At 43.8% G+C, this 69427-nt stretch overlaps 7 protein-coding genes, 2 long non-coding RNA genes and 1 other non-coding gene across 18 annotated transcripts; 6 read left to right on the top strand and 4 right to left on the bottom strand.

Annotated features, from left to right (window-relative positions):
- Window positions 1-9759: 9759 nt before the first annotated feature.
- On the top strand, window positions 9760-11594 carry LOC100193773 (anthocyanidin 5,3-O-glucosyltransferase). Its single transcript, NM_001138859.2, has one exon. It carries the CDS (start codon window positions 9966-9968, stop codon window positions 11424-11426), a length of 1461 nt encoding a protein of 486 aa, NP_001132331.1. The 5' UTR covers window positions 9760-9965; the 3' UTR covers window positions 11427-11594.
- Window positions 11595-12955: 1361 nt separating this feature from the next.
- On the bottom strand, window positions 12956-15307 carry LOC100273280 (Dormancy-associated protein homolog 3). The gene is made up of 3 exons (NM_001147721.1): window positions 15112-15307; window positions 14813-15007; window positions 12956-13492 (listed from the first exon to the last, which is right to left on the bottom strand). Exons 1-3 carry the CDS (start codon window positions 15221-15223, stop codon window positions 13401-13403), a joined length of 399 nt encoding a protein of 132 aa, NP_001141193.1. The 5' UTR covers window positions 15224-15307; the 3' UTR covers window positions 12956-13400.
- A 268-nt stretch (window positions 15308-15575) lies between these two features.
- LOC111590105 (uncharacterized) lies at window positions 15576-16871 on the top strand. Its single transcript, XR_002749188.2, has 2 exons — window positions 15576-15950; window positions 16699-16871. It is a non-coding gene; the product is annotated as an uncharacterized lncRNA (long non-coding RNA).
- A 2922-nt stretch (window positions 16872-19793) lies between these two features.
- On the bottom strand, window positions 19794-22880 carry LOC100281463 (ATP-dependent RNA helicase DDX41). The gene is made up of 2 exons (NM_001154381.2): window positions 21750-22880; window positions 19794-21005 (listed from the first exon to the last, which is right to left on the bottom strand). The coding sequence occupies exons 1-2, from the start codon at window positions 22739-22741 to the stop codon at window positions 20141-20143; spliced, it is 1857 nt and encodes a 618-aa protein (NP_001147853.2). The 5' UTR covers window positions 22742-22880; the 3' UTR covers window positions 19794-20140.
- Window positions 22881-25302: 2422 nt separating this feature from the next.
- Window positions 25303-28909, top strand: LOC103639157 (blue-light photoreceptor PHR2). Its single transcript, XM_020544234.3, has 4 exons — window positions 25303-26364; window positions 27562-27791; window positions 27870-27968; window positions 28485-28909. Exons 1-4 carry the CDS (start codon window positions 25435-25437, stop codon window positions 28564-28566), a joined length of 1341 nt encoding a protein of 446 aa, XP_020399823.1. The 5' UTR covers window positions 25303-25434; the 3' UTR covers window positions 28567-28909.
- A 506-nt stretch (window positions 28910-29415) lies between these two features.
- On the top strand, window positions 29416-29522 carry LOC111590213 (small nucleolar RNA snoR103). The gene has a single exon (XR_004852924.1). It is a non-coding gene; the product is annotated as a small nucleolar RNA snoR103 (small nucleolar RNA).
- A 239-nt stretch (window positions 29523-29761) lies between these two features.
- LOC109942190 (uncharacterized) lies at window positions 29762-30262 on the bottom strand. 2 transcript variants are annotated; one of them, XR_002264797.1, is made up of 4 exons: window positions 30164-30262; window positions 30007-30075; window positions 29876-29914; window positions 29762-29808 (listed from the first exon to the last, which is right to left on the bottom strand). It is a non-coding gene; the product is annotated as an uncharacterized lncRNA (long non-coding RNA). The 2 variants fall into 2 exon arrangements; XR_002264796.1 differs by having other exon boundaries at window positions 29769-29914.
- A 6511-nt stretch (window positions 30263-36773) lies between these two features.
- On the bottom strand, window positions 36774-37945 carry LOC100283043 (60S ribosomal protein L22-like). The gene is made up of 2 exons (NM_001155945.2): window positions 37601-37945; window positions 36774-37099 (listed from the first exon to the last, which is right to left on the bottom strand). Exons 1-2 carry the CDS (start codon window positions 37855-37857, stop codon window positions 36964-36966), a joined length of 393 nt encoding a protein of 130 aa, NP_001149417.2. The 5' UTR covers window positions 37858-37945; the 3' UTR covers window positions 36774-36963.
- A 3660-nt stretch (window positions 37946-41605) lies between these two features.
- Window positions 41606-42296, top strand: LOC100278163 (uncharacterized). Its single transcript, NM_001151528.2, has one exon. It carries the CDS (start codon window positions 41726-41728, stop codon window positions 42128-42130), a length of 405 nt encoding a protein of 134 aa, NP_001145000.1. The 5' UTR covers window positions 41606-41725; the 3' UTR covers window positions 42131-42296.
- A 5046-nt stretch (window positions 42297-47342) lies between these two features.
- LOC100217203 (uncharacterized) lies at window positions 47343-52268 on the top strand. Of its 8 annotated transcripts, none has more exons than XR_004852414.1 (16): window positions 47343-47540; window positions 47731-47831; window positions 48215-48280; window positions 48402-48476; window positions 48562-48673; window positions 48755-48801; window positions 48882-48939; window positions 50036-50085; window positions 50311-50367; window positions 50451-50536; window positions 50609-50704; window positions 51150-51261; window positions 51346-51481; window positions 51683-51716; window positions 51797-51871; window positions 51953-52240. XR_004852414.1 is itself a non-coding variant. In XM_008659979.4 (14 exons), the coding sequence occupies exons 2-14, from the start codon at window positions 47745-47747 to the stop codon at window positions 51965-51967; spliced, it is 858 nt and encodes a 285-aa protein (XP_008658201.1). In that variant the 5' UTR covers window positions 47343-47540; window positions 47736-47744; the 3' UTR covers window positions 51968-52268. The 8 variants fall into 8 exon arrangements, 5 of the variants coding, with proteins under 5 accessions (XP_008658201.1, XP_008658199.1, XP_035818021.1 ...); XR_004852416.1 differs by having other exon boundaries at window positions 47396-47612; window positions 47736-47831; XR_004852415.1 differs by having other exon boundaries at window positions 47396-47612.
- The last annotated feature ends 17159 nt before the right edge of the window (window positions 52269-69427 follow it).

Here is a 69427-nt window from a genome sequence, read left to right as displayed (position 1 = left end):
GTTAGAAGCTAAGCCCTAGGAGAGAGAGGGTTAGGGTTTGAACCCCAAGTTTTATGATTATTTTTGTATTTTTCTAGCGTTGCGTGTACAAGAGACGTGGGAAGAAATTTCCACTTAAATGGTAGAGATTGAAAGTCGCCTAGAGGGGAGTGAATAGGCAAATCTGAAATTTACAAACTTTAAGCACAACTACAAGTCGGGGTTAGCGTTAGAAATATAAGCGAGTCCGAAAGAGAGGGCGAAAACAAATCACAAGCGAATAAGAGCAGATGACACGGTGATTTGTTTTACCGAGGTTCGGTTCTTGCAAACCTACTACCCGTTGAGGTGGTCACAAAGACCGGGTCTCTTTCAACCATTTTCCTCTCTCAAACGGCCACTTAGACCGAGTGAGCCTTTCTCTTCAATCAAATGGGACACTTAGTCCACTACAAGGACCACCACAACTTGGTGTCTCTTGTTTTGATTACAAGTGAGTTGAACACAAGAATAGAGGAAGAAGAAAAGTGATCCAAGCGCAAGAGCTCAAAAGAACACAAAAGTCTCTCTCTCTAGTCACTAATTTGTTTGGAGTGATTCCGGAATTAGGAGAGGATTTGATCTCTTTGTTTGTGTCTTGGAATGAAGTCTAGAGCTCTTGTATGAGGTTTGATGGCTGAAAACTTGGATGCATTGAAGTGTGGTGGTTGGGGGGTATTAATAGCCCCAACCACCAATATGGTCGTTGGTGAGGGCTTCTGTCGTATGGCGCACCGGACAGTCCGGTGCGCCACCGGACACTGTCCGGTGCGCCAGCCACGTCACTAGGCCGTTGGGTTCCGACCGTTGGAGCTTCTGACAACGGGGCCACCGGACAGTCCGGTGGTGCACCGGACAGTCACTATTCACTGTCTGGTGCGCCTTCTGGCGCCTGCTCTGACTCTACGCGCGCAGTCGCGCACTGTAGCGTTCCACTGTTCCTTTGCAGACAACTGTTGGCGCGAAGTAGTCGTTACTGCGCTGGCACACCGGACAGTCCGGTGCTACACCGGACAGTCCAGTGAATTATAGCGGAGCGGCCTCCCCGAATTCCCGAAGGTGGCAAGTTCGGAGTGGAACTCCCAGGTGCACCGGACAGTCTGGTGTGCCAGACCAGGGCTGCCTTTGGGTTGTCTTTTGCTCTTTTTATTTGAACCCTTTCTTGGACTTTTTATTGGTTTGTGTTGAACCTTTGGCACCTATAGAACTTATAATCTAGAGCAAACTAGTTAGTCCAATTATTTGTGTTGGGCAATTCAACCACCAAAATCATTTAGGAAAAGGTGTAAGCCTATTTCCCTTTCAATCTCCCCCTTTTTGGTGATTGATGCCAACACAAACCAAAGCAAATGTATAAGTGCAGAATTGAACTAGTTTACATGATGTAAGTGCGCAAAGGTTGCTTGGAAATAAACCAATATACATTTCAAAAGATATGCATGGATGCTTTCTTCATTTTGACATTTTGGACCACGCTTGCACCACTTGTTTTGATTTGCAAATGTTTTGGAAATTCTTTTTCAAAGTATTTTGCAAGTAGTCAAAGGTATATGAATAAGATTTTGAGAAACATTTTCAAGATTTGAAATTTTCTCCCCGTGTGTCAAATGCTTTTCCTTTGACTAAACAAAACTCCCCCTCAATGAAATTCTCCTCTTAGTGTTCAAGAGGGTTTTAGATATTAATTTTGAAGAGGTTATACCAATTTGAAATTATATCAAAAATAAGATACCAATTTGAAAAATCTTTAAAAACACTTCTTTAATACAAATTGAAAGACTACAAATTTTTGAAATTGGTGGTGGTGCGGTCCTTTTGCTTTGGGCTAATACTTTCTCCCCCTTTGGCATGAATCGCCAAAAACGGATACTTGTGAGTGAAATATAAGCCCTTTTTCAAACTTTCTCCCCCTTTGGTAAAGAATATAGGAGTGAAGATTATACTAAATTGGAGAGCGGTGCGGAGTGACGGCGAAGGAGGAATAATTCGATGGAGTGGAGTGGAAGCCTTGTCTTCGCCGAAGAACTTCATTTCCCTTTCAATCTATGACTTAGCATGAAATGCACTTGAAGAACACATTAGTCATAGTAAATGAAAGAGATGATCAAAGGTATATAAATGAGCTATGTGTATAAGGAGTCAATCAAAGTTCCTAGAATCGAGAATATTTAGCTCATGACTAAGTTTGGTAAAAGTTTTCTCATCAAGTGGTTTGGTAAAGATATCGGCCAATTGTTCTTTGGTGCTAACATATGCAATCTCGATATCCCCCATTTGTTGGTGATCCCTCAAAAAGTGATACCGAATGGCTATGTGCTTAGTGCGACTATGCTCAACGGGATTATCCGCCATGCGGATTGCACTCTCATTATCACATAGGAGAGGAACTTTGGTTAATTTGTAACCATAGTCCCTAAGGGTTTGCCTCATCCAAAGCAATTGCGCGCAACAATGGCCTGCGGCAATGTACTCGGCTTTGGCGGTAGAAAGAGCTACATAATTTTGTTTCTTTGAAGCCCAAGACACCAGGGATCTTCCTAAGAACTGACAAGTCCCTGATGTGCTCTTCCTATTAATTTTACACCCTGCCCAATCAGCATCGGAATAACCAATTAAATCAAATGTGGATCCCTTGGGGTACCAAAGGCTAAACTTAGGAGTATAAACTAAATATCTCAAGATTCGTTTTACGGCCCTAAGGTGAACTTCCTTAGGATCGGCTTGGAATCTTGCACACATGCATACGGAAAGCATAATATCCGGTCGAGACGCACATAAATAGAGTAGAGATCCTATCATCGACCGGTATACCTTTTGATCTACGGATTTACCTCCCGTGTCGAGGTCGAGACGCCCATTGGTTCCCATGGGTGTCTTGATGGACTTGGCATCCTTCATTCCAAACTTGGTGAGTATGTCTTGAATGTACTTCATTTGGCTAATGAAGGTGCCCTCTTGGAGTTGCTTCACTTGAAATCCTAAGAAGTACTTCAACTCCCCCATCATAGACATCTCGAATTTTTGAATCATGATCCTACTAAATTCTTCACAAGTAGATTTGTTAGTAGACCTAAATATGATATCATCAACATAAATTTGGCATACAAACAAATCATTTGCAATTGTTTTAGTAAAGAGAGTAGGATCGGCTTTTCCGACTTTGAAGCCATTAGCGATAAGAAAATCTCTTAGGCATTCACACCATGCTCTTGGGGCTTGCTTGAGCCCATAAAGCGCCTTAAGAGTTTATAGACATGGTTAGGGTACTCACTATCTTCAAAGCCGGGAGGTTGCTCAACATAGACCTCCTCCTTGATTGGTCCATTAAGGAAGGCACTTTTCATGTCCATTTGATAAAGCTTAAAGCCATGGTAAGTAGCATAGGCAAGTAATATACGAATGGACTCAAGCCTAGCTACGGGTGCATAGGTTTCACCGAAATCCAAACCTTCGACTTGTGAATAACCCTTGGCCACAAGTCGGGCTTTGTTCCTTGTCACCACACCATGCTCAGCTTGCTTGTTGCGGAAGACCCACTTGGTTCCTACAACATTTTGGTTAGGACGTGGAACTAAATGCCATACCTCATTCCTCGTGAAGTTGTTGAGTTCCTCTTGCATCGCCAACACCCAATCAAAATCCCTTAATGCGTCTTCCACCCTATATGGCTCAATAGAAGACACAAAGGAGTAATGTTCACAGAAATGAGCAACACAAGATCGAGTGGTTACCCCCTTATGAATATCGCCGAGGATGGTGTTCACGGGGTGATCTCGTTGTATTGCTTGGTGGACTCTTGGGTGTGGCGGTCTTGGACCGTCGTCATCTTCCTTGTCTTGATCATTGGCATCTCCCCCTTGATCATTGCCCTCCTCTTGAGGTGGCTCATCTTCTTGATCTTCATTTTCATCCTCTTGACCTTGATCCTCATCTTGAGTTGGTGGAGATGCTTGATTTGAAGATGATGGTTGATCTTGTGTATGTGGAGGCTCTTCGGATTCCTTAGGACACACATCCCCAATGGACATGTTCCTTAGCGCGACGCATGGAGCCTCTTCATCATCTAGCTCATCAAGATCAACTTGCTCTACTTGAGAGCCGTTAGTCTCATCAAACACAATGTCATAAGAAATTTCAACTAGTCTGGTGGACTTGTTAAAGACTCTATATGCCCTTGTGTTTGAATCATATCCTAGTAAAAAGCCTTCTACAGCCTTAGGAGCAAATTTTGATTTTCTACCTCTTTTAACAAGAATAAAGCATTTGCTACCAAAGACTCTAAAATATGAAACATTGGGCTTTTGACCAGTGAGGAGTTCATAGGATGTCTTCTTGAGGATTCGGTGAAGGTAGAGACGGTTGATGGCGTAGCAAGCGGTGTTGATTGCTTCTGCCCAAAACCGGTCCGAAGTATTGTACTCATCAAGCATGGTCCTCGCCATGTCAAGTAGAGTTCTATTCTTCCTCTCTACTACACCATTTTGTTGTGGCGTGTAGGGAGAAGAGAACTCAAGCTTGATGCCCTCCTCCTCAAGAAAGCCTTCAATTTGAGAGTTCTTGAACTCCGTCCCGTTGTCACTTCTTATCTTTTTGATCCTTAAGCTGAATTCATTTTGAGCCCGTCTCAAGAATCCCTTTAAGGTCTCTTGGGTTTGAGATTTTTCCTGCAAAAAGAACACCCAAGTGAAGCGAGAATAATCATCCACAATAACAAGACAGTACTTACTCCCGCCGATGCTTTTGTAAGCTATCGGGCCGAATAGGTCCATGTGGAGTAGCTCAAGCGGCCTGTCAGTCGTCATGATGTTCTTGTGTGGATGATGAACACCAACTTGCTTTCCTGCTTGACATGCGCTACAAATCTTGTCTTTCTCAAAATGAACATTTGTTAGTCCCAAAATGTGTTCTCCCTTTAGAAGTTTATGAAGATTCTTCATCCCAACGTGGGCTAGTCGGCGGTGCCAAAGCCAATCCATGTTAGTCTTAGCAATTAAGCAAGTGTCGAGTTCAGCTCTAGTAAAATCAACTAAGTATAGCTGACCCTCTAACACTCCCTTAAATGCTACTGAATCATCACTTCTTCTAAAGACAGTAACACCTATATCCATAAAAAGACAATTGTAGCCCATTTTGCATAATTGAGAGACAGAAAGCAAATTGTAATCTAAAGAGTCTACAAGAAAAACATTGGAAATAGAATGGTCAGGAGATATAGCAATTTTACCAAGTCCTTTGACCAAACCTTGATTTCCATCCCCGAATCTGATAGCTCTTTGGGGATCATGGTTTTTCTCGTAGGATGAGAACATCTTTTTCTCCCCAGTCATGTGGTTTGTGCACCCGCTATCAATGATCCAACTTGAGCCCCCAGATGCATAAACCTACAAAACAAGTTTAGGCCTTGTTCTTAGGTACCCAAACGGTCTTGGGTCCTTTCACATTAGAAACAAGCACCTTGGGAACCCAAACACAAGTCTTTGATCCCTTGTGTTTGGCCCCAACATATTTGGTAACTACTTTGCCTGATTTGTTAGTGAGCACATAAGAAGCATCAAAAGTCTTAAATGAAATATTAGGTTCATTTGATGCTATAGGAGATTTATTTTTAGGCAATTTAGCATGAGTGGATTGCCTAGAACTAGATGTCTCACTCTTATACATAAAAGCATGATGAGAGCCAGAGTGAGACTTCCTAGAATGAATTCTCCTAATTTTGTGCTTGGGATAACCGGCAGGGTATAAAATGTAACCCTCGTTATCCTGAGCCATGGGAGCCTTGCCCTTAACAAAGTTAGACAATCTTTTAGGGGCATTAAGCTTGACATTGTCTCCCTGTTGAAAGCCAATGCCATCCTTAATGCCTGGGTGTCTCCCACTATAGAGCATGCTTCTAGCAAATTTAAATTTTTCATTTTCTAAGTCATGCTCATTAATTTTGGCACTATGTTGAGCTATGTGATCATTTTGTTGTTTAATTAAAGCTAGGTGATCATGAATAGCATCAACATTAATATCTCTACATCTAGTACAAATAGTAACATGCTCAACGGTAGATGTAGAGGGTTTGTATGCATTTAATTCATCAATCTTAGCATGTAAAATAGCATTTTCATTCTTAAGATTGGAAATAGAAACATTGCAAACATTTAGATCTTTAGCCTTAGCAATTAATTTTTCATTTTCAATTCTAAGGCTAGAGAGTGATGCATTCAACTTGTCAATCTTAGCAATCAAATTAGCATTATCATTTTTAAGATTAACAATTGAATCATCACAAACATTTGAACTTTCAACCTTAGCAATTAATTTAGCATTCTCATTCCTAAGGTTGGCAATAGTATCATGGCAAGAACTTAGCTCACTAGTTAATTTTTCACATTTTTCTACTTCTTGAGCATAAGCATTTTTAACTTTAACATGCTTCTTATTTTCTTTAATAAGGAAGTCCTCTTGGCTATCCAAGAGTTCATCCTTCTCATGAATGGCACTAATCAATTCATTTAGTTTTTCCTTTTGTTGCATGTTTAGTTTGGCAAAAAGGGTGAGCAAGTTCTCCTCATCATCACTAGAATTTTCATCATCACTAGAAGTTGCATACTTAGTGGAGGATCTAGATTTTACCTTCTTTTTGTCGTCCCTTGACATGAGGCACTTGTGGCCGATGTTGGGGAAGAGAAGCCCTTTGTTGACGGCGATGTTTGCGGTGTCCTCGTCGGAGGAAGATTCGGTGGAGCTTTCGTCGGAGTCCCACTCCCGGCAAACATGGGCATCGCCGCCCTTCTTCTTGTAGTACCTCTTCTTCTCCTTCTTCTTCCCCCTTTTGTCGTCGCCCCTGTCACTGTCACTAGAAATAGGACATTTTGCTATAAAGTGACCGGACTTACCACACTTGTAGCATACTTTCTTGGAATGGGGCTTGTAATCCTTCCCCTTCCTTTGTTTGAGGATTTGGCGGAAACTCTTGATGATGAGCGTCATTTCCTCGTTGTCGAGCTTGGAGGCGTCGATGAGGAGTCTACTTGATGTAGACTCTTCTTTCTTCTCCTCCGTCGCCTTGAATGCGACGGGTTGCATCTCAGATGTGGAGGAGACGCCTTGCTCGATGATTTTCTTGGAGCCTTTGATCATCAATTCAAAGCTCACAAATTTTTCTATTACTTCCTCGGGAGACATTAGTTTATATCTAGGATCACCATGAATTAATTGAACTTGAGTAGGATTAAGAAATACAAGTGATCTTAGAATAACCTTGACCATTTCATGGTCATCCCATTTGGTGCTCCTGAGGTTGCGCATTTGGTTCACCAAGGTCTTGAGCCGGTTGTACATTGCTTGTGGCTCCTCCCCTTGGTGAAGCATGAATCGACCGAGCTCCCCCTCGATCGTTTCCCACTTGGTGATCTTAGTCACCTCATCTCCTTCGTGCGCGGTTTTGAGCACATCCCAAATCTCTTTAGCGCTCTTCAACCCTTGCACCTTGTTATACTACTCGTGACTTAGAGAGGCAAGGAGTATAGTGGTGGCTTGGGAGTTGAAGTGTTGGATTTGTTCGACCTCCTCCGAATCATAATCCTTGTCCCCTTTCTTTGGTACCTGCGCTCCATACTCAACAATATCCCATATGCTTTTGTGGAGTGAGGTTAGGTGATGCCTCATTTTATCACTCCACATAGAATAATCTTCACCTTCAAACATAGGTGGTTTGCCTAATGGGATGGAAAGTAATGGAGTGTGTTTTGAAATACGAGGGTAGCAAAGGGGCATCTTACTATACTTCTTGCGCTCATGGCGCTTAGAAGTGGCGGATGCCGATTCCGAGCCAGAGGTGGAGGGTGACGAAGAGTCGGTCTCGTAGTAGACCACTTTCTTCATCTTCTTCTTCTTGTCACCCTTCCGTTGGGACTTGATGGAGAAAGAGGATTCCTCCTTATGCTTGTGGGCGGACTCCCTTGAATGCGTTCTCTTCGAGCTTGCGGACTTGTCGCCGGTCCCGATCTCCCTTATGGCGGATGCTCCCGACATCACTTCGAGCGGTTAGGCTCTAATGAAGTACCAGGCTTTGATACCAATTGAAAGTCGCCTAGAGGGGGTGAATAGGCAAATCTGAAATTTACAAACTTTAAGCACAACTACAAGTCGGGTTTAGCGTTAGAAATATAAGCGAGTCCGAAAGAGAGGGCGAAAACAAATCAAAAGCGAATAAGAGCGGATGACATGGTGATTTGTTTTACCGAGGTTCGGTTCTTGCAAACCTACTCCCCGTTGAGGTGGTCACAAAGACCGGGTCTCTTTTAACCCTTTCCCTCTCTCAAACGGTCACTTAGACCGAGTGAGCCTTTCTCTTCAATCAAATGGGACACTTAGTCCACTACAAGGACCACCACAACTTGGTGTCTCTTGTTTTGATTACAAGTGAGTTGAACACAAGAATAGAGGAAGAAGAAAAGCGATCCAAGTGCAAGAGCTCAAAAGAACACAAAAGTCTCTCTCTCTCTAGTCACTAATTTGTTTGGAGTGATTCCGGAATTGGGAGAGGATTTGATCTCTTTGTTTGTGTCTTGGAATGAAGTCTAGAGCTCTTGTATGAGGTTTGATGGCTGAAAACTTGGATGCATTGAAGTGTGTTGGTTGGGGGTATTAATAGCCCCAACCACCAATATGGTCGTTGGTGAGGGCTTCTGTCGTATGGCGCACCGGACACTGTCCGGTGCGCCAGCCACGTCATCAGGTCGTTGGGTTCCGACCGTTGGAGCTTCTGACAACGGGGCCATCGGACAATCCGGTGGTGCACCAGACAGTCACTATTCACTGTCCGGTGCGCCTTCTGGCGCCTGCTCTGACTCTGCGCGCGCAGTCGCGCACTGTAGCGTCTCACTGTTCCTTTGCAGACGACCGTTGGCGCGAAGTGGCCGTTGCTCCGCTGGCACACCGGACAATCCGGTGAATTATAGCGGAGCGGCCTCCCCGAATTCCCGAAGGTGGCAAGTTCGGAGTGGAACTCCCTGTTGCACCGGACACTGCCCGGTGGTGCACCGGACAGTCCGGTGCGCCAGACCAGGGCTGCCTTTGGGTTGTCTTTTGCTCTTTTTATTTGAACCCTTTCTTGGACTTTTTATTGGTTTGTGTTGAACCTTTGACACCTGTAGAAATTATAATCTAGAGCAAACTAGTTAGTCCAATTATTTGTGTTGGACAATTCAACCACCAAAATCATTTAGGAAAAGGTGTAAGCTTATTTCCCTTTCAGAGATTTACAAAGGTTGTTAGACTAGTCTATTTTAAATAAATATTTTAGAGAGTAGCTAAATTGATAAAGTGGAATAAATTATTTTGACTTAAGGTTGTGTTTGACTTAAATGGTAGAGATTTACAAAGGCTGTTAGATTTTAAATAAATATTTTAGAGAGTAGCTAAATTGATAATGTGGGATAATTTTTTTTACTTAAGGTCGTGTTTGGTTTCTAGTTACTAATTTTTAGTCCCTCTATTATAGTTCATAAATTTTCAAATTCAAAAATTAAAATAATTTTAGTTTCAGTATTTAGTAATTGAGGGACTAAAATACAACCTAGTCCTAGAAACCAAACACAACTCTTTGAGTTGATCTAGCAATAATGAATTTAAAGCTGGATGTCATGTTGTGTGTCGTGTGCTGCGGCCTGCGCGCGTACGTCTTGGCCTCTTCCAAGCGTGGATCAGTGGATGAGACTGTCTCATCGAGGGAGTAAGTAGCATCCTGCCATGACACTACCTGACAACCACAAACGTCGTCTCCCTCCATGGCACTCCGCCACGGCAATAATTGAAGCAACGCTGATCTGTTGCATCTCCGGCGAGGCAGAGCGCAGCAGCTCGTGCATATATCTAGCTAAGCCAATTGCGCACCACCGCGCGCGCCACCCCAAGATCCCCGTGCCTTTTCAGAGCATCTCTCCGTCGCCGTGACAATGAAGCAGCAGCAGACCGTCATCCTGTACCCGAGCCCTGGCGTCGGCCACATCGTCCCCATGGTGCAGCTCGCCAAGGTGTTTCTGAGGCACGGCTGCGACGTGACCATGGTGATCGCCGAGCCAGCCGCCAGCTCGCCCGACTTCCGCATCGTCGACCTCGACCGCGTGGCTGCCTCCAACCCCGCCATCACCTTCCACGTCCTCCCTCCGGTCCCGTACGCCGACCTCGCCGTCCCCGGCAAGCACCATTTCCTCCTCACGCTGCAAGTGCTGCGACGGTACAACGGCGAGCTGGAGAGGTTCCTCCGCTCCGTCCCGCGCGAGCGCCTGCACTCCCTGGTGGTCGGCATGTTCTGCACCGACGCGGTCGACGTCGGCGCAAAGCTGGGCGTCCCCGTGTACACGTTCTTCGCCTCGGCCGCCGCTACTCTGGCCGTCGTGGCCCAGCTGCCGGCGTTGCTCTCCGGCAGGCGAGCGGGCCTCAAGGAGCTCGGGGACACGCCACTCCAGTTCCTCGGCGTCCCGCCGTTCCCAGCGTCCCATCTCGTCAGGGAGCTGCTGGAGCACCCGGACGACGACGAGCTGTGCAAGACCATGGTGGACGTCTGGAAGCGCTGCACGGACGGCAGCGGCGTCTTGGTCAACACGTTCGAGTCGCTGGAGAGCCCGGCCGTGCAGGCGCTGAGGGATCCCCGGTGCGTGCCCGGCCGCGTGCTGCCCCCGGTCTACTGCGTGGGGCCGCTGATCGGTGGCGACGGCGGCACAAGAGCAGCAGCGGAGCAAGAGCGCGCGGCGGAGACGCGGCACGAGTGCCTTGCGTGGCTCGACGAGCAGCCCGAGAACAGCGTCGTGTTCCTCTGCTTCGGAAGCAGATGCGCGCACTCGGCTGAGCAGCTAAGGGGCATCGCCGTCGGCCTTGAGAGGTCCGGGCAGCGCTTCTTGTGGTCTGTGCGGACGCCGGCCGGCACCGACGGCGGTTCGGAGAATCTCGGCGCGCTCTTTCCAGAGGGGTTCTTGCAGCGGACCAAGGACCGGGGCCTCGTCGTGCGGTCATGGGCACCGCAGGTTGAGGTGCTACGGCATCCATCGACGGGCGCGTTCATGACGCACTGCGGATGGAACTCGACGCTGGAAGCCATCACAGCAGGGGTGCCGATGCTATGCTGGCCGTTCTACGCGGAGCAGCTGATGAACAAGGTGTTCGTGACCGAGGGCATGGGCGTCGGGGTGGAGATGGAGGGGTACACGACGGGCTTCATCAAATCCGAGGAGGTGGAAGCCAAGGTGAGGCTGGTGATGGAATCTGAGGAGGGCAGGCACCTCAGGGGTCGAGCGGTAGCACTCAAGAATGAAGCACAAGCAGCGCTGCGGGATGACGGCCCATCGGAGACCTCGTTCGCCAGGTTCCTCTTTGATGCGAAGAATCTTCAGGGACACCTCGGTCACGGATCGGAGTGAATTTTCTTTAATTTTCTATTGAGGCCTTGTTCGAAATTTATATTAGGAATAAGATGCAGGAAGGGTTCTTGAACTTGGCAGTCATTTGAGTCTCAGGGTCGACAATGTATCAAATACATATGTGTTGGAGACTTGTTCTCAAATGCTATAAGTTAAGAACAAGGCAACACAAAAAATGTTAAACGTTAAAGTCCTTCGTCCTTCGGAACATTATTTCCCCTTGGGATATAATAATTTTCGGACGAAGGTTATGAAAGATATACCTTCATCAACACAACATAAAATAATGAAGAAGGAATCATATGGAATATAACATAAACAATTATGTATAATTATCAACTCATTTATATATTATCATTATGGAAAAATAGAAATGATATCGAATTACAAATGTACCTTCGGCTTGAAAGAAGGTAAAAATACAAGCGTGACGCAAAAGTAAATGTCAAGTCAGCGTGAACAGTACGGGGGCACTGTTCACATATTTATAGGCACGGGACATAGCTCATGTAAAATTACATCCATGCCCTTTACATTTGGTAGTAATTGTATAGTAATCCACCGAGGTCTGAATAGCCTTTTCATCTTTAAGTCGGTTTCCTTTTCTGCTATCACGCCGAAGCTTTCCTGCTCACAGCTTCGGCGCTGTGTCAACCTTCGTATTATTTGAGCTTCTCCCACTGTGATACCGATTTGAATCCGAATATACCTGTTCACACATTATACTCCAGAAACATTGTTAAATCATGTTTTTGAGGACCTTCGGAAGCCGAAGGCCCCCAACAATATGATTCATCTGGTCCATATATGCACATGTTAAATATGGACCCTTTGTTCAGTAATTAGTGACCGACATTGTTAGACGATGGGTTTAGATTTAATACATGCATATATGTACACGTATGGATCATTTACATGGGATATGTTCCCGGTAAACTTTGGTATGTTTGTGTTGGATCCTCAAATTTTCATTAAGATCTAGTTTGGATACTTTGGGATTAGAGTGTTTTGGAGGGATTAGAGAGGATATAAATCCCTAATAAATCAAATACTCTCTCAATACATGTCAATCCACTCCACTCATTATTAGAGTATCCAAACAAAGTCTAATTAATGTGGCGTGCTATGTCTAGCATTCGGTTTAAGCAAATCATATCTTAGATGAATCGGCCAAGTTATAATACTTGTTTTCTAATTTTAGGAGTTCCGAGTACCCAACAAAACATGTCAAATTTGAGAACTGATGTATATATGACACATATTTATGGTTATGATTATCTACATTTTATTACGGTAAAAACATATTTATGAATTATTTTGTTAAGAAAACATTATCATCGTTTTTATAATATGACTCGACCACTCGATCACCCAATTAGACCAACCCAATTCGATAATTCAGTCACTCATTGTTAATCCGCTCAATTACTCACCACTTAGACCGACTCCCACTCAATTACTTGGTCACTTAGAACGATCATCTATTCTTAGCATTATCCCGCATCACAGTTCACAGAGAGTTACAACTTACAGGCAAACACCTTCAGCTAATAGATACCAGACATTGAACAAACCTACATGTAGTCCGCTTCAAACCCAGCTAACACTACAAGCACGACGCCATCCACACACCATCCCTAAACCCTAATGGCATAGCAGCAGAAGAAACATACAACACAGCCAGTGGCAAAGCGCAAACGCAGCCCTGGTCCTGAGCCACTCTATGCGCATAACACCTTATTGATACAGCACGGCACCATGAGCTTTCAACATACTAGAATACAACCTATGCCACGTAGTAGATAGGGGGGAACAATACACATAGTGGCACCTACAATATATCACAGCAGAGGTAAACCCGCAACTCATCCCCGTTCCCCTCTTGATGTCGTCTTCTCTCCTCCCTGCCTCTACCTTATTATAGGTGAAGAGATGCTTGTCAAGGAGCAAAACAAGTGTGAGGGTGCAGCCGGTTCACACTTCGAAGGGAGGAGGGTGGCTGGTCGTCCCTGGAGGGGTTGCCCTCTCATATGCGTCGGATGATGATTTCCTTCTGAAGCGACCACCTAGTAAATTTAGCGTCCAAGGTTAACCAATGTCCAATCAACATAATGGAACAAATGATGCTGATAGCACTCGGAAATATTAAAAGCCCATTAATACATGCAGCTGGACATAAGCTTCGCTTTGGAGTGAAATCACAGTAACAAGTTTGGATAAAATTAGCAGGCCAACAAGAGTATATACTATATACTCCCTCTGTACTGGGACATAATGGATTTTCACTTGTCCTAAGTGAAACCGCGTGCTAAATTTGACTAAGTTTGTAGAAGATAACAAACATATTTGCGATATCAAATAAGCTTCATTAGTAATTAGAGATATTATGAAATGAATTTTTTTATATATATAATTTACCTCTTTGAGGTGGTAGATATTACTATTCTTCTCTGTAAATTCGCCCCTTACAAGGGTTTGACTTAAGACAACTAAAATCCAACAGGACTGAGGAAGTATAGACTGCTATATAAATTAACAACTTCCTAAACTACAACGTGGTTACATATTATTGGTATTGGAATCAAGATACTGAAATGATCACAACTATCTTTTCCATGATTGATTCTAGACACTCATCAATGTTTAGGTCGATACGATAAGACCAATTTACAAAAGGTGTTTCAGTTAATCCATATCACAGTAGCAGCTTCTGTGGAATAATTTGTAACCAGAGCTTCAAGGCAGATTAGTAAATATATCTGACTCAGCTAACTATAATTCACTGACTCTGCTCTGAAATAGTGGCTACCTTCTTGACTAGAGGCCCAGTTGTCCACTCTAAGATCATCAACGAAACATGTACTTGCAGCTAAATAAGGTAAGACCATAGAGATAGACAACTTCTCATGTAATATGCTTAAGTGCTAAACAGCTACCTTATATATGATAAAGCAGGTCCATAAGTGATACCGATTAAATCATCTCTATCACTGGGTTGATATTATACTAAATTAAAAAAAAAAAAAAAGCAAGTCCGTTTTCCATTTGATGCCTACCCCACATAACCCCCATGATAGCTACGTTTATCCGATATGGTTGCTGCATTTCAAGAAACAAACGATAACTTATCAACTAGTTAATACGATAATATCCCGCTACGAATCCACGATGGCGACCAGAGAGCTAAAAGCTCCCACTACCACTGGGCAGAAATGTCCAAAACGCCCTTCCCCAGTACGCTCCATCTAGAAGCTTCCTTCCGACAAAACCGGAAGCCACCCTCACGTGAGTCACGACGCTTCCAACGAGGCACGGGTGCGCGGTCCGGAAATGACATAACTGCCCATACCCGTACCCGGGAAAAATGGAAGGCGCAGGGAACTCACCAGCGCCGGCAAACGGCGAGATGGGCGGGGTAGTCCCTAGTGGAGAGGCCGGCGGCGTGCTTGCCGCGCTCCTCGGCGAAGACGGGTACCCCGCGGGACGCTTGATCATGATGCTGCGCGTCACCTTCACCGGCGTCTCCTCGCTACCCGAAGCCGGCGAGGGCGGCACGAGCGCTGCAGCGTCCCCGGCCGGATCTACACGGTCGACGAGACCACAAGTCAAATAAATGGGAACGCCGACTATGATGGTGCATGTGCTGTTCTTTTCTCCCACCAGCGGCGGTCACCAGCTCACTCACCACTGATCTTAACGGCGGCGGGGCGCGCGGGCTGCTTGCGGAGGCGGCCGAGGCCGGTGTCCGGGCGCGGGCCCGCGACGGTGTCGTCCCACAGCTTGTCGAGGAGGCCCATCCCACTCCGTCGTAATCACCCAACTGCCACTACCAGACCCCGATCTGGCACAGTATCTAGTGCCTCCTCTACCCACGAAACTTGTGGATCTGGGCGAGAAGATATGAAGCCAAGCAGGCAGCGCTTATTTATAAATCAGTCGGGAACTCGACCGGTTCGCCCTAGACCCGGCTCATGGACTGCGGTACGGAATGCGGGTGATGCCGTCATGCCGACGAGAGGTGGCCTAGGGGGTCCACCGTGGTCCGTGCACGTCAGTCGTGGCGGGTTGCGGGGCGCGGAAGGCAGGACGTGGCGCGGGCGGCACGGGTGCGTGGATAAGATCGATGGGGTCGCCCACGTGGTGTGGCCCGCCTGCCGGCCTGTCGCGGGACTCTGGGTTGACCGTCGACGTCTTAACACTGTCCGCATGACTCTTGCTCACCTCTCCTCTATTACTATTCATCGTTTAGGGGCTACATTCGTCCTCTTCGACCCGCATCGCTGCCCTCTATGGCATCTCCTTCGGAGCGGTCCTCTTCTCTCTCACGGCAGATGTAGAGGAGCGCTGTTCACCCCTCGCGGCTTTCTCTCTCCCTTTCGCGCGCGCATCGGATGGAGCGGAGCCGGCTTCGTTGCTGACGACGGCGGCGGCACATCAACGGGTCTTGTGTAGCCGAGCCCCCTCGAATGCGTGTCGAGCTTCACCGAGCTTGGTGAAGATGGATCTCTCCACGCGATTCCGTCGGTATGGATTCTCCTCCCCACGCGATTTCGACGGACGATGGTGTTGTGGCAGCGTTGGTTAGGGTTGGGGACGTTGGGTGCGAGCTGAGCAGCGATATCTGAGCCGCAATCGATTTTTTCCAAATAATGTTTGAATCCTTGAGTTTGACCTTCAAGGCTGTTGTTCTTAATTTGTTTATTGTCATGGTCCATCTACGATTTCCACTTGCAGAATGGCCTCCAATTGGTTTGTTTGTCTATAGGAGGTTCGGTATGAACATTGCTTTTTTTCAGATTTTTCATCTTCCAAGCTAATTATTGTAGATTTCAACGTAATATTGAATAGTAGTTTTGTTGATCAGCTCTCCAGTGCTATTGCATATTCAATATGAGGACTTCGATCTTTGGATCCATCTAACATCTGTGTTAAATTCGTGGTGGCCTAGAGCAAGATAGTTATTTATCCATTTCATGTCCCTTCTGACAGCGAACCTGTAATTTTATAAATCTATCTACAATTGTTAACATTCCATACACTTCGATGCAACATTTTGTATTGGTTATTCAGTAGGAGCTTTCAACAGTTAGAATCATGATTTTCTTGACGAAGATGAAGTATGATCCTTGCAACTGCTAGTATGCTACAAATCCTTGGAACTTAACTGATGCTTGTCTGCACAAATATTTGTTTTGTTAAGAAATCTGTAATGATTTTCATGACTAACGGTTTGAATAATCTTGTGATTGTCTTGTTTATGGTTATTTTGCAGAACTGAGCAATGCGTCATGTTCATAGCAGAAATGTGTGTGTTCGGTATGTGAGACTTGAGTATTTGAGTATTTCTATGTTTCCAGAAATCATGCATTAGGGGCATGGTACACTTGAAGCAAGTTGGACAACACATTCTCTGCTCATTTTATTGAATTTGAGTCAGAAAACTAATTTATGGCTGCGCTCATTCTACCATATCATTATCTGAAGATTGCTAAATTGGTCTATGCCGAAATATTGTTGATGTCTGTAGTGCTGAGTCTTCCTACTGTGATATGATTAAGTATTTCTACCATCTCACTCAACCGACTATCAGCTTGGCAAATGCACCAGCAGTTTGTATGTGTTGTCAACACGCCTTTATCCATCAGCTTGTTGTGCAAAGAAAACAGGAAAGCACAGATAGTGCAAGAGATGTATCAACTTGACAAATGTCCAATGCAAGGCACAAGATCACAGAACTTGGGTGGTTGCAGTGCGTTCGGGTGATTCACATCGTGCGATGCCAAAGAGATGGTAGTTGTGGTAGTTGAAGTACAAATAGTATTATATGATTGTGGTGGGTTTTAGGGGGATGAGATAGAGGAAACTGGTGCGGGAGTTACTGAAATAGAGGGAGAGAGAATGCTGATGTGGAGGAAAAGTATGATATAGGGGGATAAATTTAGGGGGAACCGTTGCGGATAGTCTAAAAGAGCCGAGCTCGGAGCTGGACGGCTGATCGAATCCAATTTGTCTCGGCTCGACTGAACTTGTCCAATGCAGACTCGGTTCGACATATAAACTGCATCCTAATAAATATCATTATATTATATAGTAAATTTATACTATATAAATATAAATTATAGAATTATTATTTAATATTATTAATAATCAAAATTATAAATTATCATATATTGTTGGGATACGATTTTCGGTCTCTAAGACCTATCGGTCAGAAGAGCACTAGCATCTAGGGCCCATCGGTTAGCTGAAGAAAATAGATAATGTCTATCATAGAAGAACCTGTCCTCAGACGAACTCCACGACATTGAACCCGGAGTCGATCGTGGCGGAACATGATAGGGTGGTCGGACATGCCGAAGGGAAACCACTCGAGTATATCTCGGGTCTGGCCTAAGACCGACCCATCACAACTGATCGTCGCATTAATTGTGCCTGACGTCGAGCCACATCGAAGGCGTCGGTCCGACTCCCGCTCACGGACTACGGCACATTTATGGCCCCACGCATCCCCATCCAGCGGCACACTTATGATCTATCGAGACTAGATCTGAGTGCGTAGACCGCTAGCAGAGCGCAACACGACGAACCGTTCTGAGTCCTAGGCTACGAAGGTGAAGGGTCAGCATAGTACGAATGATTAGGACACATTGCATGCGTCGTCCGCTGTAAAGAATACAAAACAACTAGGTGACCGCGAGCACGCGTGCTTTACCCCATGGTAGAACGCCTAGTTTTAGCGTCACTCGGTGGCTCCTTCCTAAGGAAGCCACCACTGGCCGACCCCCTCCTTGACCTATAAAAGGAGGAGGCCGACCCCTAGACACATGAGGGTTCTTTTCTCTCGGACACACGACCAGAAGGACCGACGAGCAGGAGAACCTAGAAGCTAGAGCTCCACGGCCAAGCAAAGACTTAGTTAGGACTCCACTTTGTAACCACCTCCACCACGAATAAAAGACTTGAAAGTCTCTCTTCTCTCTTTCACCCGCTTGTAACCCTACTACGAGTTTTAATCATCAATGATGTCAGTAGCGAAAGTCGTTGATGACTAAAACTGGAAGTAGGGACATTCCGTCCAAATCAGTATAAATTTTGCGTCCACCGTATACACCATCCAAAGCCTAAAACACGCACAATAAATTTATTTGTCGGAGGTTCGAAACACCAACATATATTTATTATTAAAGACTAAATAGCGAGTTAATTATCTAATATATTTATCGGCTTACGAGACTTGAGCTTATTTTTCAATCCTAATCTTAACAGTATAAAGTACAACTCGTGAGTTAGAACAAGCCAACTTACGAGCCTTACTTATTTTTCATTCCTAAGCTTAACTCGGAGCTCGAATTCTCTCCGTTAAGACTATCTCCAACACATCTTGTATGGCTGTGCAAAACATTGCAAAGCATCGTTGACTACTGTTTATAGAGTTGTATGGGAGGTGGGATAGTCCGGGAGCCTGGCAGTATCGGCTGTTAGAGCAACTTTAGTAGTTGTCTAAATAATAGCTCCTCAAATAAGTATTTAGCAAACTGCTAAATTTGCTTTAGGAGTAAAAAAAGATCAACCTCCAACAGTTCCTGATATATAGGAAGCTAAAACTGTTTTGAATCTTGGATAGGCCTATTTATTTCTGCGCCGCAAACAAGTTCATGCCAAATTAAGATGAGCACCAGTCGCACCGGCGGACAAGCCTGCGCATGCGTTCAATTGAATCACACCGTCCGTGTGTGTATATATATAGTTATAGCCATTGATCATTTGCTTTTGTTCATACGTACAGAGGATTAGAAGTGTAGAGGTACAAGTGTTACTTTCACTAGACACATCTAAACATATATAAAATAATTCAAAACACACGGAATAGACAATGAGTAGAACGACCATTTGGATTAAAACATCTTTGTTTAAAATGCACAATGCAGATGCATTTAACATTCAATTGGAAGATCCTTGGTCTTTATCCAACCATACAACACTAGTGTTCAGCCTCACGATACAGTATGAAAATAATAGGAGATGAAAATCACTTTCTAACCATTGGAAGTACTATCAATTTGAGCTAACAAGTCAGACACAATAAAGTTTCTACAAAACCTCAGTGCTTTCTAGGTGCCACGCTCTAGATCAAGGCGCCGAAAGTAAAAAATGTCGTGATTTGACTTTTCGGGAGTGGGAAACTAGTTGCTACATGTAGAGACCAAATTAGCTGGGATAGCAACTTAGTAAATTTACCAAGTTGATTTCAGAAGCTGTTGGAGAGGAGATTTTATAAAAACTCTTCAAATTTCTTGTTTAGAGAATTCTTTAGCCAACTACTGGAGTTGCTCTTATATGCCGAAGCAGACGTAAGATGGAAATATAGTACTGTATACAAGATCAAAATATACATACATGAGTTGAACTGAAATGTCGACTGCTTACAGAAAGGGGCTAAAACTGGTGCTTAAGAAATACGCCAGCAATTGTTCTGGTTACATTTTACAACAGGGCAGGATAATCAACTTGCGTCCTTCAAACAAGATATATGGTAGGTCAGTAGCAAGCAGTGTCATACCCAGCAGCATATCACAAGTTCGTTAACGCAGACCGTCTCCCTTCAACGATGGGGGAGGAAGGATGTTCTGGTGGCTGATACATGTGACATGTATGACCTGAAATTGCAGCATCTTAGCTTCTGATAACCACACGCAAGCATCAACCTAGAGCAATCATATTTCTCCTCGGTAACCCCCGCCGCCAAAGTAGTCTTTTCTCGAGCCAGCAATTGCCATGGACTTTTGATGCTCCAACTTCGGACAGTCACTGACACGATGGCCAAGCCCACCACAATACGCACAACCTTTGACACCACTCTCCTTGGCAATTATTTCCTCATCATCCAATGGATCGTTGAGCTCCGCCAACACCGGTGGAATCCTCTGCTTTGCCTCCTTCAGCAGGTGCTTGAGATCGAGAAGCGTGGTCTCAGTTTGGTTCTTGTTGATGAAGGTAGTTGCTATGCCAGTCTTCCCACATCGACCAGTTCGACCGATTCGGTGGACATAGTTCTCTATTTCGGCGGGCATGTCATAGTTAATGACATGCTGAATGTCAGGAAAATCAAGACCCTTCGATGCAACATCAGTAGCCACCAGAACATCCTTCCTACCAGTCTTGAAGGAGTCAATTGCGTTCTGTCTCTCCTCTTGATCTTTTCCTCCATGGATAGCAACAGCCTCCACTCCCTTTAGAAGAAGGTACTCATGGATGTAGTCGACATCAGCCTTGTTTTCACAGAAAATGAGAACAGGAGGTGGAGTCTTTTGGAGGCATTCAAGGAGGTATATAATTCTAGCATCTTCCTTTACATATTCGACTTCTTGAATGACGTCTAGATTTGCTGCTCCAGCTCTTCCCACATTGACAGTAACTGGTTTCACAAGGGCGTTCTTCGCAAAATTTTGAATCTTCTGAGGCATAGTAGCAGAAAAGAGAAGAGTTTGCCTTTGATCCTTGAAATGGTCGAAAACCTCCTTGATGTCATCTTCAAATCCTAGGTCAACCAGCCTATCCGCTTCATCTAAGGTTAAGTACCTGCAGAGATCATAAAAAGGGACATTAACTTTGAACCATGTACAACCATTGGTGGAATGGTAGGGACCCTCAAGAGAGTCAGACATTTGACTAGTTTACGCTCTATATATTCCAACCAACTGGCTATTTTCAACCAAACAAAGTATGAACTGGAAACGTAAAGCAAGCACTGACACATGGTCACATGGGATACTTAAGCAAGGATCTAGTTTGATTGACAGATTTTGAAAAAAGGCATCTTCCGAATACTTCTGGATACCAGAAGCCAGAACTACATTCAGCTGGAAGGAACAAATTAGCGAAAGATAAATAATGCAAGCTAAAATCTGAAAAATGGGCAGTGACCGGATTGTAGGTCCAGCTGCTGAGATGCTTGCTACAGCAAGCACTTGATAAAAACCGTTGCTGAACTAGAAGCAGAATAACAGGAAATACTCTAAATGCTCCTTTTCACTGTAGCTTATTATCCACCTAGTACAAAGAAAACAAGTTCAATAGTCACCATAACTTGTGTGCTGCCATGAACACATTTTCGAAGCAGGTCCATATTTTTTTTCAATTTCTTTGAAACAGGGTTCATGAAAAGAGTGACCAAGCTAAACTTTGATATTAGATAGTGCTGTTATCACTTATAACATAAAATTTTGTTCAGGTATTCACATCGGCACACCGTTAAACAGATAACATGAAGATACCCAAAAGTTTGCTATGGAAACTTGTTTCTGCTACGTCGAACACACACACCTGCAGTTGTCAAGGTTCATCTTCTTCTTGGCAAGCAAATCCTTGAGCCGACCAGGCGTTGCCACCACAATGTGCACGCCCTTCTTCAACACATCGAGCTGTGTCCTCATATCCACACCCCCAATACAAAGCAAATGCCTTATCTCCGGATAACCGGCCTCCTTAAGTGGAATGAGAAACTGCTCAATCACATCATATGTCTGCTTGGCCAGTTCCCGCGACGGGCATATGATCATCCCAAACGGGCCCTCGCCAGGCACGATCGGCATCAATGATTCCTCCTGCAGCGCCACCATGATAAGCGGCAGCACGAACACCAGAGTCTTCCCCGACCCCGTGAAAGCGATGCCTATCATGTCACGCCCAGAGAGCACAACGGGCAGCCCCTGCACCTGAATCGGCGTGGGCTGAACGATACCCCTCTCGCGCAGCTTCCGGAGCATGGGCTCCGGGAGGCGGAGATCCCGGAAATCACGCGCAGGCGGCGGTATATCGTCACCGTCGACGATGATGTGCCACTTGCGCCGGAACTCGTTGGCTTTGGCGAGCGGCATGCGGCGGAGGCGGAGGGGCGGCTTCCACCCGGTCTGGATCGGTTCCGTGTAGATGATGCCCTTGGCGATCTCGCGGACTGACCTGAGCGATTTGTTGTCTGAGAGATTTTCAATCACTTCCTTCTCCTGCTGGATGCGCTGCTCCGTGGCGGTCACCTCCGGGGCCGCGCGCTTAAGCTGCGTGGCCTTGACGAGAAGGCTGGGCTTCGCGGCGGCGTCGGGAACGGAGGTCTGCGCTGGCAAAAGAGGCGGGGGAGGTGGCATCGGGAGTGATGAGACGGCAGAGGCCGGCGCCGACTTGGAGAGGCGGAGCTGGCGGAGGCGCTCGGCCTCCATGGCCCGGCGCTTGGCGACTGGGATGTACTCCTCATAGTTTTCTTCCTCATCGGAGTTCGACGCCGCGGCGGCGGCGGCCGAGGAGGCCGCGATGGCGGACATGGGCGGTCGGGGTTGGGGCTAGGGCTTGGAGATGCCGGTGGATTTGGAGGAGGAACCGAGAAGATCGGATCGATTCACAAGGTTGGAGACATGAGGCCCAGCCCACAAACAGTAAGATACGGGAGACATTGGCAATGTTGCATTTGTGGGCTTCGCCGGTATATCATCGGGCAACAAACTATAGACATAGATGGTCCCACCAAACATAGACACAGGATGACATACAGACAACCAAAATTAGGAGTGTCAAAATCATAAATTTCTCGAGATACGGCCCTGCCAAAATACAACTGTTTCGTAAAGGTCCCGCAAGGCAGTTCTTCAAAGTTTCAAAATCACAAATTTCTCAAGATACGGCCCTGCCAAAATACAACTGTTTCGTAAAGGTCCCGCAAGGCGGTTCTTCGCTTCTTCCCCCGAAGTATATAACCATAGATAGGTGGGTCATGGGTGTGGTACTGGCTATAAGGTGAAAACGGCCGGTAACGGTCGGAAAAAACCTCTCACCGTTTTCACCCACATAAATTTTTGTTCGGTCGGAATCGATAAACGGGAAAGTCGGAAATGGATAACGGACGGTAAATTCCGGTATATCGAAAACGGATAAATCCGAGCAAAATAGCTCGAAATTGATCGAGAAACGGTAACTGTAATCGGAAAAGCTCACAATAAACAAATCCTAACCACACAGATGTTCATTCACATCCACATACAAGTCTCATTCACAAAAGTACACAAAACACAATCTTGTCCACATATAATTGGTCTTACACTCGTACATGTCCACTCTTAAATTTTAACACATAACACATAAGTCTTAAAACACGATTGTTCATTCACATACAAGTCTCAACCACACAAATATACAATACATAGTCATGACCACACATAAATGATCATACATGTTCACTAAAGTTTTAACCACCTAGTATATAAGTCTTAAACACACGATACATAAACTAGAAATCATGTGGCATGTCATCTGGATCACTTGATATATCTTCTATGACATCTAAAACCCTAATCTCTAAACCCTGACGGGTATAGTTTTTGCCTCTTTTTTTTGTGGATCGGGAAAATACGGGAAAATACCGGATTTTCCCGAGTATTCCGAAAACGGACGGTAAATATGTCTCACCGTTTACCGTACCGTTTTCGCAATAACACATCTCGTTTCCGTCCCGTTTTCCGTATATCTTGAAAAATCTGAAAACGGTTGAAAAAATCTGGTAAACGGTACCGAAAATTTATCGAATTTTACCGACCATTTACATCCTCTGGCTATTTGAGTCTCAGTTAGGCACGCGGAGCACCAGCGCCAAGATTTCCGGGCTCAACGGCGTGTGGGGTGGTTACCGCTGCCAAGCTCCTCCGGCGCATGCCCTTTATCGTGTCAACTCGAGGAAGAAGACCTCTGTCTGTCTGGGTCTGTCTGAACCTAACTAAGGGGGTGTTTGGTTACACCCCGCTAAAATTTAGCCCATGTCCCATCGAATGTTTGAACCTCCGTTCCGGGTATTAAATGTAGTCGGATTATAAAACTAATTTGTCAGTCGAAGATTAAAAGACGAGACGAATCTAGTTCAGTTGGTTGGGTCTATATTTCATACTCATATTTAAAAGTCAAACGCTTGATGTGACTCAAGCTAAACTTTAGCAGAAGCAACCAAACACCCCCTAAGACTTAAATCGCGAATAAAATTTTAAAAGGCATGCTTAAATTATGGATCGGAATGACACATTATGACAAGTTTAAAGATCGAAAATATATTTTACCTAAAAGTATATATATGGCTAGATTACTGGTGCTAATGATTTAAGCAGTTGATGGTTGAACGGAGACCCGCTTGCGTGCGTCCTAGTCAACCAGTTCTTTTGTAATGTCATGAAATAGACTCTCGCTCTGGTGGCTATGGCGTGGAAAAACGTCCCATAAAGATCTGTGGACGCGCTAAACGGACAGTGCACACCGAATTATGTAGTATATCTGGATCACTTGAGACATTGTTGGAGCATTTTTTTGACTAAACCCTATATTTTTTAGGCTCTGTTAGAGATGCTCTTAACTGTCCGTAGTCTTTATTATATAATGGTTTGGGCGTTTACGTACTTGCATCCATTCATGTGTTGTGTTGGAAGCAGATCCATTCAACGGGTCTATAGAAGATGTTTCGAGGCAACGATCATAATAAGATGGTAGAATAACGTGCTATATATATTTATCCGTGTTTGTATATAGACTACATCGTTTATATAATAGAGATAAGATATTGAATGTGTAATTTATAGGGACAAAATATTGTAGAAGACACGGCTAGACTAAAATCGCACCAAGCCACAACGAATAAGCTAGAGGTTGTTTGAATACACTAAAACTAATAGTTAGTGGATAAAATTAGTTGAAATATACAAACACCGTAGCTATGAACTATTAGCTATCTTGGTAGTTAGTTAATAGTTAATTAGCTATTTTTCACTAAAAAAATTAGTCAGTTAACGATGGTAGTGACAATAGGTTCGATCCCGATTCTGGTAAAACCCCAGACCACCACCTTTCCCACCGCCTTGCTTCCCCTCCGAGGCTCCGACCCACCCGCACCTCTCCGACATCTCACTAGTTAGTCACTCCCCATCCGCTGTTCCGCGCCACCAAATCCCTACCTCCACCCATTCATACGCCCATCCCACCAACCATGGCCACCGCCTCCGACTCTGACGCCGGCGCCCAGCCGCGCGACGACCCCAGCCTTCTCCCGTTCGCCTCCTTCTCGTTCGCGCTCTCCATCCGCGCGCCGGCAACCCCCACACTCGCCTCTGTCCCCTCCACCATCCACCTCCCCACTCAAATCTCTACACTCGCCGTCTGCCTCCACCCCTCCGCCGCGCAGCCCCTTCCCCGCCGTCCCACCCGCCTCAATTCCGCCACCTACTCCGTCATCTCCCCGCTGCCCTCCTCAACGCCGGGCCTCTCCCGCTCCTTCCCCTCGGGCGCACCCGCCGCCTCCGGGCGCCGCCGCACGCTGGTCTGGTTCCGCGCCGACCTCCGCCTCCACGACCACGAGCCGTTCCACGCCGCAGCGGGGGCGTCCTCCTCCCTTCTCCCGGTCTTCGTCTTCGACCCGCGGGACTTCGGCAAGTCCCCCTCGGGGTTCGACCGAACGGGCCCATACCGCGCCAACTTCCTTCTTGACTCAGTCGCTGACCTGCGCCGGAGCCTCCGCGCCCGCGGCGGGGACCTGGTGGTGCGCGTGGGCAGGCCCGAAGTGGTCATCCCCGAGCTCGCGCGGGCAGCGGGCGCGGAGGCCGTGTACGCTCACGGGGAGGTATCACGGGACGAAGTCCGCACCGAGGAGAGGGTGCAAAAGGCTGTGGAGAAGGAGGGTATCAACGTGAAGTACTTCTGGGGTAGCACGCTGTACCACGTGGAAGACCTTCCCTTCCGCCTCGACGACATGCCGTCCAACTATGGCGGCTTCAGGGAGGCCGTAAAGAGGCTGGACGTCAGAAAGGTGCTGGAGGCGCCCGAGGAGGTCAAGTGCGTGCCCATGAAGAATGTGCTCGAGCCCGGCGACATCCCCACGCTTGCTGAGCTCGGTCTCACTGCGCCACCAGCCATGGCACAGGTGAGTCGGCTTCGAGACATAGATCACTTTCTTTTCCTGTAGCATGCTTTTAGATCTTCAGCTAGGTTCAGCATCTTGACATTTAGGCCCGAGTTCACTTTATAGTCTATACGTGGTAAAGGTTTCTGGCATTCAGTACTTCTAAGTAAATTGTACAGGTACAGCTAGAACCTAGAAATGGATGGATGTTGCTAATTATGGCATGCTTTGTTTTCATTTACAATTTGGCTATATATTCCATTTCTTACTTCCTTTAGGCATATCTTTGGGTATGTTGGGTCTTTGACAGGGCATAGTTAAGGCCCAGTTAGCTTCTGATTTCAGCACATCTGTAACTGCAAAATTTGTGCATGAGGAACTAGTGCGGCTGTGAATGGATGCTGCGCTGCTGCAGCAATCTCAGCCCAACAGGCCATTAATAATTCCTCAACGTGAAGAAACGTTACCCATCCGTCAGAGGGCAGAGGCTCAACATGTGGCAATGTTGCCTGGTCGCATACGGCGCACGTGTTTGGCTCGACGTGATACCAGGGGTATCAGCCGTTTCTCACAAAAAAAACTAGTTAAATAAAATCAGATATTAAATTTGTTCCTCTTGTCCTATTACGAAGGTGTGTCAGCGCGGTGTCAATATTGCTTGCTGTCTGTGAATCCTTTTTTGTTCACAGCTATGGTAGTATTGTCCGAGTAGCAAGCAGTTTTGTCTCAATCAGATATGCCAAATTCCAGTCCTTCTGCAATTGAATTGTTTATAGCAGTCTCACCTTCATCTGCATTAGCAATTAGCTTGGTTTTCATCATCATGACAGCTCCTTTTTTTTTGCACTTTGCAGCTTTAGAACTGAGTCACAATGGCAACTTATGATTTTGGTCTGGGACACCTTAAACCCGCAGTTTTACGCTCTTATGATTCGTTTGTGTAGAATACATAGAACTAAATTGATATCTCAAAGGGGCTCCAACATCAATGTGGAAGTGGAATGCTGAGCTGTGTTACTTTCCCCAAAGAACAAATATTCATCTGCTGTTAATGTGGACAGGGACACCAGTGATAGGATTGTCACTTTTAAATACCTTGTGTTAGTGCCATGGGCATTTTTTCCCCAGTAGTTGGTACCAAAGACCCATTCACTTCTGCATTTTTACTCCTTTGTGCAGTGCATATTGATACTTACATTTAATTATTTCTTCATTTAGGACTCGAAACCTGCTGTTGGCTCTACTCTCATTGGTGGTGAGACAGGAGCTCTGGAGAGGTTGAAGAAGTTTGCTGCAGAATGCTCTATGCAGCCAAACAAAGCAGATAAAAGCAATACCCAAGATAGCATATATGGTGCTAATTTCTCCTGCAAAATTTCTCCATGGCTCGCTACAGGTTGCCTTTCTCCAAGGTTCATGTATGAGGAGTTGAAGAAGCATGCTACTAGGTATGCAAGTTCGCTGAACCCAAGTTCACCATTATATGAATTTGTTTGTCTATAATTAAATGATTCTTTTCTTCCCAGAGCAATTTCTTCTGAGTCAACACCCAAGAATAATGATGGCACATCTGATGCTGGGACAAATTGGTTAATGTTTGAGTTGCTATGGAGAGATTTCTTCAGGTACGTATCGCTTGCCCTCTGTTTGAGATGACTAGCCTTGTGCCGTTGTATTGCAACGGATATGATATAGGCAATGCATGCTGGAAACTCTAGACAATATTAAGTCATCCTGTATGCATGAGCATTCAGGACATTCTTACATTGAAAACTCAAATTTTGTATCATACTAATTCATCAAATGATCAATATTTTGGTTGCTAACCTATTCATCATGTATATAGTCCTATACCTGCATTGTCTTGTAAATAAATTTTGTGTAAACTGTAGTCTAGGTAATGTGAATACTCCTGGGACTCTTGAGTTTTTTTTTCATCTGTATTTTAACTGTTTCACTAGTTAAGGAAATATGTGATAGAGTGCAACTATTGTAGCTTTCTCCATGTGTTCTATGTTTTAAATAGGTTAACTAAAACCAACGTATCCTAGTTGCTAGGCAGATGTGCAATTGCACTAATCTTCAATGTGGTCTGAACTGAATAATTAATGACCAAACTGATGAATAATGAAATATGTCAGGTTCATCACAAAGAAGTACAGCTCTGTACAGAAGACATCTGAAGTTGCCACTGGTTGCACTCCGGCCCCAGCGCTTGCATGAACATACTTACACAAAGCTGATCGGCAGCTGCTTTTTTTGGTGATGAACTTATGTAGTGTGTGTGTGGGGGGGGGGGGGGGGGGGGATTCTATGCCTGAGGGCAGACAAATAGTCGGATCGAACTGGCTTTAGACTATACAGTTCTGTGTATCATGGGTCGAGCAGATCGGATGGTCAATATAGATATGATTCGACGGCATCTACCTGATGCTACACAAATATCACTATATATGACTCCCACATATAGATTTTTTCCCCTTTGTTTGGTGTGTTAATGTGATGGTATTGGATGAAATATAATCTCGACCAATGCCTTATCATGTCTTCTGAGGGACAATCGGCATTCATGTTAGTCTCCATGTCGCAAGTTCACATATGATCCCTTCATTTTTTAGAGCAACTAGATCAATAGGCGCGCGTTGCGCGCCCTATGGTAGTGCGTTGAAACTACAAAGAAATGAAAAACATAAATATCACAACACTCTTTCTCTTTTGTAATTATAGCCTTCAAATAGTAAATATGTACCTCTATACGCTCTTAACTTAATCGCCTCATTCTTGGCAGGTTTCATGAGTTGCTTCTTTCTGTAAATGTGGACAAAGAATAGGGTTGATGGAATTTAGTTGACTATTAAATGATTTGTAAGTGCTCATAATGGGACCACATTCACTTGCAAGAGATTAGTAAGAACCTAGCAGGATACATTTCTTTATTCTTGATTTACATTTTTAACTTGCAAATATGCTGGTGGTCTTACTACTGATACAGTCATATATTTACAGAAACATAATTTGACGAGTAAAATATTTTATTTTATATGGTTTCTACGATGCCCTAATCTTGGTAGGCCGCATAAGTTGCGACCTACTGTAAATATGGGCAAACATTGAAATTGAAGAGATTTAGGTGAGCGCTATGTGAGTCATAGGTGCTCATAAAGGACCATCACGCATTTAGGGTTGCTAGAAGCATGGTGCATGGATACAATACAATATGTTCAGGTGCATAGACAATGTTGCATAATAATGACTTGCGATCCTCTAATATTTTTATCCACAAATTTCAATGCCTAATACTTGGTGCTCTACATGATTTGCATTCAATCTAAAAGTGCACAGATAACAAATTGATGGAAAGTATGTGTACTGTTCACAGTACCACTATGCAGAAACAGAAATGGAAGTCTTACAGGAGTGAAAAGAGCTTCAGGAGCCTACTTTAATAACTCTTCCATCTGGAAGCTGATCACAAAAACTAAGCTTACAGTAAGAAAAGGAACAGGGAAGAAATGCAAGCAGGACAACTTACAGTGTAACTTTTCACATGGATTGTGGTCTCAAGTCCTAGCTGGTATTCTCGTTTGTAATCATAACAATATATAATTTAACTATCATGACCACATAGATAGAAACAATAATAAGAAAAATAAAGCAACTTACCTTATATAGAACAGTTTCTCTTTTATTTCTCTGACAGTCTCAAAATCAGCAGATTTATTCATGGCATACCTTTTAAAGTGGGAGAATTGATTGAATTAGAAAAATAATGTACCAACAACTGCAGAAGACAACATCTTCAGAGCAAGATATGTATTACCCTTTCCTTGAGAGTAGGTCAACAAGATAAGATGTTATATGCCTTCCAGCTACATTCATGCTCTATGTCAGATGTGGATAAGAGTATCCATCAACTACAGGCACCTGAACACATGGAAAAAGATGATAGTACAAATTTAAATTCTAAAGTGAAATAAATTAGTTAAACTTAAAAGCTTCACATCAAAGTATCTGTTAAACGAGACACTTGTAGCACATGGATAAAAAAGATTGCTCACTGATCCAAACTTAATATCCTAAATGGAAACAGGTTTTGTGACATGAGTCAAGTCACATGGTTGTAGATTTTTTAAAGCAAATAATGTAAAAAACATAAAAAAGGCACGCTGAAAATAGAAAAGAGTATGAGATGCAGAGGATTCAAACATTGTTTTAAAACCAGATAATACACAATGGTCAATTAGATAGGGCATGGACCCCAACGAGACGGTCAGCCTCCTCTCCCAAGGTCCGTGGCGCTGTCCTCTCCCCAGTCCCCCCATTCCCACGATTTTGTGCCTATTTAGCTGTTCGTTGTAGCATGTGTTGCTGCATCTACCTGATTGAAACATTGTTTTAAAACCAGATAATACGCAATGGTCTAATTTATAAATAAAGAATTGCAAGTGTTTATGTCAAGTTGTACAGAAGAAAAGTTTAAATTCCGGTGTTATGTCAAGCAAGTAGTATATGCTAAGATAATACAAGTCCTCAGGTTTGTTCATTAGTATAACAGTTTTATCTCAAGCGAAAACCTTTTCATTTTGAAGGTTGTAATTGTAAACAAGCAGTTCCAAAATCACAGTAAGTAGAGATTAAATGCATCTTTTTCACTTGGGCTTGGGCATTTCAGCATCAGTTAGGTGGATCGATTATTATGTAAGGAAGACGAACACAAACTATTCAACTGCAATAAACACTCATTGAAGACCTTGAAAATCTAATAAAAAGATTCTACAAAATTTGTGAATGCAAACTTTATAAAAAAACAAACCTCTTGTCCGATATAATATCAGTACACAATGATTCTGAATTCACTGTCCAGATGTAGTCTCGGTTCTTTTTTCTGAAACAGAGCCCAATCTGTTCAGCTATGCGCCTATGCGCTGCACTAAATCCACCCGATTTGCAAGAGCGATCAGCATAAATAGCAAATCAACATGACAGAGCATAGGATGACATCACTCATCAGACAATTGGATTCTGATGGCTGCACACAGCCTGCTACGGCACTCTACTTAGAGCGGAACTATCCACTTTTAATTTCTGTGTTTCCTTATCTATTCCATGATAAAATAACTTACAAATCATATTCACAGTAGTCTAGGTCAATTTTCATGCATGAGTTTTCAACACTCGAGTTTGAGGGACTAATGAGAATTGTGGAACCACAACTGATAAAGAACCATGTCCGTCAATGTTCTTCCTATCAAACATAAGACAAGAAAATATATTCTCGTGCTAGATGGTGCAAAATTAAAGTTCGCCATGATGAACAACACAATAACATTTCTTCGATAAAGGAAAGTGGCAGGAAAAAAAGGGTCAGGTCCTCTTAGCAAGTAAACATGAGAATCCAATCAATGAAACTTTTTGAGATAATAGACAAAACAAATATATCTGGAGATGCCTAAACATTAAAGGTAACATGAAATACCAGAAAGAGAAACTAAAAGAGCTAACCAAATTTATGAAATTGAGAGGTATCTGGTGAACGGTTTGAGGATGACATTTGTTGGCCTTCCCTTTGCTTCCACCGATATGACTGGTAAGGAAAATAATTGATCACTCATATTCTTGAAGTTTATTTCGAACATTAAGAGATTAATCATAAGCATTAAATCCCGCATAAGGCATAAATTCGCCGATTGCGGAGAGGGCTTCAAACTCCAGCCGCTTTTAACTAGAAGTAATTGGAATCTACTTAATAGAGTAGGTTATTTAGCTTATAATTTGACATTCCAAAACTTTTCAAAGTTTAAAAAAACCTATCTCATTCATAGGGTGATGAATGAAAATTGATTTTACGTATCACTAGGCTTTGTTCTTGGGCTCACTCCTCTATAGTAGAAATATAATACATAAATATCATTTACATATGCCAATAATAGTATACATCATATTAGCTTAATCGATTTGTTTGTAAATTAAGATTATTAGAATTCAATTCAATTCTAAGGATCCAAACGGGGTCAAGCCTCCATGCCGCAAGGTCATAGAATGTGATGATGGCCTACCCTTTCCAAGAACAATTAAAGGTGAGGGCCTTGCATATGATGATGGCCTACCCTTTCCAAGAACAATTAAAGGTGAGGGCCTTGCATACCCAACCACCATAACCATTACCACACTAATCGACAATGATTTCAATACATGAATACCAGCAGCCAGGCTCTAGCTATCTCGAGGAAAACTTCTAAGAGAACTAGCTACTCGATGGTTCGATTGCTCCTATACCTATGTGTGATGAATGATTTTACTTGTCAGTATTGCATTGAACACCCCACTCACACATAGTTCACCATATTTTGATTTTCAATAGGCGTGCGCCAACTCGAATCCTTCACTAAAGATCATGGTCGGTTAGTGGTGAGGCATGTGAAGGCTTCCTTATAACTTCCTTGTGCATCCTAGATTTCACAACCCTCGACTTGCACGCATGTCATACTCCTTGGTCTATGTTTTAAATAGATCAGATGTAGAGCTTGTAGGCCATTACAGCACAACGAATGGTTGTATCAATGAGGGCTATCGAGGGCACCTAGGCATAGCCCGTCAGCATGATTGGTAATAGTCCACACCCCGAGTCAATCGACGGACCAGCAGGGGCCATTCTGCATATGGTCGAGGATGCATTGCGAGCCCTCATCCACTTACATCTCAACAATTTTAAGTGTTCTTTAACTCTCTCTCTCTCTATGTGTGTGTGTTAGTATCCTTTTTATCCCATGATATTTGTTCGCTACATATATACCCACACAAGTAAATTGGTTGGTCAGAGAGGGATTTTACAGCGTTATTATCTTGATGGCCTTGCTCTAGGGAGCTTGAGAGAAGGATTTAGACTGGTTCAGGAAGCCCCCTTACGTCCAGTATGGTGTTGAACTCTTTGTTGCTTGCTTTGAGGGTGTTACAAGGCAAAGCATGGACTCTTGTTCTTGTGTGTATACTCGGTATCGAATTGTTCCTGGCTTGTATGCTCTGTTCGCTTCTAACTTGGCTTGTTCGAATACAAGTTGGCTTGGGTTTCTATAGGAGGCCTTGTTCCCCATATATAGCTGAAGGAGAAGAAAGTCATTGGTATAAGGAGAAATTAATGGGGCGTGCCATTTCCACCTTTGAGTTATAGGTGTCTCCTATGTTTTCAAAGGCCTACTAGCGCCAGCACAGTTGACCCCCCCAGTCCTATCACTTCTGACCTCATCGGACCAGGGGGCAAATAGATCCAACGAAGGGGTGCCCAGAGCCTTTCTATGAGGCAATGTCCCTAAGGAGGTCGTACATATGGTTGGATTTTGAGTTTTCTCCTTCTGTCTTCTCCAAGGAGTTTGATCGCCTTACACCTATGGCAAGAACCATTATGACCTATAGGTCCTTGTCCTTCGATGAGTCATGTACTCGTGTGGTTGGACATGGACGTCTTCGGAGTCTTTTGTACTATACCTGTCTCATCTGGTGTGTGCCTAGTTATGGACAACATAGTCTTAGATACTGTCCATAACTACGACTATACTAAGGTTAACAAATTCATCAAGTGAATTATACTTAGCGAAGGGGTCCATGTTTAAGGCACTAGTAGCTCCATTCACATGAGTTGACATCGTGTGTTGCTTGAAGTGGGGAAACAGTTGGTGTAGATTGATATTCGTAGTGTCGTCGATCAAGATGAAAAGAAAGAAGATGATCCAAGGCAGCATCACAAAGAAGATGATGATTAGCGAGTAAGCACGAAGACTCTCCCTACAAACTGATCGCATGCACACCCGAGTAGGTGTCACAGATGTACTCCATCTTGCTCATGCTATAAGAAATAGATATAATAGCATGAGTTGCAAAAAAAATTAAAAGATGTAGTAATCACCATAATATATACACATTACTCCGTACCCTAAATGTTTATCACACCTCTATCAATTTAGTCATTAACTCTTTCATTAACCTGCCCAAGTGATAAACTAATCACCCACATAGCACGATCACGTCAATGGGTATTATCCCTTGGGTACTATCATTCCATACTCATACCCATCAAAAAAATTCTACCCATCCGGTTACCCATATCTGCTCGTGGGTATATAATCTTTACCGTATCCGTACCCATGCACGTAATTTTACCCATCGGGTAACTCGTATCCGCCATGAAAGCCTCAAATTTTAATATGTCAACCATTCAAAATATACAACAAACACACAAAATAAGTTCAACTTTAGATATAACAAACCATATGATTACATAACTTGAAAGGTAAATAAAATGATAGCTGGAGAAAGAATTTCTTTTAGCTAAGATGGGTTATATTAGATGGTAGTAGTGGTATGATGCGGTTATAATTTACCCACAGGTACATGGGTATGTATATTATCCACCCATTCATGTGCATGTCTTCCCGACGGGTAGAGGGTAGATGTTCTTGCTCATAACTATACCTTTGTGTAAAAAACCATCTCATACCCGCTTTCATATTGAGTAAAATCCATCAAATATTCGGGTTTCGAGTACCCATTGCCATATCTAATCATGAATAATACCATGGTATGTCACGTTGGCCTCGGCCAACCTAACAGTCTTAACACCTCTAGATGGCCAATGACACCTAATGCCCCGAGAACCGTAACGACTCAAAGGGTTTCCGACATCTCTAGAGCCCTGAGGGCCCCCGATGTCTCAATGAACACATAGAGGATGTCTAAGGACCCTGGTGTCCCAAATATCACAGCCTCGAGACGTCCCTAGAGCCATGAGCTCTCGAGACGTCCCAAAGGGCTGGGAGGGCTACCACCATCACATAGGCCACAAGAGGCCCCAAAAGTTAATTTGATTTAATTACATAAAATATATGTTATGCTCATATTAAATCTAATTGATAATTTGTTTGCTGGAAGTATGCAAGGAGAGGAGAGATGCTGATTTAAGAGAGGATAAAGCAACACTAGAATGTATTGATGCACACATCTATGATATGTTGATATATACCATAGAGATGGAGGCATGACATTCAAGGATTCTCTCTCTCAAATTTATACCATTATATAATCCATCAGATTAAACTTTACAAAACCCACCTAACCAATTCACCTCCACTAAATCTATTAAACAAATTACAGCAAGACTTAACACATCATCAAAATCAACAGTTAATATCATTGGATAACCACACCTTCCTTACTCATTCAAATGCAATGGACAATATTCTTTGGATCATCTCTCTCCCTCTCCCTCCCCGTGACCCTACTACCCCAGTCTCCACCTCCATCCTCTGTGGCGTCCCTACCCCGCCCTCTCCCCCTCACTCGTGTTGTCGCCGTCGACCTCTCCCCTCTAATCTTCAGGATCGTAGCGTTAGTACAAGCTATATGGTATTAGAAGACAATCAAAGAGAGTGAGATTTATTTTAAGATGACTCGCTAAATTAATATTATGAAGTTACATTGGTCATATCGTTGCCTACCAAATTAATCATATGAAGTTCTACATTGGACATCGTAATATAGGTTGCACGTATTTTAGGGAATGATTTTCGATACTTAAATTACGTCATTTTAATTAATTGCTTCAAAATTTATTTGATGTTCATGGGACCTACTATGCAAATAAGGTGGTGTTTTTAATTAATTGCTTCAAATTTTAATTGATGCTCATGTGACCTACTATGCAAGTAATGTGGTGTTTAAGTCCAACGTAATCAGATACCACACTATAAACTGATACCGGTCTATTCAAACTTATTAGCACTGTCATTCAAGTGTGAATCATTACCATTACAAATAGTACCTAAGTTCCAAAAAACACATAAAAGGGCTCAAGTTACAACAAAGCACTCACTAAGTTTTATTTTTATTTTAGGTTTGAAAGGAAATGGATTTAATTATTCCTAAATTTTCATGGGGCTATTATCTTTGTGGCCCTCGATAGAAATTTACAATTGTAATTTTATCCACAAAAACTCAACTTTATGATTTTGGACCTCCTTAAGTCTAGACGTGTTTTGTTATAGGCACTTAAGACCGTGTCCAGTTTACTCAAAGCACTGTTTATAAAGTGCAATTTAAAATAGAAGATAGGATGAGTGAGCTACCGAAGATAGTCTTATGATGTGAAGACAAAACCACAATTACCCTTCATTTGTAAACAAGGGGCCCAAACTTGTTTTTTTCCCAAAAAGGATGCCAAAAATAACAGTTGGATTTTAGAGGGTAAAATCACAATTGTACTTATATCCAAGGACAGTAACACGATGGCCCAGATTTTCGTATGAGCACTTGCTATGTCAGACACATCTAGGCCTTTATTTGGAAGTTTTTCGTATTCCTATTTTACGAAAACTAACTCCAACATTTTAGATGCAAACTTTGAAATTCAGTTCGACAGCCGCTCATACGCGGCGACGGAAGCAAGAACCATCAATTCTTGGACTCGATTATGTAAGCATCACATGAGAAGTCCCAGCACGCTTAAAAACATTCAGAAGACCAATTTAAACATCAAAACTCATCCCTTAAAAGGCTACAGTATGAGTGTCTCAACACATCCAGAGTTCATATGACAGAGATAAGGCGGTGCGTCTATAAGGTCTAAGCCTCCTATTCCTCCTCGTTCTCAGCAATGTTGAAGTACCGTAGCTCATATACACTGCGGTCCTTGCTTGCCGCTACAACTCGGAGCCAGTCACGCACATTGTGCTTCTTCAGGTACTTCTTGGTCAAGTACTTCAGGTACCTGAGAATGGAGCAACGATGTTTCGTAAACTTAACAAAGAACCACTTGTTTTGCAGTGCAAACATATAAGCTTTGCATTGGAGAAGAGCACAAAGTAAGCCCCTGTTATTCTAGCATCTTGCTTGCATTGCATCTCATAATAACTTGTAATAACAATTGTGCTAGGTGTAGATATGCAGCAAAGTGCTAATAAATGTGTCAGAACAATAACGACTCGCGTAATAGTTCATGTGTTTGATGTGTCCTAGCAAGCGACTAACGCAAACTTAGTTCTATTTACTTAATATCCGCACAATGATTCACTAGCTGCAACACACACCAAAAAAACGAACTCAAAATACCTAATACTGCGGATTGACCAGTTCATTCATTACGGCACGGATAAGAACACATACAGATCAATGCTTCAGCAGTGATATATCCAAAAGAAATCGGCAATCGGCACAAAGGATGCGAGCGTGGATCTGAGCGGGAGAGCTAGCAAGCTTTGTGCTTAAATACCTCTTAGAGAAAGGCCCGTCGGAGGTGACGGTGACCTTGGACTTATCGCGGGTGACGGTGACGCCCTCGCCGAGCTGGCCGGCCTTGCCTCCAGCGACCTTGATGCGCTCCTGCAGGAACTTCTCGAGCGTGGCGATCTCCATGATCTTGTCCTCGACGGGCTTGGTGCAGTCGATCGTGAACGTGACGGAGCCCTTCTTCTTGCCGCCGCCGGCGGCCGCACCACCCTTCGCCCCAGCCACCACGCCGCGCGCCATCTCCCCTCCTCCGCCTCCGCCTCGCTCGGCTCGTCCGCGTGCCCCGCTGCTTCGCTGGTGGCTGCGCGGGAGGGACGATAGGGTTTTTGAGGAGGCGACGTGGAGATGGCTATATCAGTAGTAGGGCTGGACGGATCGGACGGCCAGGGTTGGTTGATGGGGTTCGTGTACAGTTTGGGCCTTTCGGCCGTCAAGGGACGCTCTCGTGGCCTTCGTGTGGCCCGTTCAAAGATGGAGTAGTCACTAGTCTTTCAGAATCCGTGCTGATACATACATTCCAGCACGAGTTACAATTACGCATGCAATTTGCTCTCCACACATCCAACTATCCAAGCAAGCACCCCCAAGATCGTGATAGTGACGCTCACAGCATGGTCTTCGACTGTACTTTACCGCACTGCACTTGCGACTCTACCTACTCTAGCTTCTGCATATACCCCCGAAAACCTTCTGAATTCGATTGATATTTCCCCCTCGCACTGCATGGATGGATCGCTCGAAATTAGAACGAACGCACGCATGCGAATCTGAAGTTGGCTCCGACGATCCGGCTAGCTATTTGCCGGGTTAATTGCGCTGTTGTTGGTCTCCGCCTACCAAGACGCCGGCGCGGAAGTCGTGGACCATGGTCCATGGGCTCCTACAGTCCCACGGCCCCACCCCAGTCCCCAGCAGCTGCGCTGCTTGGTGGTCGATGGTCTCCTGCACCACCTCGGCCAGCTCCAGCATCGTGAACTCGCCCGGGTTCCCCAGTTTGAACGGGCCCACGTGCTCCCCCTCCATCAGCTTCATCAGCCCGTCTGCCATCCATCAGAGACCCACTGTATGTGCAGAGTCGGTGTGTCTCTTCCATGGCATGTATAGTGCACGTTTGGATCCAGAAATTTAAACAAAACTGACTAAAGTTTAATCACTAAGGGCTAGTTTGGGAACCCTATTTTTAAGGGAAATTAGTTCATTTTCCTTTGAAAAATAGGAATCCTTTAGGAAAATGCAGTTCTCAAACTAACCCTAAGAGGTAAAGATCCGTACATATTAGGGCTAGTTTGGCACCCCTATTTTTCCGTGGGATTTTCAATTTCTCATGAGAAAATAAACTAATTTTCCTTCAGAAAATAAAAAAAACATTGAAAAAATGATATTCCCATACTAGCTCTTAAAAACTATTTTATTCTCTTCGGGGTTCCTTGACTCCTGGAGATTGAGATTGAGGGAAAAATTAACTTAATTTTCCTTTTAACCTCCTAGAATCCTTAAGGTGATTTAAGTTTCCAAACTTGTACTAAAAGTTAAAAGTGACTAAGAAATTAAAAGCGTATCTTTTTAGTCACTTTTAGCTTCTAATAAGAAGCTAAATCTTAATTGATTTGCTTTAACTTATAGATCCAAATAGATCCTAATTCATCGGTTCTATTAACATGCGTCATAAATTTGTGTTCTTGATTGATTTGTCTTGATATTGTGCACAAAAAATAGAGCTAGCCTAGTTTGTGCACACAAATAAAGCTAATATCATGTGCATAAAATAATCATTATACGATATTACATGTCACTCAAATGTGCCGAGATGAAATCCATGTCTGGTTAGCGAAATCTACACAGTTATTTTAACTTGATCTTTTTAAGAATATAGCCTGTGGAGTTATTTATGTTTACTTAGCGAAGTTAAAAGTGGAACAAAAAGATAAAGCATAGCAATCCTAGCTAAATCCTTAGGTTGCATTTGGTTTGAGGACACGATAGAGTTGGACAGTTCTAACCTTAGAGGTTGTTTGGTTTCCATATCTCAAACTTTAGTGACTAATATTTAGTCACTTTTAATCCCTAAGTTATCAAATAGTATGAAAATCATAGAGACTAAAGTTTAGTTTCTAAAATTTATGAGAGCGACCAAAGGAACCAAACACCCACTTATTCTCGTAGACGGGATTGTTCCAATCTCATGTTTTGTTGATAACGATCTCTACTCTCTTAAAGCACGAGTTTTGACTGATGTCATACGAAATGCGCGAAGAGTGTTAGAAGAAACATTTCCAAGTGATCTTCATATCGTGGTTTTCTCGGTAGCTTTATGATGTATTATAGTCACAATTGATACACAATTCGTTATGGTTGTTGTCAACGGATACTCCATTTTTTGTACAACATCGGGCCCACGAAATTCTTAGGGACAGCCCTAGCCCTTAACACTGCTCCATTAGCATCGAAGCTCATCGTGTTGGAGCTTGTCGTGCTTGTGCTACTTGCTCATGCCGAAGCTTCGCTCACACCCCGTCGGGGTCGCTTGATTGTAGGGACTAGATTTTAACCCGTGTCATCATATCTAATGTTTGAATGCTTATTACTAGTATTAAATATAATTTAATTATAAAATTAATTACATAATTAAAGACTAAACAGCGAGACGGATTTATGAAACCTAATTAATCCATGATTATCAATTGTGAATTGTAGCATCACATGAAGTAATTAGATTTAATAGGTTCGTTGTATCATTTATTTCTCTTCTGTGCAATTAGTTTTATAATTAAATTGTATTTAATACTTCTAATTAACATTAAAGATTCGATATGATAGAGACTTTGGATTAAATAGAGAGTCTGTGGAGCTCGCATGTGCCTCGCACTCCCCTCTTGTTCTCAGGCCACAAGTTATGCCCTGTTGGTTACTTGTTTTTAATTGCTACGAACCAAAAAAGGCAACATAATATTAGACATTAAGGACCTCCGTCCTCCGAAACATTATCTTCTCTTGAAGATAATAGTTCTCGGATGAAGGTGATGAAAAATATGTCTTCATCTTCCAATGAACCATTTAGAAGGGGTTTATTGTTTATAAGCACAATATCATAATGTGATATAATATTAAATCTCCTATTTTATTTGTATGTTCAAACAAGATGATAGTCTGAATTACACAATGACAAAAGATTACATTTATACCTTCAATTCCGTGTAAAAGATAAATGCAAGAATAACCTTCAATTAATACGTGAACAGTACGCGGTACTGTTCATTTATTTATAGTCATGGAACGTAACCGAAGCAAAAGTACAATTGTAACCCTAATATCTATACATTTGTCAAATGAGCCAAATCAGCTTGCTGAGGTCCTTTGGCAAACAAGTAGACCCCCAACACCCCCCTCCCCCTAATGCTTCCCGTCTGACCTTTAACCAAACAAAAGAAAGAGGTGGAATTGTCCTAAACCAGACGGCACCATTGTTTCAGTCTAGTGTGACCTGATCGGTATTTAGCCGCCACGTTTTCTTATATTTTACCCCGACGAGCGATCGTGTATGCTGCATGCTGGAAGCATGAAACCGAGAAGATCTGAGATCTGAAATCTCATGCTAATTGTCGGCTGACCTGACAGGTAAGGACTGCTTGTGCAGGCAATGAGTAGAGTAGGTTCTCAAGATTCCCCAGCTTGATTGAAGGCCTGAACTGTCCATACTCCACAGAAATTAAGAAATGCACGCGCAAGTGTAACCTTGGGATTCAGGGTGCGTTGCAGATTTGCACGGTTACTTTATATCTACTACACTACACAAGAGAATTTGGAACGAGCCATCATCGCCCGGCCACTTCTGGTGGTCGCGTGAGGGGTGGGCCCAGTACAATGAACTGACGTCCCCATGGAGCCTACCGGCACGGCCGCCGCATCACCAACCTTGTCCAGTTGCCTGCCCCCCTTTGCCCTTTTCCCTCGTCCTCGTGTGATCTACCACTCTTCAGTCCTCTCGCGTGACTCTCTCTCAGTCTCACTCACGCTGTCACGCGGCTCACGCCCCACCCCCACCACACCGCTCTCTTCTTCACCACCGCGAAAGCAAGAGAGAGAGAGACAGAGAGAGCAGGCAGCGGCAATGGCTGGCGCTGGGGACGAGTACTACTACGGCGGGCCGGGGCAGGGGCAGGGGCCGCGCGGCGCCCCACACGGCCTGCTGCTGGCGGTGGTGGTTGGCCTCGTGGTGGCGGGCCCGCTGTTTCTGGGCGACGGCGGCGAGGCGCTGACGGAGGCCGTGGCGGAGCTGCTGAGCCCGGTCGGGCTGCTTCTCCTCCCCGTGTGCCTGCTGTTCCTCATCCGCCTCCTCTCCTCCGACCGCGGCGCCGCGGCGCTCGCCGACGTCTTCGCCTTCGGCGGGTCCCCCGACGCCGTCCACCGCGTCGGAGGGTCCCCCGTCGGCGTCGCGCTCATGCTCCTCCTCATCCTCGCGCTGCTCTACTACCGCTCCTCGCTCTTCGGCGGCGGCGGCGACGACGACGAGTAGGAGACCGGCGGCGCGATCTCCGGCCGTGGCGTGGCGTTGTTTTTGTGTAATGCGAGGGGCGTGGGTGCAAAAGTGCGTGTGTAAATCGAGTGGATCGGAGTAAATTAATCTAATTTACTCCTTTGCTAATGCTTCGTCTGTTTGTAAATCGATGGCTCCTGAAGCTTCTGTGCTGCGTCGGGCCGGGCGGGCGGGCCATGTGCTTCTACTCTGCATCTCGTCGGTGGCCTCTGTCTGTTTCGCTCCTCCCTGCCTCTTGCCCCAGAGCCAGAACCAGAAGCACTACGCTGTAGCTTTGCGAGTGGACTGGGTCGGTCTGTCTACTGATCCAGAACACCCATGCGTGCCCGCGAATTTCTTGTTTTACCTCTAACGACGGTGCCAATGCAGCCTGTTCCGGGGCGGGAGCGCAGCCTCGAGCGATGGCTGCGTCGGCCGGCGAGAGCTGGCTAGCACGTTCGGTGGGTGTTCTGGATCGGTACAGAGGTGAGTGATTGATCCACGTCACTGCCGCGCGTACTAGAAAAAAATCATAAATTTCATTCTCAGTCTATTTATAAATACTCTTACTTAGTTGAAGCTTATTTTAGACATTATTTCACCTCGTACAATTTTTAAAAAAATTACGTAACTTTATTTTAAGTATTATGTAATACATAGTTTTAAATTCAATAAAAAGTTCATGTTGTGTAATTTTTATGTGTTGAAATAAAACAGTATCAATAGTTAATTGTGAAAAAAAATCGACGTGTTTGAGACTGTAGTCTGCTATAGTATATACACTGGAACAACATATACGAGCGTGAAGTCAAGAGTTTACGTGGCAGAGACAAAAGAGGATGGTGTACTAGCACCAGCCTAAACAACACAGGCAAGTACCCCGTCGTACAAAGGTGCAGCAGGATCAATAAAGGTTTAGGGCTTGTTCGGTTAGCTCTCAATCCATGTGGATTGCTCTCAATCCATGTGGATTGAGTGAGATTGAATGAGTTTAAATCACAAACAAGTCAAACTTCTTCATTTTTTCCAATCTCATCCAAATCCATGTGTATTGAGAATAACCGAACAAGATCTTACGGGGATATGACGATCCTTGTCCTCGTTTACGTTTACGGGGGACATTTTTTCCTATTCACGTTCCCTACGGGATATGACGATCATTGTCCTCATTTAAATTATAACTAGGACATACAACATTTATTATTTATATAAAATATTTTCACTCATACATAGTGTTAGATATAAGATTTTGTTATGTGTACATCAAGATAAACATATTTGTACAATAGTTGATCTCTTGATACGGTAATTATTAATTTTTATCATTAACTAGTACATAAAAACATCCTCACATATAGTTTTAATGGGTTAGCACGGGAAACGGAAATAGAGAATGCTGCCCTATCACATCCCTATTTATCCGCCGTTGGGGAAAGATTTTTTCCCTTACATCTTTGTGAAAAAAACCTTACTTATCTTCATCCTCCAACGAAGAAATTTCCCACGGAAGAGTCAGTGATCAGGGGCGTTGTCACCTCCAGCCGTATGGTTGTCCTGTCCGTGCCTCCGCTGGCTCGCGCCTACGGAGTAAAGTATACTAGTACTGTCCTCCAATGTGTATTTGTTTAATTGAGCATTTATGCTGCATACTTTCTGACCACATGGGACGGCTGACGGCGCATTCTGTTATGTTCTTTAATCCCATGCCTTGTACGTTTTACCTGCATAAAAACTGGTTTAATGCCCTCCTACAATTATGTCCATTACGACTAAATTCCTCACCTACAAATTGTTACGCTTGTACTCATCGGTCGCCAAGGATGCTCCTGACAATGATTCTTGTTCGGATTCTGCTTCCAACTGTAGTCCTACAGCTGGAGCCAAAATCCAAAGGTTTCCTAATTATGCAGTATAGTATTACCTCTATATTTGAAATATTTATGGTCCGCTAATTTATTTTTAAACTAAAACCCGACAAATAAAAAAGAACATAGGGAATATAAGTGTGCCTACACTCGCCTCTACGAATGTATAACTGCTCATTGGACCCTCAAAATCTTCAGATTATAAAGCTACTAGTATAATGTTCTTAATGAGTAATGAAAACTACTCATTACCATCATCAATAGCTACTTTAATATAGTATTTGGTTCTAAAGTATAGTTTGACGGAACAACTATTTTCCATATTTTGAGGATATAATGACTCTGCTCTATATTTGTTAGTTAGAACAGAGCCGAATTGTTTTTGTTTGGTTCTAGGCTAAAGCAGAACAGAACGATGTTTAGTTCTAGAGTGAAGTAGAACGTAGTAGTGTTTGGTTGATGAGTGCAATAGACAATTCTCTAACCATGACATATTCATACAACCATTTGGTTATGTTTCGAAATAATATTAATAAATGTAGAATGTGATATATATAATCATTACTCGTAAATCCTAAACATTTATAACAATTACTTATGAATCCTAAACATGACACATCCATACGAACATGACAAAAGTGCATACATAGTCCCACACAAAATATAGGTCCGTACATAGGTCAACACAAATATAGGTCCATATATAGTTCCACACAAATATAGATCCATACAAAGTTCTGCATAAATGTAGGTCTGTATGCAGTTCAACACATATATGATAATTAACTTCCCACAAAGCGTAAAACTTCTCGTTAACGAAGGTGACCACAACTAATCCAACAAAATGTACAATATGTAGTCTTGGTACTTACTTCTTTGACATTCACAATGTCACCGAGCTCAAAACATTCTTGTATTCTGTAAGAAGTTTATCTTGTTGGTATCACTCGATCAAGCCTTATACACGCAAACCCAAACTCTCATTCATATTCTCTAAATTGCCTTTTTCCAAAAAGGAAAAAAGTAAGTGCATGAGCATCTGCATCTACAACTCTCTTCTCTATCTTTATCTCTATCTCTATTAAAGCACCAGTTTTCCTGGATACACGGTTTCCATCGTCGTCATGCCCCTCACATTTAAATTGAAAATTGATAAAATTATGTACAAATGAAGATTCGACCCATAGTTGTTGACTCTAAACACATGTTCGCATTCAACTAGCCAACAGAACACACATGTCTTTATGTTTATATTCTATATTTAAGAACAAATAGAAATCGTAGCAGTTTACGAAAACTTAGCTAGTAAGGTAATATGTTTGTCATAACCTTATGTTTTAGATGCATTCATTGTTACCAGCACTACTGCCAAGTGTAGGAGCACATAAATAAACACCATTGTTTTTCCATCACGGGCTTAATTTACTTAGCTAATAGGCACCTAAAGAATTACCAAAAGAGAATTTAGATGTGAGGTTTTTGCCGCAAGGGGATAAGATGAGAGAGGAAGAAGAGAGAGCGTACATAGGAGACAGAGCGCTAGACTCGTAAGCACATAGGTTCGACCATTTTTAGGGAGCATATAGATGCAACGTATCAGAGGAATATTTCACCTTTTGAGTGGATCGGTTTTACCTAGAATTAAACCAAACACCCTATATAACAGAGCGACTCGATTCTACCAAACTCTTAAACCAAACACTACCTAACTAAGCTCTACGTTCTCGATCTGATGCCCATCGGACTAAAGCCATGACAAATCAAAGCATTCTAGAGAGGTTCTAAAGAGCATTTTCACCATTGAATTGATCTGATTGTCTACATCGACTGTTCTGATGTTTTTCTTTGAATTCTCCTACACGTTGACACATGTCCCCTGTCAATAGTGGTTATGTATGATTTGATGGTGCACCCCTGTCAACAACTGTTGTAAACACTTCCCTCACCATGATGCTTACTTAGAGAGGACTAGAGAAGGTTTATCCACATCGGATTGTGTCAATGTCCTGCATCGCACCAATACGATGGCTAGCCTAGTTGAGCTACTACATGCAGGACTAGTTTGGCTGATCATTTTTCGCGTGGAATTCGCTCATTTCCCCGTGTCGGCAACCCCACGTGTGCATTTTTCATGGGCACGACTCCACCCTGTTTGAAAGACACCATTGCGGGGGTATCGACTCGACCTCAACCCATCTTTTGCATGGAAAGATGCTCGACCTCCAGACGTCGAGCAATTATCCCATCTCCTCCTCTCCTCTCGCGTGGTCGATGACGCTACCACGCCTCCGTTGTCATCGCGCCTCCACCAGTGATAGTACACCTTATTGCTGGGTAAGTTCACCTCTTCCCATGCCTTCTTGCTGGGTAAGTTCACCCCTTCCAGTACCTTTTTGCTTCTCTCTATACCGCAGCGAACGCGAGTTGGAAGGAGGTGGCTTGGGTGGGGTTCAACAACAACGATGACAACAACGACGGAGGGAGCGGGGCAGAGCTGGTTGAAACTATATGTAACTCCTAATGCATTCAACAAACAATATATTGTACTTCTGGTTCCAGACATGCTACAAACTACAACCAATTCTAGATACGAGTCATCCTTCCAGCAACAAGGGTTATGACTGTAAGTTTGAAAACAATAAAGACCAATTTGTTGCTATTGTCTTTATAGCACATGTAAGTTTGGTTACAAGCGACCAACACAAACAAACTGTAAATGCATTTACTTCTTCGAAATTGTACTACCTCCACAAGGAAGCTAGGTTTGATGAGGCAAATTGACTACTAATGGTGTGTTTGGTTCGTGGAGTCATCCAATGCTTCATGCGGTAATACATCATAAGTTCATTCCATCAATTTTGGTGGAATCAACTCATTCCTCATATATATACTAATTATTAGCTTATAAGGAATGTGGTGGTGATGAATCAACTCATTCTATTCCTCAAACCAAATAAAAATGTGAGGAGCGAGAAGAAGATGGATCACTCTATTCCTTAAACCAAACACACCATAAACGAATGGCCACATCCTGATTTTTTTTCATGTTTGGTTTCAGTCGCTACGAGGACAGAGACGGACGGCGCCTCGTCTCCTTATCATCTCTTTATCATCACACAGGAACGCGAGGGAGCAAATAAGACACAAAACGTTATGTTTGGTTTCATGCCTAGCCAGGCAAAGCAAGGAGTGCAAGGCAACCAAATGTCCAAATGTGTTCTCTCTTCACCTGCTACAGACCTCAATATGGGCCAACTGACGTGCGCACGGCCCATCTCAGTCTTACTGAATGTGTCCCGAACACAGAAACGAGCCCAAAAAAAATCCAGAAGAGTGAAGAGGCGAGCGGGCTTGCCGTACCTGGTCCACAATCATAGAGATTTCGGACCCAAACCGATGCGCTCCGGTCCCGGTCGTCTTTCTTTCGGGCCTCTCCGAGTGGTCAATAAACCCCGCCTCCCTTCTGTCATCCCGTACGTCTCGACCTCGCAGCCGCAAACGCGAAACCCTAGCCTCGAGCTCTATCTCCGGCCACAGCTGGTCAGGTAGGACCGTAGGAATCTCCTTTCCTCATCGTTCCTCGGGTGGTTCGTGCCCCGCGCCCCGCTGCTTTCTGGGTTTGTTTTGATTTTTGAACCTTCTCTTGTGGGGTGCCGTGTTGGGTTGCGGAGATGTGGATGCGGACGCGGACGCGGCGAGGGCTGCTTTGCTGATTGATTATTGCTTTGTGGGTAGGTTAGCGACGAAGGATGAGCAGGCGCTGGAGCCGCACGATCTACGTCGGGAACCTCCCCGGCGACATCCGGGAGAGGGAGGTGGAGGATCTGTTCTACAAGGTGGGGAATTTTTCTAACTGTTCGATTCCTTGCTACCCTATTAAACCTAGCAAATAGCGCAGCCCGTGTTACTGTATTTGGCTGGGCTTGGTTACCGTGTGCTTAGATTCAGCACCTCCGATGCCTATACTACTTTCTTAATGCAACAGGATGCGAAGCACTGCTATGCTCTTATGGTCGTGCCCATAATCGTAGAAAACTGGGTAGCTTGGATAATCTTGTGCTATTTGGGACCACCTAGTTTCTCTACTACACTCACAATGTAACCTCAAGCTGTGGATTGCGCTTGCGGACGTTGCTTATAGTTGTTGTTCACTACTTCACTTGAAAAGTTTCATGATTTTATACTAATAATGTCCAATCTTGTAAAACTTTGAATGCAGTATGGTAAAATTGTTGACATTGACCTGAAGGTCCCCCCAAGACCACCTGGTTATGCTTTTGTTGAGGTAAGATTCTCCTGAATGTGTTGAATAACATGGCTATCTTTCCCCCTTAAAGATGATCTTGTGTTGGTTGATGACTCATGTCACAAACAGCAAATTCAAGGTTACTTTGCTAATCTTGCAGTTTGAAGATCCTCGTGATGCTGAGGAGGCAATTGCTGGACGGGATGGATACAACTTTGATGGACACCGTCTAAGAGTAAGCTAATCAGTGATTTGATAAGCTAACATGTGTACTCTCTTTCTCTTCTATATGTTGATCCAATACCTACTTCTGTGGTCAGGTGGAGGCTGCTCATGGTGGTAGAGGTAATGCTTCCTCGCATGATCGTTCAAGTGGCTTTGGTGGCGGTGGTGGAGCACGTCGTGGTGTGTCGAGACACTCAGAGTATCGTGGTATGGTTTCTATTCATGTTGAACATCAGTGATTGTTTCTCTTCTCTGTCTGCAACCTTTAACTTGATCCTTTGCAAACAGTTCTTGTCACTGGACTGCCTTCTTCTGCATCATGGCAGGATTTAAAGGTCTGTGTGAAAACTTCTTCCCTCGTGTTCTTTCCGAAGACTATCGTGTGTCTCATTAACACCAAATATATTCTTCCCAGGATCATATGCGGAAGGCTGGTGATGTTTGTTTCTCTGAAGTGTATCGCGAAGGCGGTGGTAAGTAGCATTTGGGGTTAAAGTCGCTGCCTTTATTGCAATTTTAAAATGTTCATAAAATCTTTAGAAGCACAGAATACATTTGCAGTGTATTTTTTTATTCAAAAGCAATAAGCCAATTAGGTTGATCTTTTTGCCCTTTTGGTGCCATTGTCATGGCAGAACTAACGACACATCCTCTAAGATACTGACATACTGTGGATCCATATATGGCTACATGAAGTCCAATTTGTTCCATTTTGTTTTTCTTTCAGTATTCTCATTTCCCGGATCAGAAAACTACTGACCTTCGATATTTTAAATATTCATTTATAAAATACTAATTATTTAATTGTTATAAAAGGTAAATTAGGCACAGTTGAGAAATGCTTGGGATTGCAAGAATAATAATCTTGCCACAAGAAAGTTCAAACTTGCTTGGTTACATCATAATCAAATGTACCACAGTAACAATTTTTACATGCTCACACTTGTGAATGGATCGAATGTATTGGGACAATTACTAAAGCTCATAGCCATTATTGAAGTAATGTGCCTGTCATACTTAGACTCTATGGTTCAAGCAGATCCAGAACTGAATTCTTGAGTTAAAGGATATTGTAAAGGATATTGTGTTCGAAATTTGAAAATGGACTTATTAGTTGGTCACATCTGTAAGCTGCCAACATTTATAGGGATATCCATCACACATCCTATATTATCAATTCCCATAAATGACCATCTGTCTCTAGCTATGACAAGTTCAGTCCTAATTTATATGGCAGAAAAATCCATCAATAATTTCTCTCCCCTTGGTTAGCTATATGGACACAGCCAATTTGATGACTTGTCAAGTTTTACAAAGATCACCTACTTAGCCTTCACATATCTGATTTGTTCCAAAATAAAGTACTCATCATTGCTGTTTGTTCTAGGATTTGGCGCATATAAATCCTGCGTAACATAATACTGGCATCTATTATTATTTATTGTGAAGGTTTATTTCATTCGGTTGCTTGGTTTTCAACCTTATTTTCTTCAAGGATGTGATGTAAAGCTATATATGTTTCACTTCTCTTTGGCAAGTTTTTCATTATATGTTTCTATTTTGTTACAGGCACCGTAGGAATTGTGGACTACACAAATTATGATGATATGAAATATGCTGTAAGTCCATAATACATTCCCTTGTCTCATGACATTGGCTTGTCAATTTGTGTGAATCATTTCATTCTATAGATTTTTTCTCATGGATATACCGTTTGACCTTCTACAATAACTTATCTTTGGTTGTTTCCCTATCTGTCACTGTTAGTTCGATCTCTTCTACAATAGCCATAATGTGTCCTTAATGCTTTGAACTATCCATTTGGCATTGACAACTCATTGCAGATAAAGAAGCTGGATGATACTGAATTCAGGAACGCCTTTGGGCGAGCCTATATAAGGGTAAGCATTGTAGCCTGTAACTGGTTTATTCCTTGGATTCACTTGTGTAGTTTGTTGTTAAGTTTGCACCTTATTCTTTACAGGTGAAGGAATATAACGGCAAACGTGGTCGCTCCTACTCACGTAGCCGAAGCCCAAGTCGTAGTTACAGCAAAAGCAGGAGTCCGAGGTATGCTGCTGTTAATGTTATGTCAGGTAGCCTTGTTGATAACTAATAATTAATACTGAATATGCTTTGCAGTAAATCACCCAGGACTCGCCGTTCATCATCTAGATCCCGGTCAAGATCTGTTTCTTCTCGTTCAAGGTCCCCATCAAAAGGACGTTCTCCATCAAGGTAACATACACTTTCAAATTCTGAGCTTTGAATCCTTATATATGTCAAGTTCTTTTCTACTGTTTTCTCCAAATCACAATATATATGCATTAGTAGAATATCTGGACAAATTATGAATATGCCTACTTCTGTATCATAATTTCTTGTTGCCTACCCTGTCGGCCTTTTTCCTTTGCAAAGATTGCTGTTGTTTTGTAGTCTAAAACAGTGGCTATCAATCTTTATTAAAGTGCTGTCATTGTTCCGTAACCTTCATCGGTCTGAATATTTTGTATATAGTAATAAGCTTATCAGTTAAGTTCAAGTTAACATAGTTACACTCCCATGCATGTATACAATGATGATGGCTTGCTGTACAGTCTGATTGCTTGGGGGTTCCTTCTCAAGTGCTCAGAGTCTAATGAACGATATGAACTGCTTAGTCTGTTCTGTTTTGTTTTTGAAGACTCAATTATCTTGCCCTTTTATCTGGGATTGTGCGGTGATCTGGGGATTGCGCATTAAGATATTGAGGATGGGATTTTCACAATTTGCTACAGTTCAGTTGATTTTATAAGGTATGGTTATTAATTGAGAGTTTGTATGAAAAGCTAAAATCGTCCCATTATTTTACCTAATGCCCTGTAACTGATTGACATCAGAGTTTGGCATAAGCGCATTGTTTGGAATACTGGACATAGGAGCGTTAAGGATTGGTGATCTGGATTATGGTGGTACAGTGGCTAGGAATGTACTTGGAGTTCAATGCTTGGGGAATGAGTTTTCTTCGTACCTCAGGCACACTTCAGATGGTTGCTGTAGTTCATATATGCACTGTCGACATTGTTATACAACAATGTTACATTTGCACGGAACTGAACACTTCTATTTTCATGAGCTTTTATTGCTTTGATTCGACGCGGCATCATGGCTTTTGGAACCAAGTTGTTAAAGCTGCATTTTGGATATTGAATCAGTTGTTTCTGGAACGTTTTGCAGATCACCAGCAAGATCGAAATCTCCTAATGTTTCTGTAAGTTCCCTTCATCATTTTGATAATAATTTTTTGTTATTTTGTTGCCTATTTTTATATCTACTAAAATGTCAATGTAGCCAGCAAATGGTGAAGCAGCAAGCCCCAAGAAGCAGAGCCCAAACAGGAGCCCATCTGGCTCACGCTCTCCTGATGTAAAATGATTCTACTCTTATTTGCTGTAGTTGTTAATGGCAAACACAGCTGAACTGACAACAATCGGTCAAAATTTGCAGGCGAAGCCTGAATAAAATTGCTATGCTGTTAAAGGATTGCAGATGGAGTCAGGAGCTCTTCTTTTCTTAACATTTGTCCTCTGTTCTAGTACCATCAGTGTCTTATCGCAGTACGAGATTGGATGATATTAACTATCTGTATCAGCTTGTATCGATGGACTCCAAGTGTTGTCACTCTTGTTGTCTAGTGTGCTGAAGGACCCATTTACTTTTGCTAAACTTTTCCATTGGTGATTGTTGGATGCATGGTGTGGATTTGTGCTGTGTTGGCTAAATCATGTTGTTCTAGACCTTATGCATTTTTTTCATTTCACTAAATTACCTGACGGTTGCTGCATATTATGCACAGTTTTGCACCTTGTGAACCATATGGGCTTTATTTGACAAGTGAAATATTTCTGGCCTGTGAGTATAGTTAAACGACGTCCACTTGCACTTTTGGGCTTCCATTAACTGTATGCATAATTACTTGCTACTCTGATGTTTAGTTTGCTCAACCTCGGGCAATGTGAACTTGCTGCCATAATAAGAGAATGTCTCATTGTAGTTAATGCCTAGTCTTTGGGTAAACTCTTGAGCAACTAATCTCACTTTATATCTTCCAACCTTATTGTTCTCATTTTGTTTTCGGGTTAAAACCTATTTGAATCCAATAGGATGGATTCTGGAAGCGGAAGGTGTAGGTATCACTAAGGTAATACTTGTCCTTTTGCTAGTGAGGGCAATTCAAAGTTAACTGAGGTGAATACTTGTCTTTTTGCTAGTGAGGATAATTTAGAGTTGATTGTGTTGGGTACCTAGGAATCGGTACCTAAAATAGGCCCAAGGCTCTCGACAACCCACTTGTCGACTAAATCTCTGCCAGGCAACCCTGCGAGGCGAAGCGGTGGAACAAGTCTTTGCTGAGCCACCCTGCGAAGTGAAGCGGCCGACCAAGTCTCTGTTGAGTAACCCTGTGAGGCGGAGCGACCGATCAAGCCCTTGTCGAGCAACTCAACGAGGCTGAGTCGATGACTAAGTCCTTGTAGAGTAACTTAGCGAGACGGAGGCCCCAATCCAGTACTATTGCCCTACATCAGCCATGACAGGATGCGTTGTCAAACTACGTCAGGATCAGTGGCGTGTCATATCGAAGGAGTGCCGAGAAGTCTCTATCAACGTGACAGTACGACACCGCATACGGTCTCTGCCTTGTTGGATCGGTCAACCTCAGTCGTGGAGAACCTAAACCTCAAAGTTGCCACAGTAACTCACGTCTCGAGTAGGATGGTGCAACACCATGTCGAGTGTACACTTATGCATGCTACGAATGCTACGAGGATGACATAGGGTTCCTGACAAAAGGCAAGGCCGCACCACGCATGACCCCGAGACATGCCTTTACTCTGCCCCGTGGGACCCACTAGGCGACGCTACAGGGACCTCAACGTCAGACTCGCTATAGGGATCCGTATACCGAACGGATAAGACGTTACACCATGCTTGGCAAACAACTACGCATGATCCCGGAGACGAGTTCCGGAAGGCTACATCGACGGGACTACTGAAGGCGACACTACAATAGATCATATCCTTACTAGTAGGAAACAAGTCTCCACTGTAAGGTCTTACCCTTAAGCTATAAAAGGGGAGGACCCCTCGTTCACACACACCAACTGTAACACGTTTCTCATAGCAATACTACGATCAACACTACACTGGACTAGGGCGAAAGCCTGCACCAGTATAAACACTCCGTACAGATCCTTTGTTCGAATCCCTAGTGGTTCACCATTCGGTGTGAGTCCGTGCTAGCGTCCCCTCCTTAACACAAAATTGTATTGTCCCCCTGGTTTTCAAAACCACGACATTTGATGCGCCAGGTAGGGGAATTATTAGCGTGCTAAGTGACACTGTCACACCTGGTTTTGGAAGGCAAACCGAATGCGAACCATGTACGTGCTAGGATAAGAACTCACATACATAATGATTAGATAAATGACTCATCATAGCATATTGCTTCGAATAACAATAAAAAGTAATAATATTACAGACTAGAACCATTTACATAATAGAAACATAGCCAACGTAAATAAACCCACCACAGGCAGCTGACTGGGGGAGGTCGCTAGCCTAATCCTCGAACTTATCGAAATCCTAGAACTCCTAGAGATCCACCTCGACACCTTCTTCTTCTTCTTTACCTGAGCATAGGTTGCACCAAAGGCTCTAAGGAAAATGGACCCCGGGCCATTTGGCTAATTGAGTTTTGGTGTTTGATGATCAACACAATCCGTGAACTAATAAGTTTTCTAGTGTTTGTGTTTGTAGTTCACAGGATGCAAGATTAACTTGGACTAAGGAATAGAGGAAAACAACACCTCAAAAGAAGACATTAAAAATCCAAGAAAAGTCCAAGTGTGCTGCCTGCGGACTGTCTCTGCGTGGAGCACCGGACTGTCCGATGGCACACCGGACTGTCCGGTGCCCACACGCCGGACTGTCCGGTGCACCAAGGAACCACAACCCAACGACTAGTTCCAAGTGGCACCCGGAGAGAAGACCACCAGACTGTCTGGTGAGAGGACCAGACTGTCCGGTGTGGAAAGCCTGCAGCGCCAACGGTCACCTGCTCTGACAGGGCAATGGCTAGGCGCACCGGACAGGCTACAGTGCGCTGTCCGGTGCACCACTGGACTGTCCGGTGTGCCGCAGAAAGCAGCAGCTTTTCTCCAACGGATCTATTTGTACTGGGGGCTATAAATACACCCCCAACCGGCCATTTCCAAGCGTGGGAGCCCAAGAGACATATATACCAAGGCATATAGTAGACATTCCCAAGTGCTCTTACACCCAAGTGCTTAATAGAATCACTCGGTGATTAGCGTAGGTGTTTTGCGAAGTGCTTAGGTTAGTTAGACCGCTTTAACGCTTGCTCTAGGTGAACTCTAGATTGTTGAGTGAGTTTAGATAAACCTCACAACCCCTCGGCTCTTGCGTGAGCCATTGTAATTGTACCGAGTGGGGCGAGTGTCTTGCGAGACCGTGACAACCGCATTTGTGTCACGACCACCACCGTGTACCGAAGGGAACGAGGCCCGCGGCGTTTTGGCCGGAAGCTCGATAGTGGAGACGGCAGGGAGCGTCCAAGAGGAGCGAGAAGCGGAGCACCACTTGCGCGTGGAGAAGGCCCCCGACTCTCTACGGAGTTAGTTGACTGAGGTGCTTGGCCCTCGCGTGGGCTTCCCTTTGCGTAGGGGCACCAACGAAGATTAGTCGGGACCTTGCGCGGTTCCGGATACCTCGGTAAAAATACCGGCGTCATCCACGAGAGTTTGCTTCTCTACTTTGCTCTTTAAGTTTCCACATTTATATTAAGCATTTAAGTCTCAATCTTGTATACATACTTATTTAGTGTAGATTGAAACTTAGCCATTGCGGTAGAGATAGCAACACTTAGACAAAACCTAGTTTGCACATTCTAGTTTGATTATTTGCATAGGTTTTGCTCTAAGGATTTATTTGTGGCCTAGTTTAGCGAAAGTTTTAGAAGTCCTAATTCATCCCCCCTCTTAGGCGTCACCCATTTCCTACAAGTGGTATCAGAGCCTGGTCTGGCTAATTTGAAACGCTTTAGCTTCACCGCTAAAAGAGCCGACACTTTTTAGAGGAAGGGATGGATACCCATAGGCCACCACACTTCGACGGCACTAACTTCCCATATTATAGTGCTAGAATGGCTTGTTACCTAGAGGCCGTTGATCTAGGTGTTTGGCGAGTCACTCGTGACGGGATGAAACCCCCCAAGAATCCCGAGAAACCCACCACGAGTGAGGAAAAAGAAATTCATTTAAATGCTAGAGCCAAAAATTGCTTGTATGAATCTCTTTGCATGGATATTTTTAATCAAGTATTTACCTTAAAAACTGCTAATGAGATTTGGCTAAAATTGCATGAGCTCCATGACGGCACATCAAATGTCCGTGAGCAAAAACATTGCCTAGTCTTAAATGAGTATAATTCTTTTGCTATGAGAGATGATGAGCTTGTTAGAGATATGTATTCTCGTTTAAATCTAATCATCAATGAGCTCAACTCTATTGGCATAAATAAGTTAGGTGATGCGAACATTGTAAGGAAGATTATCTCCCTGCTACCACAACGAAGATATGGGAGCATCATCACCATCCTTCACAACATGGAGGACTTGAGTAATATGACCCCGACCATTATGATTGGGAAAATCGTGGCTTTTGAGATGTCGCGAAAAATGTGTCGGGGAGAGGAGCCAACTTCCTCAAGGCCATATGCTTTTGCATGTGATGAAAGGAAGGGCAAAAAGAAGGCTCCCACTCCAAGTTCCTCAAGTGAAGAAGAGGAAGAAGAAGAAAGTGATGATGATGAAGATAATCAACCATGCACATCATCCTCCGAGGACGAAAAACAATCCGACGCATCGGAAAGGTAATGGGGATGATCCGCAAGATTAATCTAATGGGTGTACCCCTGCAGGTCGAAGATCTTCTCTTTAATATTGACAGGAAAAAGCAAAGGAAGAGAGGATGCTTCACATGTGGGGAGAAGGGCCACTTCAGGGACAACTGTCCAAATATGGCCGAACCCAAAAAGGGGAGGAGCAAAGGCAAGGTGCTAACCAGTGTTAGAACTTGGGATGATTCTTCAAGTGAAGATGAACCTCCAAGGACGCGCAGCCACCGGTCCTCATCACGCTCATCACACAAATGCCTTATGGCAAGAGGTAAAATGAGCATTCCATCCTCTAGTGATGATAGTAGTAGTGATGATGATGGTGAAGGAAAGCCCTCCGTAGATGAACTTGCGGAAGCCGTTAAATTTTTCTAGGATGTTTGCACTAAGCAAAAAGCTCAACTTAAAACTTTGAAAAATAAGTTGATTAGCTCCTAAAATGATTATAAAGGTTTGCTAGAAAAATTTGAAACTTTTGCAAACTTTAACTGTGAGCTATCAACTAAAATTGAGCAATTAGAGTCTAGTGCTGCATCCACAGCTAACGATGATGGCCTTATTAAAAAGAATGAAAAACTTAAGGCTAAGTTAGCTAGCTCTCAAGAAGCTATTGAAAATTTGCTAGAGAAAATGGAAATTCTTAGCATACACAACAATGAGCTAACTACTAAGCTAGAAAACATTGGTAGCACCCTAGGAGCATCTTTAGTTGAAATTCCTGAAATTATTAAAAATGATGCTTCTACTTCTTGCTTTGATTTAATTGATGATTCTAACTCCTGCAACCAAGTTCTTGTTGAGAATATTGTTGTAGAAACATGTTCAGATGAGGTTGCAAAGGAAAATGAGCAATTAAAGCAAGAAGTGGCTCGCCTTGGCAAGGCTTTGTATGACAAGAAAGGCAAAGCCAAACAAATCCGACCTCCACAGGATAACACCACTGCGGGAGTGAACAAGCCTATGGAGGGAGAAACTGTGATTTGTAGGCTATGTCACAAGAAAGGCCATAAGTCTTTTCAATGCAAGGCAATGACTGGGGATAAACAAAGGCAAAAGATCAAGCAAAAGCCATCAAGCAAAGTCTCCAACACCTACATCAAAAAGGTGGACAAAAGGCTGCTACACCATCTTTGATCAAGAAGAAAAATAATGAAAAGGTGATAGCAATCAAGGCCAACAAGCAAGCCAACAAAGGAAAGGGGCCAAACGCATCTGGGTGCCAAAGGAAATAATTTCAACCATGAAAAGCACCAAGAAGGTTTGGATCCTGAAATGGAAGTGAGTGGACCGAAGGTCACATGGGAAATTTGGAGACTTGACAAATTTGGGATGTATATCATGGGATACATCATATTGGATCAAGTCTATTGCCAAGTGTATTAGTGAATATTTTGGACCCAAATTTCCCCACCTATGACTAAGGTAACTAGATTTATTGTATTCCTTATTTTTAGATATGCATATCTATTTCCTTATATCTAGTTTACCTTTCATGCCTAGTATTACATTTGGTATTTACTCTTGTTTAAAATTATGCATACTAGGTAAATCATGGTAGGATTGCTTACTTTCAACTTATATACTTAAGCAAACCTACATGGCTTAAAACGTTTATTTAAGCACGACACATAGCTTCAATATCACTACATAGCAAATGATTCATCAATTGATAACTGTGAATTCTTCAAATGGTAAAACACTCGTATTCTACAATCTATATCATTTAACTTATATGTGCCAAAGTTCGGATTATAGATAATTTGCCCCTCTTGATATCAAATCAAAAAGTGCATGTCTCCTGCAAGTATTCAAAACTTGTACGCACACCTTCAGGGGGAGGTTACTCTATAATCTAATACTTTGAGACTAACACCTTTTCAAGTCTATTTCATGTGATAGTCTCATTGTAAGGAAAATGAAGTCCCTAGAGAAAGACAACAATCTTCCACTGCAAAATCTCCAAGAACTCTCATGCCTCTCAAGCTCACCATTGAATTTCAATCGGTATCTTCTGAGACTACATCTAGTATCATTTACATGTTTTCTCCAATATTTGATTAGACTATATTTCATATCATATACTTCCATGTTGCTAAAAATGCATAAGTGGTTAACTCATATTCTGTTACATATGCATAAGGGAAGTTAGTATTTTCAAATCATGTCTTGCACCTCTAATTTTCACATGCTTTTTCCTAAAGGTAGAAGAGAACACTCATTTAGGGGGAGTAATATTTTGAGGTCAAGTTTTTTATTTACTTCCTACATGCTTTTAATGTCTTCCTTTTCGGTGGTTGATGCCAAAGGGGGAGAAGTTTAGGGACCAAAGCAATGAAATGTTATCAAACACCAAACACCACCAAATTAAAATTTTGATCTTACAAGTGGTTTTTGCATTTTGGTCTAAAATAGGAAGTAAGTGAATTATGGAGTTAGGGGGAGGCTTAAGTCCATAATCTCACATTGTGGGGACAAACATGCATCCTAGCAAGTAGATTGCATAATGTCATTCAAATAACTATATTATTTGCTTGCTTTGGTTGTGTTGTCATCAATCACCAAAAAGGGGGAGATTGTAAGGAAAATGGACCCCGGGCCATTTGGCTAATTGAGTTTTGGTGTTTGATGATCAACACAATTCGTGAACTAATAAGTTTTCTAGTGTTTGTGTTTGTAGTTCACAGGATGTAAGATTAACTTGGACTAAGGAATTGAGAAAAGCAACACCTCAAAAGAAGACATTAAAAATCCAAGAAAAGTCCAAGTGTGCTGCCTGCGGACTGTCTGTGCATGGAGCACCAGACTGTCCGGTGCCCACACGCCGGACTATCTGGTGCACTAGGGAACCACAGCCCAACAGCTAGTTCTAGGTGGCACCTGGAGAGAAGACCACCGGATTGTCCGGTGAGAGGACTAGACTGTCCGGTGTGGAAAGCCTGCGGCACCAACGGTCACCTGCTCTGACAGGGCAACGGCTAGGCGCACCGGACAGGCTACAGTGCGCTGTCCGGTGCACCAACGGACTGTCCGGTGTGCCGCAGAAAGCAGCAGCTTTTCTCCAACGGCTCTATTTGTGTTGGGGGCTATAAATACACCCCAACCAGCCATTTCCAAGTGTGGGAGCCCAAGAGACATACCAAGGCATATAGTAGACATTCCCAAGTGCTCTTACACCCAAGTGCTTAATAGAATCACTCGGTGATTAGCGTAGGTGCTTTGCGAAGTGCTTAGGTTAGTTAGACCGCTTTAGCGCTTGCTCTAGGTGAACCCTAGATTGTTGAGTGAGTTTAGATAAACCTCACAACCCCTCGGCTCTTGCGTGAGCCGTTGTAATTGTACCGAGTGGGGCGAGTGTCTTGCGAGACCGTGACAACCGCATTTGTGTCACGACCGCCACCGTGTACCGGAGGGAACGAGGCCCGCGGCGTTTTGGCCGGAAGCTCGATAGTGGAGATGGCAGGGAGCGTCCAAGAGGAGCGAGAAGCGGAGCACCACTTGCGCGTGGAGAAGGCCCGCGACTCTCTACGGAGTTACTCGACTGAGGTGCTTGGCCCTCGCGTGGGCTTCCCTTTGCGTAGGGGCACCAACGAAGATTAGTCGGGACCTTGCGCGGTTCCGGATACCTCGGTAAAAATACCGGCGTCATCCATGAGAATTTGCTTCTCTACTTTGCTCTTTAAGTTTTCACATTTATATTAAGCATTTAAGTCTCAATCTTGTATACATACTTATTTAGTGTAGATTAAAACTTAGCCATTGTGGTAGAGATAGCAACACTTAAACAAAACCTAGTTTGCACATTCTAGTTTGATTATTTGCATAAGTTTTGCTCTAAGGATTTATTTGTGGCCTAGTTTAGCGAAAGTTTTAGAAGTCCTAATTCACCCCTATTAGGCGTCACCCGTTTCCTACAAGGCAACCTGGTGTTTTGTGAAAGCAATGGTGAGTACAAATCAACGTACTCAGCAAATGCGCCGTTTGGCTGAATTGGACTAGCTTTATGTGGGGTTAGGATCAAGAAATTGCTATTAGTTCATCAGGTATTTATTATTAGTAGAAGCCTGGTTTTAGCAATAACCAACTTGTGAATCATTTCCTCGTCGAGGAACATCATTATCACCATCGAAGCCAAAACCATCGATAGAACCATTGTATCTCGAACCATCTGCATCTCTAATCAATGGAGCTCCCAAGGCCGCTCATAACCGTGAGCACGACTGATATATCAGTTTCATTCCTCTGCAGAGGTCGCACACTTTACCCATGAGCTGTGATTCCCAATCTGTCCGGTGATCATGACTCCCCATTGATCACTTCCAAGGTGAACTGACAGGGTCTCACTACGAAACCTTTACAAAGATTTCCTGAAGATGTAGCCACCCGTTAGGTTTCCTAAATGTACCGCACTCAGCCCCAAGGGGCAAACTACCCTCGGTAGAGCGAGCCGCATACACCAAGCCCCATTTACGGCACGACGACGAAGCAAACTACACCTTAGTTCCTCTAATTAATTAGCTAATGGTGTCCCATACCACCCTCATGGCTGCACTATTTCTTCGGGTGGTCATCCAACGAACAGGTCCTTACGGAGAAGTACTCGAGAAACCACCTGACCCTTCTTTATTATCACAAGCTCATAATCATAATCAAGATATCATCATCGTATCATAAATATTCTCATAATGTTCATTGATTAAAGTAAAGCAATAACATGAAGCTAACCATAGTAACCCAAAAGCTAACCATGGTATGAGGGACACTGAATTATAAAGTAAATAGGACAAAATGGGTCAAAGGACACTTGACTTCACCAAACAAGTGCTCACGGTCTTCAATCTTGTAGTACTCGAAGAGTTTGATCACTTGGTCGCCAAAACTTGATCGTCGGTTCCTTAAAGCTCGGAAATGGATCAGGATCTATTCATGACGCACAATGAATACAAATAGGCACAAGAAAACATATACTTGGGAAGCCCGTGGACATGCTAGCGATCCCAAGGGAAGTCATCGAGCACTCCCTGAACATCGAGCCGACAGCTAGGCTGGTCACCCGGCGTCTCCGTCGCTTTAACGAGGAAAAACACAAGGCCATATGTGAGGAGGTCGCGAAGCTCCTAGTTGCAGGGTGTGTAAATTAAATCCACCACTCGGTGTGGGTTGCGAATTCTGTACTAATTAAGAAGAAAAACGAGAACTAGAGGATGTGTGTTGACTACATGGGCCTTAATAAGGCATGTCCAAAAGACCCCTTCCTCCCCCCCACATCGATCAAGTCGTAGACTCCAACATAGGGTGCGAGCTCCTTTCTTTTCTAGAGGCCTACTCAGGCTATCATCAAATCACCATGAAAGAAAGAAACCAACACGCCACCATGTTCATCACCCCTTCAAGAACGTTCTACTATATCTCCATGCCCTTTGGTTTGATAAACGTCAGGGCAACGTACGAGTGTTGCATGCTCAAGTGCTTTACCTACCAAGTCTGATGAAACATTGAAGTCTACGTCACAACATCGTCATGAAAACCAGGAAGTCCGACGACCTCATCGTCAACCTAGAGGAGACATTCGCCAACCACCGAAGGTTCCGGATCAAGCTCAACCCCGAGAAATGCGTTTGGGCTCCCTAAGGGTAAGCTTCTATGCATCATGGTCTTCGATCGCGGGATCAAAGCTAACAAAGAAATAATCGAAGCCATCCGACGCATGGGCCCCATCTAGAACCTCAAAGGAGTGTAGCGACTGGTCTGGTGCATCACCGCGCTTAGTCGAGGCTCGAAGAGAAGGGCATGCCCCTTTACAAACTCTTTAGGAAGAGCAAACATTTTTCTTGGACCATAGAAGCCGAGGAGGTCCTTGACTAGATAAAGGTGTTCCTAACCTCGCCACCGATCCTGGCCACGCCTAACCCATGCGAAACCCTCCTCCTTTACGTTGCAGCACCACCTAGGTGGTTAGCACTGCACAAATGGTAGAAAGGGAAAACGAGGTCCACATGCTCAAGATATAGAGATTGGTTTACTTCGTCAGCGAGATGCTGATCGAGTCTAAGGCTCGGTACCCTCAAATCCAGAATATGATCTACACATTCCTCATCGCCAAGCGGAAGATAATTCACTACTTCGATTGGCACCCGTGTTGGTTGTGTCTATAGCTCCCCTTGGGGAGACCGTTTGGAATCGCGACGCATATGTGTGCATCGCGAAATGGTCCCTCGAGCTTAATGGGCTCGACATTAGCTATGTTCCTAGGACCGCAATCAAGTTCGAGGCCCTGACCGACTTCATTGCAGAGTGGACGGAAGCACAAGCGCCTCCCCACGTAGAGGATCCAAAATATTGGACCATGTATTTCGACGAGTCCTACCGCAAGATGGGAAGCGACACGGGCATCGTTTTCACGTCGCCTCAGGGACACAAGCTTCGCTACACCATCCGCCTCCACTTTGACGCCACTAACAATGTAGCAGAATATGAGGCTCTCGTCAACGGGCTCCAGATTGCGGCCAAGGTTGGGGCGTGATGGCTCCTGGTGAGCAACGACTCCAAGTTGGTTGCAGCCAGGTCATGAAGGAGATGGAGTGTAACACCCCAACAATTCAAATATAGAAATTTTCTTAAACTTGTTCTAAATTCAAAATAAATTTTAAAATTTCATTTCAAAATGTTTATATACGAGTTGATCTCAACAAAGAAAATATAGTGATCTATACTCTCTCCAAAATTCTCCTCAAAATATCCTACAAATATTTTCCAAGTGATCCCTTCAAATTGTTTCCAGAAATACTGTCTAAATATTCCACCGATAATTCTTCAAAATATTTTTTCCGCCTAAGAAATTGAAAGGGAAATGTGCCTTTGGGCCATTTCTAAGTATTTTGGTGATTGAGTGCAAACACAAGTGCTTAAATGTGAAAATATGCCCAAGGATGATCAAAGTGCAAATCACAAGTTAAGGTATGTTTCTAAGCCTTAGTACATTGGTTTTGTGTACTAATATATTTGTCTAAGTGTTAGAAACAGATAGAAGAAGAGAAGAGAAGACTTGGCTGTGTACAGCCAAGGGGCTGCTTCGGTCTGGGGCACCGGACTGTCCGGTGGTGCACCGGACAGTGTCCGGTGGTGCACCGGACAGTGTCCGGTGCGCCAGGCTGCCTCGGCCGAAGAGGCCGCTCTCGGGTTTTTCTCCGGCGACTTCGGCTAAAATTCACCGGACTGTCCGGTGTGCACCGGACTGTCCGGTGAGCCAACGGTCGGCCGGGCCAACGGTCGGCCGCACGATCGCTGCGCGACACGTGGCCGAGCCAACGGTCGGAAGGAAGCACCGGACTGTCCGGTGTGCACCGGACTGTCCGGTGCGCCAGATCTGCAACGGTCGGCAACGGTCGGTTTCGCCATTTAAGGAAACAAATCGGGCACCGGACAGTGTCCGGTGTGCACCGGACTGTCCGGTGCGCCACGAGACAGAAGGCAAAGATGGCCTTCCAGATTTGTTCCCAACGGCTCCTAGCTGCCTTGGGGCTATAAAAGAGACCCCTAGGCGCATGGAGGAGTATACCAAGCATTCCTACAACTCTTCTAAGCACCAAGACATCAATCTCACGCATTCGTTTCATTGTGATAGCATATAGAGCTCTTGTGGAGTTGTGAACTCTTTGTGTTGCGTTGCGAGCTCTTGTTGCGACTTGTGTGCGTGTTGTTGCTCTGATTTTCGAGTCTTGTGTGCGTTGCTCATTCCCACCTTACTCCGTATTCTTTGTGAACTCAATTGTAAGGGCGAGAGACTCCAAGTTGTGGAGATTCCTCGCAAACGGGAAAAGATCAAAGGAAAGAAAAACACCGTGGTATTCAAGTTGATCATTGGATCACTTGAGAGGAGTTGAGTGCAACTCTCGTCCGTTGGGACGCCACAACGTGGAGTAGGCAAGTTTTGTACTTGGCCGAACCACGGGATAACCACCGTGTCAACTCTGTGATTGCTTTCTTGTGGTTATCGTGTTTTGAGTTCTCTCTAGCCACTTGGCCATACTTGTGCTAACCCTTAACAAGTTTTTGTGGCTTAAGTTTTGAACTTTTACAGGATCACCTATTCACCCCCCCCTCTAGGTGCTCTCAATTGGTATCAGAGCCGTTCTCTTCAAGAAAGGGACTAACCGCCCGAAGAGATGGATCCTAAGGGGAAGGGAATTGTGATAAACGACAAGGAGAAGGAGTCCTTCGTCAACGAGCCAAGGGATGACAAGTCCAATGACTCGGGCTCGGGCCACAAGCGAAGAGATGGGAAGAAGAAGAAGACAAGACGCATCAAGGAGATCGTCTACTACGACAGCGATGAGTCCTCTTCTTCTCAAAAGAACGACGACCACGACAAACAAAGGAAACCGGTTAATTCGAACTTTTCATTTGATTATTCTCGTATTCCACATAGTTCGAATTCGCATTTGCTTTCCATTCCTCTTGGTAAACCTCCACATTTTGATGGGGAGGACTACGGATTTTGGAGTCACAAAATGCGTAGTCATTTATTCTCTCTCCATCCAAGCATATGGGAGATTGTAGAGAATGGAATGAAATTTGATAGCTCGGATAGCCCTATGTTTATCAATGAACAAATTCATAAAAATGCACAAGCTACTACTGTTCTCTTAGCATCTTTGTGCAGGGAAGAGTACAATAAGGTGAGCGGCTTGGACAATGCCAAGCAGATATGGGACACCCTCAAGATCTCTCACGAGGGGAACGACATCACCATGCTCACCAAGATGGAGTTGGTGGAGGGCGAGCTTGGACGATTCGCCATGATAAGGGGAGAAGAGCCAACTCAAACTTACAACCGGCTCAAGACCCTTATCAACAAGATAAGGAGCTACGGAAGCACGCGTTGGACGGATCACGACGTCGTCCGCCTAATGCTCAGGTCATTTACCGTTCTTGATCCTCATCTCGTGAACAATATTCGTGAGAACCCCAGGTACACGATGATGACGCCCGAAGAAGTACTTGGAAAATTCGTGAGCGGGCGGATGATGATCAAGGAGGCAAGGTACGTCGATGACGCGTTGAACGGTCCAATCCACGAGCCTCAACCCATTGCTCTCAAGGCATCGAGGAGCAAGGAGGCACTACCAAGCAAGGTGGCGCAAATTGAGGCGGCCGGGCTTAATGATGAAGAAATGGCTCTCATCATTAAGCGCTTCAAGACGGTGCTAAAGGGTCGCAATGGACAGCCGAGCAAGACTAAGACCAAGGGGAAGCGATCATGCTTCAAATGCGGTAAGCTTGGTCATTTTATTGCTAACTGTCCTGATAATGAAAGTGACCAGGAAAAGGGAAACAAGAGGGAAAAGAAGAAGCATTATAAGAAGGCAAAGGGTGAGGCGCATCTAGGCAAGGAGTGGGACTCGGATTGCTCCTCATCCGACTCCGACAATGAAGGACTCGCCGCCACCGCCTTCAACAAATCAACCCTCTTCCCCAACGAGCGTCACACATGCCTTATGGCAAGGGAGAAGAAGGTATGTACTCGCAACTCTACCTATGCTTCTTCAAGTGAGGACGAATCTAGTGATGAGGATGAAGTAGATTATTCATGTTTGTTCAAGGGCTTAGATAGATCTAAGATAGACAAAATTAATGAATTAATTGATGCCTTGAATGAAAAGAATATACTTTTAGAAAAGCAAGAGGATTTGTTGTATGAAGAGCATGATAAATTTGTTGAGGCACAAAAATCCTATGCTTTAGAGGTTAAAAGAAATGAAATGCTTTCTTTTGAACTATCTACTTGTCATGAAACCATTTCTACTTTGAAAGGTGTCAACAATGATTTAAATGCTAAATTAGAAGTAGCAAATAAATCCAACTCTTGTGTTGAACATGTTGAAATTTGCACTAGGTGTAAGGATGTTGATATTAATGCCTGTAGTGAACACTTAGTTTCCATTTCAAAATTGAGTGATGAAGTAGCTAGTCTTAATGCTCGACTTAAGACTAGCAAAAGTGATTTTGAAAAACTAAAATTTGCTAGGGATGCCTACACGGTTGGTAGACACCCCTCAATTAAGGATGGACTTGGCTTCAAGAGGGAAGCCAAGAACTTAACAAGTCATAAGGCTCCCATTCCCGCCAAGGAGAAAGGGAAGGCCCCTATGGCTACTAGTGCTAAAAGGAACCATGCCTTTTTGTATCATGATAAAAGACAAACTAGAAATAGAAGTTATGATGCTTTTGATTCATATGTTTATGATTCTCATGCCATGTGTGCTCCTAGTTCTTCTTATGTGTATAATAGAAATGTTACTAGGAGAAATGTTGTTTCTAAAAGAAATGTTGCAAATGTTCATAGAAAAGTAGTGAACGAACCCTCTACAATTTATTGTGCTTTGAATGCTTCATTTGCAATTTGTAGAAAGGATAGAAAAGTAATTGCTAGGAAGTTAGGGGCAAAATGCAAAGGTGATAAAACTTGCATTTGGGTCCCTAAGGAAATTGTGACTAACCTTGTAGGACCCAACAAGAGTTGGGTACCTAAGTCCCAAGCCTAAATTTGCCTTGCAGGTTTATGCATCCGGGGGTTCAAGCTGGATTATCGACAGCGGATGCACAAACCATATGACGGGGGAGAAGAAGATGTTCACCTCCTACGTCAAGAATAAAGATTCCCAAGATTCAATTGTATTCGGTGATGGGAATCAAGGCAAGGTAAAAGGTTTAGGTAAAATTGCGATTTCTAATGAGCATTCTATCTCTAATGTATTTTTAGTAGAGAGTCTTGGATACAATCTGCTATCTGTGAGTCAATTATGTCATATGGGATATAATTGTCTATTTACAAATATAGATGTGTCTGTCTTTAGAAGAAGCGATGGTTCATTAGCTTTTAAGGGTGTATTAGACGGCAAACTTTATTTAGTTGATTTTGCAAAAGAAGAGGCCGGTCTAGATGCATGCTTAATAGCTAAGACTAGCATGGGCTGGCTGTGGCATCGCTGCTTAGCACATGTGGGGATGAAGAACCTTCACAAGCTTCTAAAGGGAGAACACGTGATAGGTTTGACTAACGTGCATTTCGAAAAAGATAGACCTTGTGCAGCTTGTCAAGCAGGTAAACAAGTGGGAGGAGCACATCACAGCAAGAACGTGATGACCACTTCAAGACCCCTGGAGCTGCTGCATATGGACCTCTTCGGACCTGTCGCCTATCTGAGCATAGGAGGAAGTAAGTATGGTTTAGTTATTGTTGATGACTTTTCCCGCTTCACTTGGGTGTTCTTTTTGCAGGAAAAATCCGAAACCCAAGGGACTCTCAAACGCTTCCTCAGGAGAGCTCAAAATGAGTTTGAGCTCAAAGTGAAAAAGATAAGAAGCGACAACGGGTCCGAGTTCAAGAACCTTCAAGTGGAGGAGTTCCTTGAAGAGGAAGGGATCAAGCACGAGTTCTCCGCTCCCTACACACCACAGCAAAATGGTGTGGTAGAGAGGAAGAACAGGACGCTCATCGACATGGCGAGGACGATGCTAGGAGAGTTCAAGACCCCCGAGTGCTTTTGGACAGAAGCCGTGAACACGGCGTGCCACGCCATCAACAGGGTCTACCTTCATCGCCTCCTCAAGAAGACGTCGTATGAGCTACTAACCGGTAACAAACCCAATGTATCGTACTTTCGTGTATTTGGGAGTAAATGCTACATTCTAGTGAAGAAGGGTAGAAATTCTAAGTTTGCTCCCAAAGCTGTAGAAGGGTTTTTGTTAGGTTATGACTCAAATACAAAGGCGTATAGAGTCTTCAACAAATCATCGGGTTTGGTTGAAGTCTCTAGCGACGTTGTATTTGATGAGACTAATGGCTCTCCAAGAGAGCAAGTTGTTGATTGTGATGATGTAGATGAAGAAGATGTTCCGACGGCCGCTATACGGACTATGGCGATTGGAGAAGTACGGCCACAGGAACAAGATGAACGAAATCAACCTTCTTCCTCAACTATGGTGCATCCCCCAACCGAAGATGACGAACAGGTACCTCAAGTGGAGGCGCTCGATCAAGGGGGAGCACAAGATAATCATGTGATGGAGGAAGAAGTGCAACCGGCACCTCCAACCCAAGTTCGAGCGATGATTCAAAGGGATCATCCCGTCGACCAAATTCTGGGTGACATTAGCAAGGGAGTAACTACTCGATCTCGATTAGTTAATTTTTGTGAGCATTACTCTTTTGTCTCTTCTATTGAGCCTTTCAGGGTAGAGGAGGCCTTGCTAGATCCGGACTGGGTGTTGGCCATGCAAGAGGAGCTAAACAACTTCAAGCGCAATGAAGTTTGGACACTGGTGCCTCGTCCGAAGCAAAATGTTGTGGGAACCAAGTGGGTGTTCCGCAACAAACAGGACGAGCACGGGGTGGTGACGAGGAACAAGGCTCGACTTGTGGCAAAAGGTTATGCCCAAGTCGCAGGTTTGGACTTTGAGGAGACCTTTGCTCCTGTGGCTAGGCTAGAGTCCATTCGTATTTTGCTAGCATATGCCGCTCACCATTCTTTCAGGTTGTACCAAATGGATGTGAAGAGCGCTTTCCTCAACGGGCCAATCAAGGAGGAGGTGTACGTGGAGCAACCCCCTGGCTTCGAGGATGAACGGTACCCCGACCACGTGTGTAAGCTCTCTAAGGCGCTCTATGGACTTAAGCAAGCCCCAAGAGCATGGTATGAATGCCTTAGAGACTTTTTACTTGCTAATGCTTTCAAGGTTGGGAAGGCCGATCCAACTCTTTTTACAAAGACATGTGATGGTGATTTGTTTGTGTGCCAAATTTATGTCGATGACATAATATTTGGTTCTACTAACCAAAAGTCTTGTGAAGAGTTTAGCAGGGTGATGACGCAGAAATTCGAGATGTCGATGATGGGCGAGTTGAACTACTTCCTTGGGTTCCAAGTGAAGCAACTCAAGGAAGGCACCTTCATCTCCCAAACGAAGTACACGCAAGATCTGCTAAAGCGGTTTGGGATGAAGGACGCC

This window comes from Zea mays, chromosome 9 (genome assembly GCF_902167145.1).
Source record: "Zea mays cultivar B73 chromosome 9, Zm-B73-REFERENCE-NAM-5.0, whole genome shotgun sequence".
NCBI lineage: Eukaryota > Viridiplantae > Streptophyta > Magnoliopsida > Poales > Poaceae > Zea > Zea mays.
This window is presented reverse-complemented; position numbering and strand designations above follow the sequence as displayed.

What these genes read in the sequence shown, in the direction of transcription:
- LOC100193773 (NM_001138859.2), top strand. Translation starts at nt 9,966, where the DNA reads ATGAAGCAGCAGCAGACCGTCATCCTGTACCCGAGCCCTGGCGTCGGC.
- LOC100273280 (NM_001147721.1), bottom strand. Translation starts at nt 15,223, where the DNA reads ATGGGCCTCCTCGACAAGCTGTGGGACGACACCGTCGCGGGCCCGCGC. An exon ending in CGCCGCCGTTAAGATCAGTG is followed by an intron (nt 15,008 to 15,111) that starts GTGAGTGAGCTG and finishes TCGACCGTGTAG; the next exon opens with ATCCGGCCGGGGACGCTGCA. An exon ending in CTCGCCGTTTGCCGGCGCTG is followed by an intron (nt 13,493 to 14,812) that starts GTGAGTTCCCTG and finishes TAAATTTACTAG; the next exon opens with GTGGTCGCTTCAGAAGGAAA.
- LOC100281463 (NM_001154381.2), bottom strand. Translation starts at nt 22,741, where the DNA reads ATGTCCGCCATCGCGGCCTCCTCGGCCGCCGCCGCCGCGGCGTCGAAC. An exon ending in ATGAACCTTGACAACTGCAG is followed by an intron (nt 21,006 to 21,749) that starts GTGTGTGTGTTC and finishes TGATCTCTGCAG; the next exon opens with GTACTTAACCTTAGATGAAG.
- LOC103639157 (XM_020544234.3), top strand. Translation starts at nt 25,435, where the DNA reads ATGGCCACCGCCTCCGACTCTGACGCCGGCGCCCAGCCGCGCGACGAC. An exon ending in CGCCACCAGCCATGGCACAG is followed by an intron (nt 26,365 to 27,561) that starts GTGAGTCGGCTT and finishes TTCTTCATTTAG; the next exon opens with GACTCGAAACCTGCTGTTGG. An exon ending in TTGAAGAAGCATGCTACTAG is followed by an intron (nt 27,792 to 27,869) that starts GTATGCAAGTTC and finishes TTTTCTTCCCAG; the next exon opens with AGCAATTTCTTCTGAGTCAA.
- LOC100283043 (NM_001155945.2), bottom strand. Translation starts at nt 37,857, where the DNA reads ATGGCGCGCGGCGTGGTGGCTGGGGCGAAGGGTGGTGCGGCCGCCGGC. An exon ending in GACGGGCCTTTCTCTAAGAG is followed by an intron (nt 37,100 to 37,600) that starts GTATTTAAGCAC and finishes CTCCATTCTCAG; the next exon opens with GTACCTGAAGTACTTGACCA.
- LOC100278163 (NM_001151528.2), top strand. Translation starts at nt 41,726, where the DNA reads ATGGCTGGCGCTGGGGACGAGTACTACTACGGCGGGCCGGGGCAGGGG.
- LOC100217203 (XM_008659979.4), top strand. Translation starts at nt 47,745, where the DNA reads ATGAGCAGGCGCTGGAGCCGCACGATCTACGTCGGGAACCTCCCCGGC. An exon ending in GAGACACTCAGAGTATCGTG is followed by an intron (nt 48,674 to 48,754) that starts GTATGGTTTCTA and finishes CTTTGCAAACAG; the next exon opens with TTCTTGTCACTGGACTGCCT. An exon ending in CGAAATCTCCTAATGTTTCT is followed by an intron (nt 51,717 to 51,796) that starts GTAAGTTCCCTT and finishes ATGTCAATGTAG; the next exon opens with CCAGCAAATGGTGAAGCAGC.